This window comes from Momordica charantia (assembly GCF_013281855.1).
Source record: "Momordica charantia cultivar OHB3-1 chromosome 1 unlocalized genomic scaffold, Mcharantia_2.0 BLBB01000001.1, whole genome shotgun sequence".
In the NCBI taxonomy this organism is placed as follows: Eukaryota; Viridiplantae; Streptophyta; class Magnoliopsida; order Cucurbitales; family Cucurbitaceae; genus Momordica; species Momordica charantia.
Genome location: NW_028275157.1, coordinates 5,508,467 through 5,580,555, shown reverse-complemented (window position 1 = coordinate 5,580,555; position 72,089 = coordinate 5,508,467). Strand labels below are relative to the sequence as shown.

Genomic DNA, 72,089 nt, shown 5'->3' with positions numbered 1-72,089 from the left:
ACACGTGCCTTGTTATTTGAGCATATTGTACTATATAACTGCCCCTATGTGCAACCTTCAGCTCATTGGACGAGACGCAATTCCGGAACACGTGCAGATTGAAGACTCCACAAGTACGTCAAGACTGCCAGTTTGGGCAGGGTAGTTGCGTTAGTAAGTATTAGAGGCAGTAAAGTGAGTTGAAGCAAGATTTCTTGTGACTCGACGATGTCGTGAGTAGACATTTGATTGGGGGGAGTCCATCTTGCCAATAAAGTAAGAACCAAGATTTTGCCAAGGGCTTGGGAGTTCTGTTGAACAAGAGAAGAAACCAAAGATGAACCAGGTAGGGTGTCTTCGAAAGAGCCACTACCATCTGAAGGACAATGTCAGTGGTTGCAAGCAGACAAGCAAGGGGTCAATGCGACATGCGCTGGTTAAGTGCAAGAAATGCACCAAACAAGTTCACAGATGGTGGACAAAGTGGCTGAACAGAGAGCCAATTCGAGAAAGGGAAGTAACTCGAGATAATGGGTTGCTTGTCCTAAGTTGTGCTCAAGACATGAGCACGCATGTACGTTAAGTTGGGAGGACTGGGCGACAAGACATAGCTGGCGCGTGCGACATGGGTGTTGGACGTTGGGACGGGCACGTTGGGCGTGCTGCATAAGCGTTGGGCGTTAGGGCGCTGGGCGTTGGTTGCTGAGGGAGACGCGTCGGGCAATGGGTGGTAGAGTGCTGGCAGGTGCGCTGGGTGATGTGCGGCAAAACGCTGGCAAGTACGTTGGGCGATGGGCGGCAGAGCCCTGGCAATGCGCGACAGGGATTTGTCAATGGGCTACAGGGATGCTGGTGAGCGTGCGGCGGGCGCGAGTATGGGTGCTGGTGGCGGCATAGGCGCTTGAGCGTGTAGAGGCGTTGGCTTGCAATTGTAGGCGGACAGTCATGGTGAGTGGGCGTAGGCAGCTGGCAATGTGCGCATGGCACCTGAGCTGTGAGAGTAGCGGCATGTTAGCGCACGCGCGCAGAGGCGTGCGCCTGGCGGTGCTTGCGTGTGTGCGCGGGGGCCTCTTGATAGGCTTGTCCTTGAAATGAGGCCACTCTCTAGTCCTCTCTTCTTCTCCACGCTTCCACTTGACCCTAGTTGTAACAACTAGTATTTTCTAATACGGTCATTCTGACAAAATGCGGAAACGTAACTTTCAAGAAACCTTAAGAACTAAAATTATTCAGCGGAAGCAATTTCTTTACAGAATTTTTCCAAACTAGCTTAACTAAAGAGGAAGATGACTTTCAAACTCATGCCAGTACGCTAAACTTCACCTTCTACCAGAACGATCATTCAATCCTTCATCTGAAAAACATTTAGGAAAACAAAGATGAGGACAAAAATACTCAATAAGCAATTTCCATATCGAATTTCAAAACTCATTTTTCTTTCAAAACATTCGTAAACAAAAATACAAACAGATCAAAACTTTTAAAGTCTTTAAAAATATTTAATACAATTTTCAAAACTTTCAGAACAACTAGATTTTCAGAAACAAAAGTCTTCAAATACGATAAAATTTCCGGTCAATCAAAACAAACTTTCATTCTATCAAAACAAACTTGCATTTATTCAAAACGAACTTTTAATTATTCAGAACAATCTTCCATTTATTCGAAACAAACTTTCTTTCGATCAAACTTCAAATCCTTCAAAACAAACTTTGTTTCAATCGAAACTTTCAAAATTCCTTCTAAAACATTTGATACAACTTTCAAACTTTCGAATAACTAAATCGTTCAAACATTCAAAACAATCTTGCATTCATTCATACTTTCAAAATCAGAGTGGAAGGTTGCATTATTTGGATAGCCTACAGAACATATGTGGTTACCCGTCTGTAACACCAATCAATCGGAATCTTCTATCAGAGTTGTCGAATTAATATCGACCAGAACAGAGTTATCGAAATAATATCGACCAGAACAGAGTTGTCGAAATAATATCGACCAGAACAAAGTTACTTAAGTGTGAGGCCATGTGAGTGAATAACACAGACATGAATCTTCATTCCCAAGGAATGCCAAATCACAGAACTGTTTTCCTACAAATAAGCCAGAACAAAAATCCATCAATTCCAAATTAGGCTACTACCCCAAATAAGGAAAACGTTCCTCAAAACAAAATCATGGCATATCCGGATAGCCCTATCAAATCAATCAAAATATCTTTCAAATAAAATGCAAAACAAATACTTACTTTCAATATTAAATTAATTCAAAACATTGAAATAATTGAAAACAAACTTTATCAATCCTCCAAAACATGATTTCAAATATTTCACAAATAAACAAAATATCAATTTCAAACATTTAAATAAATTTAAAAAAAATTTATCAAATCATTTAAGAATACTTCAAATACTTTGCAAATAAACATAATTTCAATTGCCAAATTAGTTTTCAAATCCATAATAAAACTTGAATTTCATATGCAAGATATCAATTTCAAATCGTCGAATCAAATCCAAAATACATTTTAGTTTTGGAAAAGATATGTCAAATCACTTACAATACTTTTCGAAGGGATACGGTAAATCACTTACAACACTTTTCGAAGGGATACGGTAAATAACTTGCAACATTTTTCGAAGGGATACGGTAAATCACTTACAATACTTTTTCGAAGAGATATGACAAATTACTACCTCTTTCAGAAGTCCTACAAATCTAATTTACTTCTTCCTTGGTAGTTCTCAACTTAGAAGCCTAGAAACAACCAATATCCAAAATCAATTCTTAAATCCTATCCAAGGATTTAAAATTCAACCAATTACTTACCCAAATCTTATCTACCCAATTTTCTCATTCAAAACACTTTTTTATACAAAATAATTAGGAAAGTATGGATTTGGGGCTACAAAACCAGATCTGAAAACTAGGTTAAAAAGCCTCTAAATTCAACAATAACAAACTTTACAATCACAAGAATCGATATAAATCAATACGAACTAAATTTACAAAAAGTTTCTCAATAAAACCAACTTAAAAACCTTCTAAACAATTGAAGATTTGGGGATTTTAAATCTGAAAAATTCTCTGTTTTATAAAATAAAACTTCCAAGAAATTTTCATAAAATAATTAACAATTTACTAATTTTTATGGAAAAAATCAGATCTGAAAATCGTATAGAAAACCTTTAAAACTTGGTAAAAACATATAATTTTTCATGTAAAAATCATAACAACAAACTATAATTTATAGGATACAAATAGGTAAACTTTTTATGCAAAAAGAGCCTCAAAATAGCCTAAAAACAATCTCATAAACAAAAAGATTCAAACCAAAAATTCTGGAAAATTTTTAGGGCAAAAGTCCTTAAAATCTTTTATTCTAAAAAACAAAGACCTCAAAACTTTTCCCAATAAACTGAATTAAAGAACTACAAATCAAGAAAAATAAAATTAAAACAATGAGAAGAAAATCTTACCGATCTTTGAGAGAAAATACCAACACTCTTCTTCTTTTCTTTTCTTTTTCTCTTTGAGAAAAAACTAGGTCTAACAGTTTAAGAAAATAAAACCTAAGGTTTAAGGGCTTTTATAATAAACCCTAATGAATCCTTATTTAAAAAGGATAATAAAAAGATAAAGATTTAATAAAACTCTTTCTTTCTATTTTTTTCAAATTCTAAAACAAATTATCTTTTAAAAATAATTTTTAAAACAAAAAGGTTTATCCTTGAGAAAATAAAAGAAAACAACTAAAAAATAATAATTTAAGTATATATATTTATATATTTTTTTCGGTTGTTACACTAGTGGGTTCTTCTATTGGATTTCAAAATAGTCCAAATTTGTTGATGTGTCCAATGAAGTCTCCTTCGTTTGGCGGTCTTTCCTCAAGTTCTTCTTCCTTGTTGGTGTAGGTGTCATCTTGGAGTATTTGGTCAAATATGATCACATCATCTGGTGTAATTGCCCAGGTTTGGAAAAGGAAGAAAAAGTATGAAAAGAGTGCTGAGCCTAGAGAAAAGTGGAGTAAACAAGTTTGGTTCCCAACTTTACCTATGACACACATCAAAAGTGACTCAAAAACTTGACAGCTCTATCACTAACGATAGTTCTAGGAATGCCATGCAAACGTACAACTTCCCTAAAGAACAAATCAGCAATCAATTTAGCATCATCAGTTTTATGACAGGGTATGAAATGTGTCATCTTCTAAACCTATCAACCACTACAAGTATAATATCCCTACCTTTTTCAAGTTCGTGGTAAACCAATGACAAAATCTATAGAAATATCAACACAAGGAGTAGTAGGAACTGGCAAAGGTGAATATAAACCAAGTGGTTGTAACCTAGACTTAGCTTGTTTACATGCAATACATTGCTTACACACTTTATACACGTCATGCTTCATCTTAGGCTAATAAAAATGTTCAGCAAGTATATCATAAGTTTTAGATACACCAAAATGAGCCATTAAACTACTCACATGAGCTTCCTTTACAAGCAATTCATGAATGGAACAAGATGGAATGCAAAGTTTTCCTTTTCGAAACAAAAATCCTTCAAACAAGATGTAATCATCCACAACAAGTCCTTTTTTGCACGATTCAACAAAAGGAGCAAAGAATGCAATCTCTAGATACAAGGACTTAAGATGTTCAAATCCTACAATCTTAGCATTCAAAGTGTTAAAGAGAGCATACCTAGGTGATAAAGCATCTGCAACAATGTTCTCCTTACCTTGTTTATACTTGATTACATATGGAGATGTCTTTATAAACTCCAATAGCATGTGTGCGATTCAGTTTGCTTTGCCCTCTCAAGAGCTTTAGGCTTTCATGATGCGTATGAATGATGAACTCCTTTGGCAAAAAATAATGCTGTCAAGTTTGCAAAGCTCGTACCAAAGCATAAAGTTCTTTGTCATAAGTTGGATACAACAAAAAAGCATCACTCAACTTTTCATTAAAGAAGATTAGTGGCTGATGATTTTGCATTAGTACAGCCTAAATTCCGATCCCACTTGCATCACATTCAATTTCAAAAGTCAAATCAAAATTTGGTAAAGCAAGTACATGAGCATTGCAAAACTTATCCTTCAAAACAGTAAAAGCATGCTCTTGGGATGTCCCTCAAACAAAAGGAACATTTTTCTTTACCAATTCATTTAGATGCGAAGCTAAGGTGCTAAAGTCCTTAATAAAACACCTATAAAAACTAGCTAGCCCGTGAAAACTTTGAACCTCTCCAACATTCTTAGGAGTTGGCCATTCGCTAATAAGCTTAACTTTCTCACTATCCACCTCAACTCCTCGACTAGACACTATGAAACCAAGAAAGTTAATCTTTCCATGCAAAAATTAAATTTTTTAGATTAGCATACAATTTCTCATTTCTAAGTGTAGTCAAAATAGTACGCACATACTCTACATGATCTTCTAAAGACTCAGAATACACAAGTATATCATCAAAATAATTGACCACAAGTTTTCCCAAATATTCATGCAATACATGGTTCATCAATCTCATTAAAGTACTAGGAGCATTAGTTAAACCAAAGGCATAACAAGCCACTCATACAATCTATATTTGGTCAGTTTTCCATTCATCTCCAACATTCATATGAATTTGATGATACCCAGATTTCAAATCAATCTTAGTAAAGAGACTACAACCATATTATTCACCTAACCTAGGAATAGGATGACAATATTTAAGAGTGATCTTATTAATGGTCCTACAATCTACACACATTCTCCAAGTTCCATCTTTTTTAGGCACTAAAATAACAGGCACACTACAAGGACTAAGGCTTTTGCGTACATACCCATGAGCTAACAATTCATCCACTTGCCTTTGAATTTCCTTGGCTTCAATAGGATTAGTCCTATATGTTGGTCGATTATTATGGTAGCACTCGGGATGAAGTCAATCTTATGCTCGACACCACGAAGTGGTGGCAATTCCTTAGGCATCTCCTTTGGAAACAAGTCCTCAAATTCCTATAAAAGATAAACAAAAGCACTAGGCAAGGAGGTGTTAAGCTTGTTAGTAAGAAATCAAGACCCTTTGTACAAAGTACAAGGACGGTCCGCTTCGCCATTAAAACATTTTTAACCTCACTTGAACTAGCATACAAGTTCACCGTTTTGGCTTTTCTCTCATTTTTCCCACTAGGCCGATTACTACTTTTTTGCTTTTCACTCAAACTCTTTTTTTCTCTCAACTTATTTTCTTTTGTTTCTTTTTCACTTGTTTCTTTTGTTTCTTTTTCACTTGTTTCTTTTGTTTCTTTTTCAACTTATTACCTCCCCACAATTATTCAACCATTGAAGCTTATATGGTCTAGGATGTGGTTTTGTATCTAAGTTAAGCCTCTTGACAAGAATAGAACTCACTACGTTGGTACAACTACCACTATCAATAATCACACTACAAGGCACAGTTTGGACAAGACACCTAGTATCAAATAAATTCTCTCGTTGGTCTAGGCCATCATCCTTAATTTGAGTACTTAAAGCTCTCCTCGTGACTAAGCACATATGTGTAGGGTCCTCTTCACTATACTCTTCACTCTCACATTCATCATTGTCGTCTTCTTCTACCTCATCTTCCTTCTCATGTTCTATGATAAACTCTCATTCTCTAAGGATGATAGTTCTTCTATTAGAGCAATCTCTACTGTAATGTCCTACTCTGTGACAATTCCAGCGTTTAATATCTCGATTTCTCACCATAGGTTCATCTACTTTTTATTTCCCCTTCATGGAGCTCTCTCGTTTCTCAAATTTTTCTTTTGATTTCTCATATGCCTCTCGATTTCTAGGTTTAAAATCAGCAACATTATTATCCTTTTCCCATGTAGAAGATGAATGGGAAAAGGGCTTCGTAGAATACCTTTAAGATCGCCTTTGGAGTTTCTTCTCAATTTTGATGACAAGATGCAACATCTCTTCAATGTTAAAGTAAGGTTGTAAATCAACCTTGTCTGCAATCTCCTTGTTTAAGCCATTAAGAAATGGTGCCATGAGATTCTCCATGTTCTCTTCAAGATCCAGCCGATTCATCAACGTCTCAACAGACTTACTACTTTGTCTCAACAGTTGGAGCTTTTGCACTGCGTCCATGTGGAAATGTCTAGGAACAAATCGCATCCTCAACAACTCCTTGAACTGGTACCATGAATTAATTGGCACCTCAAGGTTTCGTCTCCTACGTGACATTAATTTGTCCCACCATGTTATTGCATAATCTTTGAATTGAGCAGGACATAGTCGTACCTTATTTTTTTTCGCTGAAATTATGGCAATCAAACACGTACTCCACTTCTTTCTCTTATCGAATGTACGCTTCCGAATCAGTCTTACCATAGAACTTTGGAAGTTTTAATTTGATGTTTCCCAAGTTTCGATCAACTTGAGCATCCACTCGTGGGACTCTTCTTTGGAAATTATGATAGCCTCTTCCTCGGCCTCTCCCTCGATCTAAGCTACAACCAACCTGTCTATCACCCCCTCTTGGAGCCGCTAAAACTGTGGCTTGATCATCCTCCCAATGATCGGATCCATCACATTCATAGTCATCCTCATCAATAACACGTGGTGGTGGAGGTGGTGGAACTCTCTCATAAGCTTTGTTTTCAGTCTCCAAACTTCCTATCCATTCGGTAAATGCCTCCATGGTACAAATCATTCATTCAACAGTTCCTTCTAGTGCCTTTCTCCTCCATGCATCAGAAATATTGCCTTCATCTCCAAGATTAGTCATGCTGTAAAACAAACTAAAGTGACAAGAAATGGACCTCACAAGCACTCTCACACTATTCCACTTGTTAATGAAGTTCACTCTTGTTTAACACTCAACACTCAAAATAATGTATCACTCCCTTTTAATCTCTCCCTCACGACTTTGTACAGTCGAAAACACTTCAAATAAATTGGTAAGTGAGTCTAGCAAAGTCAAAGAGTTATGTGCATTTCAAGTGGTTTAGACATCACATAAGAACTTAAACAAGAGTGTGATTTTAGGAGTAACCTGAATAACAACAAATAAACAAGTTAATGGGAAAAAAAACAAAATAATAACGGACAGAACTAGAATGAAAGCTAGAAAGAAATGAAAGCAAAGTTGAGGAGTAAGATAACGATGAAGTAGCAAGATTTAAGAATCAGAAATCAATGCAAGACTAGTAAATGAATAGAAAGTGTAACCACCAAAGAGTAATGACAAATGAGACCCTCTTTTTCTTTTCTTCTTCTTCTTCTTCTTCTTTTTTTTTTTATCAAATATGGATTAGCAAAAGCACAATAACTTTAAGAATAAATGCTTTCATGTTGAGCAGTTTTTTTTTTTTTTTATCAATCAACAAATTGCATGAATTTCACCCTTAAGCAAGTCGAATTAGAAGACTTCAAAGAAGGCAAATTTGTAGATAAGAACCAGATCTATAAGAATGCAGAAGACAAAATTTCGAAAAGATGAACTGAAATGATATTTTTTTTGTACTTTTAGACAGAATGCTAATATGCTTCGAACGAATCAAACTTGAAAATTAACTAGGAATTCAAAGAGATAAATGCAAGGAAACATATATCAGATCAAAGACCTTAATTCTCTGATACCCAAATGTTAAGAAACCCTTGAGAGTTGGTCTAAGAACCTTGCTAACAAACAAGACCCAGAGAAACAGACAATAGAAACAATCCCAAAAACCCAAAAACAGTTATGGAATCAACCCAAATAATGGTTTAAGAACGGATTACCTTGATGAACAATATCGAGAGTAAAGAAAACTCATTTCTAAACTCATGATTCGAATCATTCCACAAGAGGTATGATCAACACCACTTGAATGATCCTGCATGCAAATTCTAAAGACACAATAAATTGCACAGGATATGGGAGATAATGCTCTCAACCAAGCTAATGAGAAAAACTCACTTTTCATTGAACTTCAGGTTGTCTACCACAAGAAATCTCAAGGCTATATTTAGCCAACATAGTAAGCCATATGAAAGGTCTTGAGAAAAGAGAAAGACTCATAACTTACAAGAAAGGAAAAGAAATGTAAATTAAAAGACTTCACTTACAAGAAATGAAAAGACATAACTTACGGGGAATGAAAGACATGTAAATGAAAAGACACAACCTACAAGAAATGAAAAGACATGTAAATGACAAAACATAACTTACAAGGAATGAAAAGACATGTAAATGACAAGACACAACTTACAATAAATGAAAAGACATAACTTACAAGAAAGCAAATAAAAAGGCTAAGAAAATGGAACGCCAACAAAATCAATTGCAATCACGTCCATAACGAGGGATGTGGGAGTTTGACTTGAATTTTGAATTGAATTAGTTGACTTTTGACTTGTATTGATGGAGCTGACTTTGACCATGATCAAGTTGACTATGACTTGTCTTGAAAACACTTAGAAATGCATAACTTACACCAAATTATAGTGAATTGTTCCAACTTCTTGCACATCTTCCTTTAATTCTTTTGTCGAGTTCACAAACGCTTGGACATGAAGTAGTAATCGGTCCATGAGGCATAATAAGTTTGTTGGAGTTTCCTAGCTCTCTATCTTGTAATCGGTCCATAAGGCATGACAAAGGGAGCTTCTTGGTTCATATTAGTTTCAATGTGTAAACTTATTAGGTATTTGGCCTTATAGCTTTTTCCAGTAAAAGCATGTTGATTATCTTGAATGAAAGTCAAGATTCATAGATAAGTAAAGTGTTGGTCGCTTATTTGTTTAGAGAATCACTTCTTACCAGTATTCAAATTCTATCCATGTTGGTGGGAATAAATTTCAAGAGCCAAAGATAAGTATATCTTAAGAGAAACTGTTTTTTTTTGTCTTTCTAATATGGACTTTACGGTCCGACATATCTCAATATTTGTGCAGTATTTTATATGTTAATAGTTTTAACATATACAAAATTTTCTTATTTTTAGCTGAACATATTTTAAAATAATTTAAAAAATACAAGTTCCATTGCTGTTGAAAACTCATGCTATATGAACATTCTAGCAAGGAAGTTATTGAAATCAAAATTCAATTAAAATTTTGCACTAAAAGAACCTTGTACAACATTAAATAAGAACCATTATTTAACGACACCTTAATGTCTCCTACTACATCAACTGATATAATCTTCCTAGTGCCAACTTGTAGAAATCCTTCTACATTGTCAAGCATTTTCCAAGAAGAATTATACCATGAAGAACAAATATGGATAGTGGATTCTAAATCAACAATCCAAGTGAGAATTTTATTCTCCACAAAGAATGTAGCCAAACAAATTTACCTTTATTTGTATATTTTTCTTCTCATAGAGTTACTTAGAAAGTTCCTCTCTTTAAGTCGCCTTAACTATTTTAGAAACAATATTATTTTATAGCTTTAGTCATTTGGTTTCTATTCTTGGATTATATAGTTCTTAATTTCGAGACCATTTAATTATCTCAATTTGGCTTCTGAGGACTTCAAAACATCCAATATGTCGTTCTCCTTTTCTTTTTCTTTTAGCTTGACATCTTAATATGTTGGCAAAAAGATATGCTCAAGTCATCTCATTATCTTTGATCTATGCCTCTTGAACATTTCAATTAACATTGGCAACAGGTTGAGTTTTTACACAACCATTATATTGTTAAACTTATTTTTCCAAGTGATAATTTGCTCAATTGGATATATCAGTAATTAAAATGAGAGAGCTAGACATAACGTTAAATATTTTTTGAAAATATATATTATTTAACATAATCAATCAATATTCATTTAATTTCAACATATAAAACAAACAATTTGATAAATGAACCCTATACATAATTTCTAATGCTATGGTACTTCAGTGAGTCAAAACAAGTGTCGTCGTAGGGTTGATCTAAGTGTTCTTTCACTGAACTGAGACAGTCTCAACCAAGTATTATACCAAAATAACTCTTATTTCTATAACATTTAGTTACCATTAATTTGGTCAAAGACATCATTAACAACTTAATGAATCATTTTGTAAATATAACCCATTATTTCAAGTCCTATAGATTCATCCCAACAAGTGTCATCGTAGGGTAAGTCAAGTATTGGAACAAAACTACAATAATATCTTTCTCAGGAGATTGACCTTGATATTGACCCATGTAAGCACCTTCTCTAGGGGAGGGTCCAAAACCTGCCGCGAGGCCTTGCATAGATCTCACATTGTGAACAAATGATATATGCAGACCGTAGAATAGTTGTCACATATCCTTCTCCCACTCACTATTTTGAAATTAAGGATTCTACTACTTAGACAAATAAGACTAATTTCATTTATCCAAGTCCTCAATCTACCCTTATATTGGTTTGATCGATTTTAATGTGAATTGTGAAAGTTTCAAAACTAATTTAAAACCTAATCACATTTCGAGCCTGCTTAATGAAGAAAAATAAAATTTGATTAATTTAACTCTGATAAAGGTGTTTCCTTTCGGTCAGCTTAAGTACCAAAGCTTAGTTAGAACCTTCCTTAGATAGAGTGCCCTCATAGTCAATTTTATTCGTGTTCATTAATCTTTAATTAACTATTAATAAATAGAATAATGAACTAAGTGAATTATTAGTGATATTTTTAATCCTATTAAAAACTAATTAACTTGAGGATAATCTCAATTTTCTAATAAAAATTTTAAACCCTTTTAAAAATATGATTATCCTACAATTTAATCATATTAAAGAGATAATTTGTTACTCGATTCAAATTTTAAATCATTTAAAGATTTGAAATAAATACAATATATATGAGGAATCATTCAAATATAATAAGATTATTTAAATATTTGAATTAAATAAAATATCTAAAAGGAATCATCCCAAATATATCATTCCAAATATAACAATTATCTAAAAAATAATAATGCATCATATATGCATATCCTCCTATGGTGAGACTTTAATCTAAATGACATATTTCATGTAACATTTAAAACAGTTTAAACATACATGAAATATGTCAAAGCGTTCATAGCTCAGTGGTAATCGACATATATCTCTAACCAAGAGGTTGTGAGTTTGATCATTGCACCATCAAGAATCTTCTATTTTATTTACCAAAATAACATTTCAAATTCAATTTTCTTTCAAATAATGTTCTTTTGAGCTAGTAAGAGAACCTTATACCTCAAATGATATAAAATTAATTAAATTATTTTCATTCATTAATCCAAGGTTACTCCACTATAAATCTGGAGTTCCACTCTTTTGCAATTTAGGATAAGTCTTGTCCATGGATATAATCATTACATACAAGTTGACCATTCACGAGTTGTTCGAAAATTACATCTTATACCTTAAGTACAATTGATCCTCTTAATGAACAATCCATTTATAATCCAACCATAAACTAAGTCCCTCTTGGGTCAGTGAGAAGATGGAGCCTCATTGTTCAAGTTCTAAAATCAGCAACTCATCTAGTTACCCTATAATATGAAGGAGTGAATTTCATCTTGTGACATTATTTTCCCGACTTCCTATTTGGTCATGTCTTTAAAATAGTAGGCTTATTGAATCGGCTGCAAAAGTCATTCTCACCCATGTGCATAAAAGGACATGCCCTCACAGGCAAGAGTTCATAAATCATCAGGATTAAAATCAAGTCACATATGATCATCCTATGAAATACTTATCTTATCTTTTTTTAATGGATTTACAATGAAAGATAAAACAGTTCATGATCCAATCTTATTCAAACTCATTGTATATATACCACACTAACATTTACAAAGTAGGTCGTATAGTGTGAACACGATAAGGCACCCAATCTTATCCATACACTGTATTTTTAGGTTATAACATTCTCTTGTATGTCAACTACATATTGTTCAAGATTACAAATATAACCTTAGATTTTTATAAAAATGGATATTAAATACTGCATACAATCAAAACAATTAACTAATAAATAATAAAATATTATTTAATTACGAGGTTTTATGACATAAATTCCAACATAATTTCTGGAGCTCTTGGCCAAATATGATCAAATTTGAAAAGGAAAACAGACGAGCCATTTTCTTCCAAGGAATGAGAAAAAACAATTGGAAGGGCTTGCTGGAGGACGAGGGGGATGGAAGAAAAGTGAAGAGGGAGATAAAACAGCTAGTCGGTGTATGTTAAGGAGGCACACTGGGATTTGTTTTAGTTTAATTTCCATTAAGCAATATTGATTTATATATGTATTGTAACAACCTTTGAACGACTTTCTGTTGAGCATTGTAACAAACTTTGAAGGGTTAGTTGGGGAGTTTGTTGATTTGTTATGTATTTTTTATCTTTTCACTACACCTTCTATAAAACGAGGTCTGTAGTTTTTTTGAGGAATATATGAGAAGATAGACCATCTTTGTGATCTTTTCATTTTCTCCATTAGAATTCTTTCTTCAAATTTTGTTATGGTATCAGAGCCAAAGCCTAACAGCAATGGAGTCTTCCAATTCTACTAAGATTAATGGAGTAGGTTCTCTTCTGGGGCAAGGTTCGGTGATCTCCAATCCTGGCAATCAAATTTCGATCATAAAACTTACTGATATCAATTATCTGTTATGGAAATTTCAAGTTCTAACAACTATTCAAGGTCACGATTTGGAGAAATTCATCAAAGAAGGTGCTAAGCCTCCAACGCAATTTCTTCAAGCCACCAATGACGAAGGAAATTCTATAAAAGATATCTTTCTTGGATAAAACAAGATAAATTGTTATCTTCTTGGCTTTTAGGAGCAATGACAGAAGATATATTAGCACAGATGGTAGGTTGCACTTCAACAAGGGAAATATGAGAATCTCTTGAACAAACCTACACAACATCAAATACTGCAAAGATCATGCAATTGAAGGGTGAGTTACAAAATCTGAAGAAATGAGGCATGAATATTAAAGAGTATGTTGCAAAAGTGAAAAATCTTGTTAATGCTCTTAATGCAGTAGGATGAAAAGTTACAACACAAGAACACATAATCTTTATCCTCTCAGGTTTAGGTACAGAATATGACTCAATTGTTTCTGTTATCTCTGTAAAATCTAAACCCAAACCATTACAAGAAATTTATGCTTTACTCATGAGCCATGAAAATAGATTAGAGAGGAATTCTTCCATTAATCTTGATGGAACTATACCTTCTGCGAATCTTACATTTCAGAATAATGATAAAAGGTCAGGTGATATGGATCAAAAGAAATACAATTATCAACAGTACAACAAGAGCTACAAACAAAATGGTGGACGGTTTGGTAAAGGAGGTAAGCCCTGGAATAATAATAATAGGCCTCAGTGTCAGATATGTGGAAAGTTTAGGCATACAACACTCAAATGCTACTTCCCCAACCACAATCTTCGGGTATGACAAATGGAAATCAACAGTCTCTTAACAAACAACAATTTCAGTATTCTGGCCAGAATCAAAGTTCTCATCCTCAAATGCAAACCATGATGGTTACACCGAATCCCAATATGGACAGTTGTTGGTATCCAGATTCAGGCTCAACTAATCATATCACCAATTCTTTTGAAAATATGACCGTGGAAGTGAGTATTCTGGTGGGAATCAAATCCATGTTGGCAATGGTACAGGTTTGAAAATTCTACACACTGGTTCAACATTTCTTTCTCCTACTAATTCATCTTGTGTACCTTCTTTCCTCAAATCTTTAAAGTCCAAAAACTTCTTCATGTTCCTAAGATGACAAAAAATCTTCTTAGTGTTAGTCAATTTGCAAAAGATAACCAACTCTTTTTGAATTTCATCCTAACACTTGTTTTGTGAAGGATCAAGTCACTGGAACAACACTACTCCAAGGACATCTTCATGAAGGTCTATACCAGTTTAGTATGATGAAAGTTCATCCTCATAGTGATGGTAGTTCTTCTGTTGCTACTCCTACAGCTCTTTTTTCGACATTTTCTGATTCATCAGCCACAACTGAAGACTTCAGTTCCATGTTTTAACTCTTGTACACCTTTACAAAATAATTATTCGTTGTGGCATAATCGATTAGAACATCCTTCTTCTGTTATTGTTAACAAAATTTTGGCTCATTGTAATATCACTATTCCTAGCAATAAAATGTCTCACTTCTGTCATTATTGTTCTATTGGCAAAAAAACCACAGATTACCTTTTTCTTCATCTACCACCACATACACTGCCCCCCTACAACTCATAGAATCTGATTTATGGGGGCCCGTTGGTATTCCTTCTCCCAATGGTTTTAAATATTACATAAGTTTTGTGGATGAATTTTCTAGATACACTTGGATTTATTTTCTTCGATCAAAATCCGAGGCCCAACAAACTTTTATGTTGTTCAAAACTCAAGTTGAGAAACTTCTAAATCATTCTATTCAAATTCTTCAAACAGATTGGGGTGGTGAATATCGTTCATTCACTCCCTTTCTCCAATCTCATGGTATCACTCATAGACTTACCTGCCCTCACACCTCGGAGCAAAATGGCATTGTCGAACGTAAACATCATCGTATTGTTGATACTGGCCTAACACTTCTATCTCATGCCTCTATACCTTTAACCTTTTCGGATGATGCTTTCTCTGCTTCTGTATATCTTATTAACAGGCTTCCAATTATGGTTCTTTGAGGAAGGTGTCCAATTGAGTTGTTGTTCCAGATCAAGCCCAATTATCAATTTCTCAAGGTATTTGGTTGTCTTTGTTTTCCATATCTTCGTCCTTATCATCACCATAAACTTCAATTGCGTTCTTCTCCTTGTTGGTTTCTTGGATATAGCAATTTGCATAAAGGGTATAAATGTCTTGATTCTACTAGTCGTATGTTTATTTCTCAACATGTTCTATTTGATGAACTTATTTTTCCATTTTCTTCCTTATTTCCTTCTTTTTTTTTCTTCTATCAAGAACACTCATGTTTTTCAATCTCTGCCTATTATGTCCTCTGTGTCTTCCCTTTATTCTCCAATGGAACCTTGCCATTCTTCTCCTTTGGCTTTTTCCCCTGTTGCTTCCCCATATCTAACTCTGTCTCACCTTCATCTTCATCTCCTAGTAATGGTCCTATTGTTTCTTTGCCTCTTCGTTCATCCCCTTCATCATCTAATCCACCTGCTCCATTGCCTAATCATAATACTTCCTTGAATACTCACCCTATGGTCATTCGATAAAAGAATGGTATTTTGAAACCAAAGTCCTTCTTGTCTGAGTTTATCGAGACTGAACCCACTCCTGTCAGAGATGCCTTGCGTTGTACACATTGGCGCCAAGCTATGGAAGCTGAATATGATGCTCTCTTAGCTAACCATTTTTGGGATTTGGTTCCCTTCCCACGTGATAAGAAGGTCATTGGCTGCAAGTGGATTTTTAAAATAAAAAGGAATTCAGATGGATCCATCTCACGATACAAAACTCGTTTAGTGGCTAAAGGATTTCATCAAGTTGCTGATATTGATTATTCAGAAACGTTTAGTATTAAACCAAATACATTAGTATACTGCCAATATTCTCCTCAGCAAATTATCAGCAAATATATCGGCATTTGTGAGTCACAATCTCAGCAAATATCAGCAAGTTTCTTTGCAAATTTGTCCTCATTTATGTCGCTAAGTCTGCTGTAATTAAAGGCTGCTTATGGAATGATTCCTAATCAATCCTTTTGCTTAAATGCTTTTAATTACTTACCTAAATAGGTGGACTAAATTGGGAAACAACATTCAAACCCTTTTACTGTTGGACCTTACCCCAAGCTGTCATATGACCTCAATATGCAGTAGCAGATTTATGGTCTTTCCTAGTTTATGTCTTCCCATTTTTTGTCCTTTGTGTCACAACTATATGTATTGAGTTTAGCTAAAGGTTATGGATGAAGGCAATAAAAAATCATTTTTTTTTTACTTTTGAGCACCTTGCTAAACTCTTTATGGTATCAGAGCCTTGACACAAAGGAAAGAAACTGACTCATTCCAAAATTTCAAAGTTGTGTATCATGGCCAAAACTTCAGATTCTTTGACAATCCAAATTTTCCACCAATGTTCCAGCCTCATCTCAATCAAGTTGAATTTCTCCAATTATCTCTTGTGGAAATCACAAGTTCTGCCTCTGATTAGGAATTTGAACCTTGAGGATCACTTGGAGCAAGGAAAGACAACTGATGAAGCAGTTGAAAATGGAACTGAGAAGAACAATCCTCAATCAAGCACATGGAAGAACAACGACGGCCTGCTGATGGCTGCTAGGAATTGTTTCAGAAGATGTGTTGGCAATGATAGAGGAAATCGAGACTGCTCAGCAGGTATGGTCTTCCCTTGAAGGATTGCTCTTAACAATGACTAAAGAAAATGAAATTCATCTCAATGAAGAACTAATAAGTTTGAAAAAGGGGAACATGTCATTAGATGAGTATATAAAGAAGTTCAAAGGTATTTGTGATAAGTTGGCAACCTTGAAGAAACCTCTAGATGATGTCACAAAAGTTTTTCATCTAGCTAGAGGGTTGGAGGTGAAATATAAAGAATATCGCACAGCGATGCTCACAAAGCCACCTTATCCTACCTATAACCAATTTGTTCTTGGCTTAAAAGCATATGAACAGCAGTTGTCTTCTCAGGAAGAAGAAGAAAAATCCAGCCAAATCAACCACAACCAAGCTTTCTACTCAAATCGTGGAGGAGGAAATAGAAGTGGAAATAGAGGTAAAGGAAGAAACTTTTCTTCCAAAGGCAGCGGTTTTCAACATGGCAGACCAAGCTCTTCTCCTCAACAAGCCAGACCAAGCTCCTCTCCTCAACAAGGTAATTCCAATTACACTCCACAGAATGATCCATCTAACAAGATCTCTAGAAATTTGTTCAATCAGGATCCAAACTTTAGTTGTCAGATCTGTGGAAAATCAAACCACACTGTCATCCAATGTTGGAAAAGGTTTGATCATTCTTACCAGCCTGAAGAAATTCCTGTTGCACTTGCTGCTATGAACTTAAACGAGGAGAATGATACAACCTTGTATGTTGATTCAGGAGCAACATCTCATATTGTTACTGATTCAGGTAATATTTCATCTCTTAAAACGTACAATGGATGTGAAAAACTTTTTGTAGGTAATGGACAAGGCTTGCATATATCACACACTGGAAACACAAAGTTAAATACAAAGAATGGTCAATTGAACCTTAGAAATGTGCTAGTAGTCCCAGATATGAAAAAGAACTTAATTTCTATAAGTAAACTTACTAAGGATAACAACTGCACAATTACTTTTTCTGCAAATGAGTTTACTGTGAAGAATCAACAGGGGAAACACTAGCTAAAGGGCATGAACAAGGAGGCTTATATGCTATTGGGAGTCAACAACAACTATTGCAAGCCTTATATGCTACAACTAGCTCTAACAAAGCAAATTTCTCAATTTGGCATAAACGATTGGGACACTTGAATGACAACTTTCTAAAGATTCGTAGTAATAAACTGCTTATTAATGTATCTGATTGGAAGAAAGAAAATGCTATTTGTGTTAATTGTCAACTTAGTAAGAGTTGCAAGCTTCCTTTCATCGATAAAGCATCTTTAAGTACTCATCCTTTAGATAAAATTCACTGTGATTTGTGGGGTCCTGCTCCTGTTTTATCTTGTCAGCAATTTAAATATTATATTGTGTTTGTGAATGATTACTCTAGGTATACTTGGTTATATCCATTGAAAAGAAAATCTGAGTTCTTTACTTGTTTTTTGAAATTTCAAAGGATGGTTGAGAACCAATTAGAAAGGAAAATAAAAATTCTCCAAAGCAATGGAGGAGGAGAATTCAAATCTCTTGCTCTACAAAAACACTTGGAAGAAAATGGAATTCACCATCACTTTAGCTGTCCTCACACTCCCCAACAAAATGGGGTGGCTGAGAGGAAGCATAGAGTCTTGTAGAAACAGGTTTGGCTATATTATTCTAATCGAATACTCCTCTAAAATATTGGGTAGATAGTTTTCTTACAGCAAGTTTTCTTATAAATCGACTGCCATCGAAATCTCTAAATATGAAATCTCCTTTTTTTAAAACTGTTTCTCAAAGAGCCTAACTATAAAAATCTTAGAGTATTTGGGTGCAGATGTTTTCCATATCTAAGAGACTATGCTAAAAATAAATTTTCTAAAAAAAACATATCCTTGCATTTTTATTGGATATAGTCCTTCACACAAAGGTTTTAGATGTCTTGATCCCAATACAAACCGCATTTACATGTCTGTCATATTTGATGAAGAATGTTTTCCCTTTAAAAATAAATGTGTTAACAAATCCGTGCAGCCTCTAGTTATGACTAATTTTTCAGGTTTGGAAGAATGGATGGTTCAAGGAAATGACTCCACCAAAGACATTACTTCAGACAACAACACCATTAGAAAAAAAATCAATGTTGAAGTGACTACACCAGCTAGATTTCAAGACATCATAGTGGACGAAATCAAGGAAAATAATAAAGTAGAATCTACTAAATCAACCACGGTACAAATGCAAAAAGAAGACATTTCATCAACTACACCATGTATGCAGGAAGGAGACCCTCAATTTGCTCCAATTTCTGCACCAAGTCAAACAGGAATACTGCCCTATCCAAGACAATGTGATGATAGTTCTTCATCAAAGGCTTTACAAGGAATGAACCAGGAAGTGGAAAACATCATTGGCAATTCTGAAATCGTGCCTTATACCAATGAGCTTCTTAATCCTTCACTTAGTCACTCATCTCATGAATTACCTAACATTAGCAATCAATTGGTTATTGACTTAACTCCTTTGTGTGCAGGACAAACAAAATCTCCATCTGTCAGTGACAACACTCAAAGAAGCCCATCTCACTCAATGATAACAAGAAGAAAATTAGCCTTAAATCCAAATCTTGATCCCACATTAACTAAAGAAGTTCAAGTTGTTAGAAAATACAAACAACAGCCTCTCTCCCTTATGGCTCAATGCTTCACTTCAGAACCGAAAACTATAAAATAGCCTTGACCGTTCCCCACTGGAAAACAGCTATGGAGGAAGAGATGACTGCCTTACAAGTTAACAAGACTTGGCAGCTTGTCCCAAGGCCGAATAACATCAATATTGTTGGCTCTAAGTGGATCTTCAAAACAAAACTAAAAGAGGATGGCACAATAGAACGACACAAAGCAAGATTAGTAGCTCAAGGCTACACCCAAATAGAGGGACTAGATTACGAAGAAACATACAGCCCCGTGGTTAAACCAACCACAATAAGGCTAGTTCTTACCTTAGCCGTAAATGCAGGGTGGATTCTAAAACAATTAGATGTGAAGAATGCTTTTTTACATGGAATTCTCAAAGAAGAAGTCTACATGGAGCAACCACCAGGTTTTTCTAGCCCTACTTTACCAAACCATGTGTGTAAACTTCAAAAATCACTCTATGGTCTTAAACAAGCACCTACAGCATGGTTTGATAGACTAGCATCCTTTTTACAACACATTGGTTTTTTTTGCTCAAAATCTAACCCATCCTTGTTTATTCTAAAACAAAACTCCACCCTTATAATTATGTTGATATATGTAGATGATATAATTATCACAGGGTCCAATCCAGAAAGCTTACAACAACTCATTGATAGATTGGCCTTAGAATTTTCTTTGAAAGGCTTAGGAATTCTTCACTTCTTTCTTGGTATTCAGGTTCATAAAACTGCAAATGGTATTGTCCTCTCTCAAGGTAAGTACACTCGTGAAGTACTTGCGAAGGCCCAAATGTTAGAAGCCTCACAGAACACTACTCCCATGCCTACTTTTGTTATAATCCAAGCAGATGATATGAATCTTGTGAATGCTAAAGAATACAGAAGTCTAGTTAGGTTATTACAATATCTTACTCTCACTCGACCAGACATAGTGCAGGCAGTGAATCGTGTGTGCCAGCATCTTCAACAACCAATACTCAAGAATCTTAAAGCAGTCAAGAGGATCCTATGATACCTGAAAGGCACCCTTAATTATGGTATCACTTTTTACAAAAATAGTACTCTAAATTTATATGCCTTTTGTGATGCAGATTGGGGAGGTTGTCCATTAACACGTCGAAGCACCACTGGATTTTGTGTCTTCATTGGATCAAATTGCATCTCATGGTCTTCCAAAAAGCAACCAACAGTCGCATGATAAAGCTCTGAAGCTGAGTATCAAGCAATGGCATCAACTACAGCTGAACTAACATGGATCACGTTTCTTCTTCGCGATATGAGCATACCACTTCACAAGGCACCTCAACTATTCTGTGACAACATAAGTGCACTCCATATGTCTATAAACCCTGTATTCCATGCTCGCACAAAACATATTGAGATGGATTATCACTTTGTGCGAGAGAAGGTAGCACTTGGATCTCTTATAACTACTTATGTGCCCTCACGCCAACAAATTGCAGATATCTTCACCAAGCCATTGGTAAAGAACACTTTCAAAGATCTCCGAAACAAACTAGGTGTTCGTTTATCACTGCCACCAGTTTGAGGAAGGATATTAAACCAAATACATTAGTATACTGCCAATATTCTCCTCAGAAAATTATCAGCAAATATATCGGCATTTGTGAGTCACAATCTCAGCAAATATCAGCAAGTTTCTTTGTAAATTTGTCCTCATTTATGTCGCTAAGTCTGCTGTAATTAAAGGCTGCTTATGGAATGATTCCTAATCAATCCTTTTGCTTAAATGCTTTTAATTACTTACCTAAATAGGTGACTAAATTGGGAAACAACATTCAAATCCTTTTACCGTTGGACCTTACCCCAAGCTGTCATATGACCTCAATATGCAGTAGCAGATTTATGGTCTTTCCTAGTTTATGTCTTCCCATTTTTTGTCCTTTGTGTCACAGCTATATGTATTGAGTTTAGCTAAAGGTTATGGATGAAGGCAATACAAAATCATTTTTTTTAACTTTTGAGCACCTTGATAAACTCTTTATTTAGTCCTGTCATTAAACCAGTTACCATACGTGTTCTTTTAACCCTAGCTTTAGCTAAGAATTTGATTGTTCGTCAACTTGATGTCAATAATGCATTCCTTCATGGTATCTTAATTGAGGAAGTTCTTATGGATCAACCGACTAGCTTTCATGTCTCATAATCTACTACTACTGTTCCTTTAGTTTGTAAATTGAAGTAGGCATTGTATGGTTTGAAACAAGCACCTCATGCTTGGTTTGATTGCTTGAAAGCCTTTCTTTTCTCTGCTGGTTTCATTAACTCTCGAGCTGACACCTCTCTTTTTATGCGTGTTACTCCTGCTTCCTGTTGTTATGTATTGATCTATGTAGATGACATCATTATTACGGGCTCCTCTTCTTCTGATATCAGCACATTGATTGATGACTTACATCTTACTTTAGCTCTTAAAGATTTGGGCACTTTGAGTTAATTTTTGGGTATTGAGGTCTCCTATCCTCAATTTGGTGGCATGTTTTATTCACAGAAGAAGTACATTTCTGACTTACTTCGTAAATCACAAATGTCTGATGCAAACTCTATATCTACACCTATGGCCAGTGGTAGTATTTTGTCTGCCCGTGGTGGTGAACGGTTTCATGATCCTCATCTCTATAGGAGTATTGTGGGCTCTTTACAATATGCTACTGTCACTCATCAAGAGATCTCTTATTCAGTTAATAAAGTGTGTCAATTTATGCACACTCTCACTCTCTAGCATTGACAGGCAGTTAAACGTATATTGCGGTATTTGCATGGTACTTTGGAGCATGGTTGATATAGAAATGATTGACTCATGATTGGGTTGACTTTGAGCATGAGCTTCATTTGAGCTGATTTTAGCTTCCTCCTCTTGTAGGCTTTCCCCGTGCACTCCGTGATCACTCATTTCTATATCAATGGTGTTCTTCTCTCCAAATCATCTCAACTTCGGGTCCATGGCTTTGCTGATGCTGACTGGGCTTCAGACCCAGATGATAGGAAGTCCACCTCTGGTTATTGCATTTATTTTGGAGGAAATTTGGTTGCTTAGGGTTCAAAGAAGCAACAAATCATTTCTCGTTCCAGCACTGAAGCTGAATTCCGCTGCTTGGCTAATGCTGCAATGGAACTACTTTTGGTTACAATCTCTTATCAGAGAACTTGCTGTTGATATTCCTCATCCTCCTATTTTGTGGTGTGACAATTTGGGCCCTGTTCACCTCAGTGCAAACCCCATATTACATTCTCGTACTAAACATGTTGAATTGGACATTTATTTTGTTCGTGATTTGGTTTTGCAAAAGAAATTGGTGGTTTTTCATCTTCCTTCTTCTTCTGCCAAGTCCTTTTGTGATTTACGTTCCAAGCTCAATGTTTATTCTTCCTCTGCCATTGGCTTGCGAAGAGGTATTAAGGAGGCACACTGAGATTTGTTTTAATTTAATTTCCATTAAGCAATATTGATTCATATATGTATTGAAACAACCTTTGAACGACTTTCTTTTGAGCATTGTAACAAACTTTGAAGGGTTAGTTGGGGAGTTTGTTGATTTGTTATGTATTTTTTATCTTTTCACTACACCTTCTATAAAACGAGGTTTGTAGTTTTTTTGAGGAATATATGAAAAGATAGCCCATCTTTGTGATCTTTTCATTTTCACCATTAGAATTTCTTTCTTAAAATTTTGTTAGTGTAGCAAGCGTCTAAAACGATGACGTGATCTATGGTGGATGTGGATGTGGTGGTTAGTGCAGCGAAGGAGGCGACAGTGTTTTGTTGGTGAAGAAGATGGAGAGGGAAAGAAAAAAATGAGAGTAATAAAAGAATGAAAAAAAACACGCATGGGATGAGACAATAAAAAAATATAATAAAAATTGATGCATCATTTAAAATTCTGACTTCGCCAATCCCACGTCATATTTCATTAGTCAAATAACTGCCAACCTTAATCAATAAAAACCATTTGGAGTGTCAATTTTAACTTTAGTTATTAAGGGTCTGTTTGATAACGTTATGGTTTCTTACCATTTGTAACTAACTCTAGGATCGTTTGTTTCTGAAGAAAAATGTATTGCATGGTTCTAACCTCTAAGAATTCAAGTATGATAAAACGTTGTTTTCAAATTTTCAATACAAGTGTGAGAATGTTCCCAAAAAATGAAAAACAAGAAACAAAGTTAGTTGAAAAATACATAGATTTCTTAACAAAATTGGAAACGAAAAATAAGAAACGAGAATGTTACCAAACGAGCCCTATGTTTCTTGTTTCTCATGTTTTTTAAAACATTATCAAAATTGTATAGAGATTTTGGAAATGTTTCTTATTATTTCTTATTCTCTTTTTCAATTTGTTACAAAAATGGTTTAATCATAAAATTCATTTTTTTAATAAAAAATAAACTAAACATAAATATTACCCAATAAGCTTTACAAGTGAAGGCACTCCTAAAACTTTCGGGAAATTGACACCAATAATCTTCAAAAGTTTTTGGAATGCTCGAATGACTCACCCTTTTTAATTGTGCCCCTTTATTCAATTGAATTGAATGACCCACTTTAATATTTAATTGAATTAAAATTGGAAGGAAATTACACCGTTACCCCTTTATTCAAAAATCAAATCGTTCATCCCTTTGTCTTCTCCTTCAAATTTCTTCTCCGTTTCCCTTCGAGATAAGTTCGATTCTGTTAATTTTTGTTATTTTCCATTAATTTGAATGGTAGGGTTTTGATTTTCATTACTGTTGAGTAGTTGAATATTAGGTTTTTTCATTGATTCCATTTTCCGGTGTCTTTTTGATGAACGAAAACATGAATTACATTGCATCGATTTAGGTTTCGTTTCTCGTGTATTTCATTTTTCAAAAAATAGGAAGACTGTTTACTCTTTGTTTCGTTCATTGTTTTTGGTTCTTTAGTGTATTTTCTATGAAATTGAGTTATGTGGTCTCTGTGTGTGAGGTTTGTTTGAGAAATATTTGTGGTGGAGGTTGAAGAAGAAGGGTCAACTCAGGCGAAGTAGGATGGATCTCGTGCGAGGTTGAAGAAATTCCAAACCTGGCTCGAGGTTTCTAAGCCTCTATCCAATTTCTCGGGAACGACCTCGAGCGAGGTTGACCCAAGTGTAACAACCCATATTTTCTAATACGGTCATTCTGACAAAATGCGGAAGCGTAAACAACTAAACACTAAATTAACGGAAAGACTTCAATAAGATACTATGACAAAAGATAAGGACAGGTCCAACTTTGAAACAAAAAAATAACCTACATTATGATAAAGCCAAAGAATAACTACCAGAACTAACTAAGTTCTCATAAGCTAATAACAATGGAAAATACTAAAGATTTCAACTCCTCATGCCAGAACGCTATTCCTCAATCACTATCTGAGTAGTCACTTGAACCTTCATCTAAAAACATTTAGAAAACAGAAAAAAAATGAGTACAAAAATACTCAATAAGCAATTTCCATATCGAATTTAGAAATTTATTTTCCTTTCAAAACATTCGTAAACAAAAATACGAACAAATCAAAACTTTTAAAGTCCAATTTTCAAAACTTTCAAAGTAAACTAGATTTTAAAAAACAAAAGTTTTCAAATAAGGTAAAATTTCCAGTCAATCAAAACAAACTTTCATTCTTTCAAAACAAACTTTCATTCATTCAAAACAAACTTTCATTCGATCAAACTTCAAATCCTTCAAAATAAACTTTCTTTCAATCAAAATTTTCAAAGTTCATTCTAAAACACTTGGTACAACTTTCAAACTTTTGAATAACTAAATCATTCAAACATTAAAAACAATCTTACATTCATTCATACTTTCAAAATCAGAGTGGAATGTTGCATTATTTGGGTAGCCTACAGAACATATGTGGTTACCCGTCGGTAACACCAAATCAATCAGAAGTTTCTATCAGAGTTGTCGAATTAATATAGACCAGAACAGAGTTGTCGAAATAATATCGACCAGAACAGAGTTACTTAAGTATGAGGCCATGTGAGTGTGAATCTTCATTCCCAAGGAATTCCAAACCACAAAAGTGTCTTCCCACAAATAAGCCAGAAAAGAAATTCATCAATTCCAAATTAGGCTACTACCCCAAATAACCAAAACGTTCCTCAAAACAAAATCATGGCATATCCGGATAGCCCTATCAAATCAATCAAAATATCTTTCAAATAAAATGCAAAACAAATACTTACTTTCAATATTAAATTAATTCAAAACATTGAAATAATTTAAAATAAACTTTATCAATCTTCCAAAGCATGATTTCAAATATTTCACAAATAAACAAAATATCAATTTCAAACCTTTAAATAAATTTAAACAAAACTTTATAAAATCATTTAAGAATACTTCAAATACTTTGCAAATAAACATAATTTCAATTGTCAAATTAGTTTTCAAATCCATAATAAAACTTCAATTTCATATGCAAGATATCAATTTCAAATCTTCCTATCAAATCCAAAATACATTTTAGTTTTTTGAAATATGACAAATCACTTACAACACTTTTCGAAAGGATACGGTAAATCACTTATAATACTTTTTCGAAGGGATATGACAAATTACTTACAACACTTTTTGAAGGGATACGGTAAATTACTTATAATACTTTTTCGAAGGGATATGACAAATTACTTACTTCTTTCAAAAATCCTACGAATCTTCAACTTAGAGCCCTAGAAACAACCAATATCCAAAATCAATTCTTAAATCCTTTCCAAGGATTTAAAATTCAACCAATTACCAACCCAAATCTTATCTACCCAATTTTCCCATTCAAAACACTTTTTTATGCAAAATAATTAGGAAAGTATGATTTAGGGCTACAAAACCAGATTTGAAAACTAGGTTAAAAAGCCTCTAAAATCAACCATAACAACCTTTAAAAATACAAGAATCGATATATATCAATACGAACTATATTTACAAAAATTTTCTCAATAAAAAAAGCATAAAAACCTTCTAAACAATTGAAAATTTGGGGATTTTAAATTTGAAAAATTTTCTGTTTTATAAAATAAAACTTCCAAGAAATTTTCCATAAAACAATTAACAATTTACTAATTTTTATAGGAAAAATCAGATCTGAAAACCATATAGAAAACCTTTAAAACTTGGTAAAACCATATAATTTTTCATGTAAAAATCATAACAACAAACTATAATTTATAGGATACAAATAGGTAAACTTTTTATGCAAAAAGAGTCTCAATATAGCCCAAAAACAATCTCATAAACAAAAAGATTCAAACAAAAAATTCGAGAAAATTTTTAGGGCACAAGTCCTTAAAATCTTTTATTCTAAAAAAACAAAGACCTCAAAACTTTTAAAACAATGAGGAAGAAAATCTTACCGATCTTTGAGAGAAAATACCAAAACTCTTGTTCTTTTGTTTTCTTTTTCTCTTTGACAGAAAACTAGGTCTAACCGTTTAAGAAAATAAAACCTAGGGTTTAAAGGCTTTTATAACAAACCCTAATGAATCCTTATTTAAAAAAGATAATAAAAATATAAAGATTTAATAAAACTCTTTCTTTTTATTTTTTTCAAATTATAAGAACAAATTATCTTTTAAAAATAATTTTTAAAACAAAAATTTATATATATATATATATATTTTTAGAAAAAATAAAGAAAACCATTAAATAAAAATAATAATTTAAATATATATATATATATATATATATTTCTTTTTTCGGTTGTTACACCAAGGGAATTCAAATACACACAACCTCGCACGACATTTGTGCTCTCTGTTATTTTTCTCACGTTCGACCTCGGGCGAGGTCGAGCCCGAGGTATTCGGAAGAGGCTGAACCTCGAGGTTGAGCCTCGAGGCTCGGCCTCTTCAAATACCTCGGGCTCAATCTTGTGGTTAACCTCGAGGTTGAGCCCGAGGTTGAACATATTTCGAATACCTCGGGCTTAAACTTCCTAAATCCTAAACCACGTTCGAGGTTACTCCCACTTCGCCCGAGTTCAGTCTTCTTCAACCTCCCATCACCTCAACCTCCGACATTTCAACAAACATTACACCACCACCACAACACAGAAGAACCACAAAGAGCAAAAAATCAAGAACAAATAAACAAAGTAGATTTCCTTTCCCAAAAATGAAATCCAAGTCGATGGAAAACTAAATTAATGGTTTATCATTCATGTATTTCTTCATCTAAGCATCGGAAAACATAATCGACGGAAAAAAAAGACCATTAACTCCTCAGACGCAATCAAAAACCAAGTCCTAATCTTCAAAATCGATCGCTCACTATATACGTTAACAGAAATCGAACTTTTCTCGAAATTTTAATCTTAAGATTAACTTTCTTGCAAGAGGAATTAGCAATGGGAGAACGAAGAAGAAATCTCGAACAGTTTCTTTTTTGAATTGAGGGATACTGCTGTAACTTCCTTTCAATTTAAATTCAATTAAATATTAAAAAAGCGGGTGATTTGGACACAATTAACGAGGGTGGGTCACTTTCCTTGCGTGCTTTCCGAATGACCTCTTTCCCTTCTAGTCGAAAGAGAGCCACAGATTAAATGGCATACAGCAGAATTCAGAGTCGCATCCCAAAATCTTGTCTACAATCAACCAATTTTTGGTGTTCAATTCCTCCTCGTCGGTCGCTGTGCTCCCTTCTCCCCCAAATCGAGCCCTCCAAAGATGCGGATTTGGTGTCTCAGATCCTTCTCCACCACCACAACCCTTTCCACGCCATGGAATCCTCCCTCCAACTCCACGCCATCGCCTTCTCCTCCCACCTCCTCGACCAGACCCTCCTCCGCCTCTCCCACGCCTCCAAAATCGCCCTCGCCCTCTTCAACTACGCCAATTCCCTCCCCTCCGCCCCCGCCGCCGCCTCCTCCTACAACATCCTCGTCGACGCCCTCGCCAAGGTCCGCCAATTCGACGCCGCCTGGCACCTCATCGTCCAAATGCACCAGACATCTCTCCCCCCTTCTTCCGCCGCTTTCCTTTTGCTGATTCGTCGCTTGATTTCCGCCGGCCTCACTCGCCAGGCCCTTCGCGCCTTCGACGACATCGAGGGGTTTACGGGAATCAAGGTACGGAACGATGAATTTTACTATTTGGTGGACACGCTGTGTAAATACGGGTATGTTAAAGTAGCGGCGGAGGTTTTCAACAAAAGGAAGCACGATTTTGGTGTTGATACGAAAATTTATACCATTTTGATATATGGGTGGTGTAAGATTGGTCAAATTGGGATGGCGGAGAGGTTTCTGAGGGACATGGTGGGGCGTGGGATTGAGCCCAATGTGGTTACTTACAATGTTCTGTTGAATGGGGTTTGTAGGCGGGCGAGTCTGCATCCGGAGGGGAGATTCGAGAGGACAATAAGGAATGCGGAGAAGGTGTTCGATGAAATGCGGCAGAGAGGGATTGAGCCTGATGTGACCAGTTTTTCCATTGTGCTTCATGTGTACAGCCGCGCACACAAGCCGCAGTTGTCGCTCGACAAGTTGAAGCAGATGAAAGAGCTTGGAATCTCTCCGACCGTGGCGACTTATACTTCGGTGATCAAATGCCTCTGCTCTTGTGGTAGGCTAGAAGATGCAGAGGACTTGCTTGGAGAAATGGTGAGCACTGGAATTTCTCCATCCCCAGCAACTTATAATTGTTTCTTCAAAGAGTACAGAGGTAGAAAGGATGGGGCTGGTGCTTCACGGTTGTACAAGAAGATGAAAGAGGACTGTTTATGCCCTCCTAGTTTGCACACCTACAACATATTACTAAGCTTGTTTTTCAATCTGGGCAAGAAGGAGGCTCTGAGAGAGGTGTGGAACGACATGAAAGAGAGCGGTAGAGGGCCGGATTTGGATTCGTATACGACGATGATCCACGGGTTGTGCGAGAAGCAGAAATGGAGGGAGGCTTGTCAATTTTTTGTAGAGATGATAGAGAGGGGGTTTCTTCCTCAGAAGGTGACATTTGAGATGCTTTACAAGGGGTTGATACAGTCTGATATGTTGAGAACTTGGAGGAGGTTGAAGAAGAGGCTGGAAGAAGAGTCTATAACATATGGTTCGGAGTTAAAAAATTATCAGCTTAAGCCTTATAAGAGATGATGGATAATTATAGGCCAAGTGAGTTTTATATATTGAAGTTTAGAAGGTTTTTTTCCTCTCATTTTATATTATTTTGCATTTTTTTTCCTTTTTTTTTTAGCACAACAGGTGGGGTGGGGAATTTGATTTAGGTATATGTCAATTTACTACTTAGCTATGCTCGCTTGGTTGGAGGTATATGCCAATTACGACTGAGCTATGTTCGTTTTGGCGCTGCTTTGCATATCTGTGGTGCTTCATCTTGTGAGATATACCAATTCTAACTGTGCATTATTGCAACCAATACAAGTAATCAGCATAAAAATAAAAGGTAAAAAAAAAACTTAGATGTGCCTATTGAAACGTGAGAGTGAATTCAAACAATTAGGCAAAAATAAGGGAAATAAGGGAGCGTTTGATTGGTGATCTAAAACGTAGATCTAGAAATAAAGGATTCAAATACAATAGTTGCATTTTGTATATTCACTGTTCTTGAGTATTTGATAGTAGATTAAAAATTTGAATATGGATGTAAAAATTTGTTGAAACTGTGTTGGGCAATGAATTCAAAATAAATTAGGTCTCATAATAAGAATTACATTAAATTTCAAGATTTGATTATAAATATATTAGCATATTTGAAATGGTAAATTTGAGATAAGTAGAATTTTACAAAATTATATAAATTATAATATTTCATATGTTTATTTAAACAAAAATGAGACGAATTTGCAATATGATAGTGTATATTTTCATTAATTTTTTTTATCTTAGTAACTGTAGTCGCAATTACCGATTCATGTCCTTTTTATCTTATTATTATGATAACAGATAAAAGTAAACCACAAAAAATGTAGCTGATTTATTGAGTATTACTCCTTCGATTATGAAAAAGATAAATTAATTGGTTAATGTATTTAGATTATATTAAAATTTAGTACACTTTAATTTATTAATGGCTAACTTTTATGATATAACTTATAACTTAATTATTTTATAAGTGTGGTAATTTTATTGGATAAATTTCTATTATATGATTCTTTATTTATACATGAAAATTATTTATAAATGCATTAAAAATAATTGGTTAAAAAACACATTTGGTACTTCTGTGAAAGTAACAATTTAGTTCTTAAATTTTCAATAGTAATGATTTAATCCATGTACTTTTAAAATGGTAACAATTTAACCCCTACTATTAAAAATTTAGTTAGATTTAATCCAAATCTGATGCGGCTTATATCTATGTGTACAAGTAATGTCCAACTCTGCAATCGATTCAATTGAATCGGTATCAGATTAAAAAACACAATAATTATAAAAGAAAAATGTCTCCCCAATCCCCAGCCCCCACATTTCATGACTTTTCACCTTATTCTCCACGCTATCTCATTCTCGTCCCCCTCTATAAACTCCAAGAAGCTCAAGCTGCAATTCGGCGATGAATCAGTGCACAAAATTTGCACGCCAATTTTTTTTTTTGGGAACTCTTAATCTTCCCCACGAATGTAATTATGACATTCGCGTATTGTACCGCAGATACGCAATGGCGCTAGTCGTGCTGCCTTACGACACTCCCAGGAACACAAAGACGAACTTCGTTTTTTTTCCCTGGTTGAAACCCAAAAAAACCATTAATAAGCGAAAGCAGAATCAAACACTCATTTCATTATTTTCAAAATGGAGAAAAAGGGAGAAGAAATCGTTATCGTTACTCGGCACCAAACGGAGAAAATTTTGGTGTCTCTTCCCCAACCTCCGATGAAAACACCGAAAGCAACAAAGAGACCCCACACCCAGAGGTAAGAACAGCGGCCGCCACGTACGACAGTGCTAGAAGACTCTCGAAGAGAGTATCAGAAGTGATTATCATTTTTAACTCCAAACTTCTGAATATAGGGATTGAGCGTAGACCGTCGGAGATTCTCATACAAAGGGTTGAGAGTCCCTCACGGTCAGATCATTATTATGGGGAGAGAATTTATGGTTGTTGGAGCAATATGAGGAAGAAGACGTTGTTGTGTTGTGGAACCCACTGCCTTGAAAGCAAAATTTGGCACGACCACGGTGCGTTAATTGCCAGTTGCTTCCCAAGGTTAACACAACACACGAATTCTGGCGTATACTCGCCGAAAAATGGATTGGAATCAACTCAAAACAAACTTGAAAACAGAAAGTGGAAAGGGAATTGAGAGAGAATTAGAAAGAGAGAAAAATGTTATCAGAATGATGTGTTGTAAATGAGAAGATGGTGGGTATATATAGGGTTGGATGGAAACCACTTTTCTTCATTTTATTATTTAAAACAATAAAAGGTAAACTACTCACCACTCAAAATGAAACCGTTCACCAATTGACTGGCCTGGGAGGAAAAATGTTTACAAACCCCAATGAAATCCCAACTATTTAACTAAGTCAAAATTAACTTTGATTTTAATGGGCCTAGTAGTGTGGGTGGATCAAAGTGGCCCAAATGCCATCAAATTATTATTTTTCCCTTTTGATATTCCTAACAATCCCCTACAAATGACAAAAGGAGAAAATATAATAATAGAATTCTGAGCAAATATAGGAATAAAACTTAAGTATTAATATCTTACGATATGAATTAATGCATTGTGAAGTGAGACAACCTAAGTAGTGACAATTCTTGAACTTTCAATAATTATGGTTGAGACCCCCACAACACATTTGAATCCTTCATTTTGATTCTGCGATATACAACAAGTGCTTTTTCATGGTCATGCACATAGAACCTTGGATCACGTGAAAGCTCTAGAAAGAGACCCTAAACTCTTTCATAGAAGGCAGCCTCACCCCCACAATCACGTTAGTGCTTCATAAAGTTTATCAAAGATAAACTACTCAAAACTTAGCTAGGAACTTTGTAACTAATCCATCAAGTCTATGAATAGACCACCCGAAGACTGAGCTATGAATTTATATTACTCATCAACAATTCATCAAGTCTACACATAAATCACCCAACAAGGGTTATGGACTCACAATTGATGTATCAGGGGTTTTAGCCCCATACATGCCGAGGACTCAAGGATTACTCTCCTTGTTAGGCCTTTTGTGAGAGGATCTGCCAAGTTCCTCTCGGGCCTTACATACTCCAAGGATATTACCCCACCTTTTAGCAACTATTTCACAGCTCCTTGTCTCAAGCGTATATGCCTCCTCTAGCCATTGTACACACTGTTTTTGGCAATCCCTATGGCAACTTGGGAGTCACAATGTAGGGACACTGGCACAAATGCCCTCCACAATGGCACATCTCCAAGAAGACTTCTGAGTCATTCAGCCTCTTGCCGTACTAGTTCAAGTGCTATGAACTCAGACTCTATGGTGGAACGTGCTATGCATGTCTGTTTTGCTGACTTCCACGATATAGCTCCTCCACCTACAATAAACACATATCCACTAGTGGAGCTTACCTCATCGTTATCTGTAACCCAGTTTGCATCACAATATCCTTCTAACACAGCAGGAAATTTATTAAAATGCAAACTATAATCCATTGTCCCTCTTAAATATCTTAATAAACGATGAAGAGCATTCCAATGTTCTTTACTAGGATTATGTGTATATCTACTCAATTTACTAACTACATATGCAATATCAGGTCCAGTGTAGTTCATTAAAAACATAACACTGCCTATGATCTTTGCGTATTCAGATTGAGATACACTGTCACCCTTATTTTTCTTAAGACTTATGCTCGCATCATAGGGTGTTCTAACAGGTGGTTTATCAAAGCAGTCAAATTTCTTTAGCATTTTCTCAATATAATGTGATTGACATAAAGATAAACCTTTATATATTTTTTTTATTTTCACACCAAGTATTACATCTACCTCTCCTAAGTCTTTGATTTCAAAATGTGAAGACAACAATAACTTAGTATTATTAATGACATCTAAGTTTGTACCAAAAATCGGCATGTCATCAACATATAAGCAAATAATCACACATTCAGCTCCAAAACTCTTTGAATAAACACATGTATCCCAGCAATTTACTTTATAGCCATTGTTTACTAAAGTACTATTAAACTTTTTATATTACTGTTTGGGAGTTTGTTTTAGACCATAGAGTGATTTTTTAAGCTTGCATACTTTATTTTCTTGACCAACCACTACAAGACCTTCAGGTTGAGTCATATAGATATCTTCTTCTAAATCTCTATTAAGAAAAGTTGTTTTTACATCCATATGATGTATTAACAGGCCATGAATAGCAGCAAGAGAAATTAGATATCTAATAGTGGCTATTTTGGTTATAGGAGAATATGTATCAAAATAATCAATACCAAATTTCTGTGTGTAACCTACAACCACTAATCTAGCCTTGTATTTGTCTATTGAACCAACTGGTCATTTTCCTTTTAAAGGTCCATTTGCTCCTAATAGGTTTATTTCCCAGGTAGATCTACCAAGTCCCAAGTTTGATTCAGAACTATGGAATCTAACTCACTTTTAATTGCATCCTTCCATACGCTAGAATCTATTGAATTGATTGCTTCTTGGTAGGTTTTAGGATCTTCTTCTATTAAATACACGCAAGCAAAATGATCATCTATCTTATCACAATTTTCAATAAAAAATGTAGTTAAAAAATAAGGTCCAAAACTTTTGCTAGTTCTCTGCCTTTTACTTTTCCTAGGTTCAGGATTCTTAGTCATAGGTTCTATCATAGAATCACATGTATAAGGAACAGACATAAGCACTAGTTCTAAGTCTCCACTAGATTCACTAACATATTTTATCATGGGAAATATATTTTCAATGAACACAACATCTCTAGATCCTACCGTGGGTTTTTTGAACTCTGGATATGCTACTTTTGCCAGACACCCCCACACTCTTAAGTAGCTTAGGTTTGGTGGATATCATTTCCAAAGCTCGTATGGTGTCTTATCCAACCTTTTGTGAGGAATTCTGTTAAGAATGAAACAAGCAGAGATGACAGCTTCCCCCACATATTATCAGATAAACCAGAGCTCAAAAGCATAGCATTCATCATTTCTTTTAGAGTTCTATTCTTACGTTCAACTATTCCATTCTGTTGAGGTGAATAAGGAGCAGTAACTTCATGTACAATACCATGCAATTCACAAAAATCTGTAAGAGAGTTGTCACTATATTCACCACCTCCATCAGATCTTAACCTTTTTATCTTTCTATCCATTTGGTTTTCTACCTTAGTTTTGAATTTAAAAAACATGCTGCTTGCTTCATCTTTAGATTTTAGAAGATACATTTTAGTTTATCTGGAGAAATCATCAACAGATGAAATGTAGTATTTTTTACCGCCTCTACTAGTGATGCTCTTGAAGTCAGCTAGATCTGAATGGATTAATTCTAATAGTTCAGTGCTCCTAGTAGTGACAGGTTTAAAGGGTTTTTTTAGCAAATTGCCTCTATACATATATGACATTTTCCAGTTTCATGCAGTTCAGAAGCATTTATTAAATTTAAACTTTTAAGTCTTTTAATAGGTGCAACATTCACATGACCTAGTCTACCATGCCATAGATGAATGGATTCAAATATATAAGCAGAACTAGAATTACTTTCATTCATTGTACCAGAAGCAATCATATTGTTAAGGACAAATAAATCATCAGCTAGATACCCCTTACCAACAAAATCACCATGCTTTGTGATGATAACCTTGTCGGCCTAAAAAACAATCCTAAGTCCCCCTCTGTTTAGTAAACTTCTAGATAGCAAGTTCCTACGTAGAGAAGGAACATACAAAACATCACTTAAAAATAAAGTTTTGCCAGATGTGAGTTTTAGAAGAATCTTCCATTTTCCAAGGACTCTAGCCGTAGCTGAGTTACCCATGAAAACAAATTCGCCGTCAGTAGAATCATGAAACTCATGAAAAAGGTTTCGGTTTGAGTAGAAGTGTCGAGAAGCTCCTGTGTCTAGAACCCAATCGGACTTGTTTTCAACTAAGTTTGCTTCCACAACCACAGCAGCAATGATGTCGTCCGTCTCAGTAATGTTGGCTTGTGGAGCATGCTTTTGTTACGACTTTCCTTTCCTCTGGTTGCACTGGTAGAACTTGTGTCCAGATTCCCCGCACATGAAACACACTATCTTTGATTTTTCAATTCTTCCACGGGGACTCTTGAATTGAAACCCTATTTTCTTTTGGACTCGTTCCTCGGCAACCTGTTTTCCTTTACTTTTGAACATGTCTTTATTTACACCAGAAGATTCAATTAGGTTAGCTTTAACTGAATTGACAAGTTGAGAAGAGAGCTTATCCTTTTGCCTATTGGCTTCTTCTGTGCTCATATGACTAATCAATTCTTGTAAGGTCAGATCTTTCTTCTTGTGTTTCAGATGATTGCGATAATCACTCTAGGAAGGCGGAAATTTTTCAAGCAACACATTTGCCTCGAGGATTTCACACATTTTCATGCCCTCGGATAAAATGTTAGCTACCAAATTCTGGTACTCGTGAACTTGATCCATAATTTATTTGCCATCCGCCATTTGAAACTGCAGCATCATCTCCACCATATATTGACTCTAAATTGTCCCAAATAATCTTTGTAGATTTTTGAGCAATGAAAAGATCAAATAACGAGTCATTCATATGGTTGAGGAGATGCCCGCGGACAGTCTTGTTATCCTTCTCAAATTTATCGGCAGCGGTAACGGCGGCGGTAGCAGCGGTGGTGGAAGTGGCTCTGGTGACAGCTCTGGCTACATTTTCGGTGACTCTGGCGACATTTCCGACAACAGCTTCGGCAGCATTTCTGGCGATAGCTTCGGCAAAATTTCCGACGGCGGTGGCAGAGGTGGTCAGGACGTAGTCTACCTCCAATTGCTCGAAGAAGATGAGCAGCTTTTGAGACCAGCGGTGTTAATTTGATCCATCCAATGATTCGAGTTTGGACAGGGAAGTACCTTGACGGATCTTACCGAAGTCATAGAAATTTTGCTTTCAAATTGTTGGAGCAATATGAGGAAGAAGACGTTGTTGTGTTGTGGAACCCACTTCCTTGAAAGCAAAATTCGGCACGACCACAGTGCTAAATCGTTAATTGTCAGTTGCTTCCCAAGGTTAACACAACACCTGAATTTTGGCATGCACTCGCCGAAAAATGGATTGGAATCAACTCAGAACAAACTTGAAAATAGAAAGTGGAAAGGGAATTGAGAGAGAATTAGAAAGAGAAAAGAATGTTATCTAGAATTGTGTGTTGTAAATGAGAAGATGGAAGGTATATATAGGGTTGGATGGAAATCAATTTTCCTCATTTTATAATTTAAAACAATAAAAGGTAAAATACTCATGACGTTAAAGTGACTGGCTCATGACGTTTTTGCAAATGGGATGTAAATGAAATGCTAGCGTGGTTATACCGATAATTTAATTCATATTGCTCTGGTTGTGAGCTGTTGGATGTATTTTGTTTATTACGTGGAACAGCATGCTTGTAAACGGTGTAGTGATTTAGAATGTGGGAGTTTTACTTGTAGGTGGCCATGGAAGGGTTAGTGAATTGGTGAAAGGTGAAGGGTAAAGGGACGGGTTGATAGTCCGTTAACCACAGGTGTTCTGACCTGAAAAATGCATATAAATCGCTTGGAGGTTCAAAGCCCTGAGTAGTGGCCTTGGGAATAAATGACAAGGCCGAACGTCAAATCTCTGTAAACGTGTATTGGGGTCTTGGGGATAAATGTCAAGGACCAATACGCTGGGAAGTCATCGGTACCTTGGGAATAAACGGCAGGGACCGGTGCACAGTTCAGGCATTGGGAATAAATGACAAGGCCGAACGTCAAGTTTCTGTAGAGGAGTATTGAGGCCTTGGGGATAAATATCAAGGGTCAATGCGACTCGTGGAGTTAGGCTTGAGGGATAAAAGTAGAGTGGTGTTTGCGAAGTAGTGGTGCTTGGCCTTGGGAATAAATGGCAAGGTCGGTACGGTGACTTGGGAATAAATGTCAAGAGCCGTCATACCTCGAGAAGTTAAGCGGGGAGTAACACAGGGGGGTGTAGAGGAAGGTTTAGTACCATGAGACAAGGGCTAGTGAATCATGGGTTGTGGTCTTGGTAGTTCCGACGCATGGTTGTTGTATGTAAATGTCTAGTTATTGTTTGCTATCTCTCATTGCTTATTTGATTGCCTTGCTATCGTTTTATTCTTTATGCCGTGACTGTGAGCATGATTTTTGTGTTAGTTAGGAAGTGCTACTTACGGAGTACCTTATGTACTCACCCCCCCTTTTTACCCTTATATGTTTTCAGGTGTGAACAGGGCCGACCGCGGTGATGACGTGGAGAGGGCTTGACCGAGGAAGGATCACTAGCTTAGTTAGTGAGGATAGAGGGAAGGGTCGTTGGGTACGAGTAGCATTGAGATTTATGTTATTGCTAGGTGTGAACCGCGGAGGAAATTTTGTATTCTTTAGAACCACTTTATTTGTTATGGATGTTGCTGGTAAACGCGTCACTGTCGTCGTTGGAGTTTAGGTGTACGGTTGTTTTATTTATTTATGAATTTTTGCCACTAAGGCGGATATGAGATGTTTCTGTTTTTTTTAATTGCCTACGGAGGGCGAAGTCCTGACAGTATGTGACATTTGTAATTCTGACAGAATGTATGGGAGTCAAAGTTTTATTTCGTTTAAATTATTTTCCCAGGGAGTTGCTTATCGCGTGTTTAGAGTTAAAGCTAGCCAAGTGAATTATTTAGCGTTGACTAGGATGATATATAAAATCCTGGGGCGTTACAGAAAGAGATGTGGTGATCGCAAGGCCATCATGAAAAACTTCTCGCACCCATTCCCTCCATTACCTAAATTCCCTGAAAAGCAGATTGTTGAAGAAGAAGATGAAATTGCAGCATCTTAACCTACGGGCACCTCTAGTGGTGAAGAAGAAGGCTAAAAAGGGGAGTTGGTTTCCCCTACTTCAAGAATTTTAAATTTATGTATTTTAGATTTCTTTCCTTTATTTCAATTCAATTTACATTATGCATGCTTTAGTTAGTCTTAGGTTTCAACCATACTGTTGAGTTTTCAATTTATAGGTCAGCTACAATGCCTTTTCCTGCTTTAGCAAAGTTGAATCAATTGAAAATGAAAAAAGGTTTGTTGAAAATGAATGGCCAAGTGTAGAATGGTCTGATTGTGCATGCTGATCTCGTTTAGCTTTTGAATCCGATGACTAGTCTGTGGAAATCTATTGGATATCTGCTTTTGCTTTAGTTTGAAAGGAAATATACAATTCTTGCTCTTTTTCTAAGGTGTCTTAAAGTAGCATAGGATAGCTTCATTTTGCAAATATCCCTTGGCTGACCTAAAAATTTAGCCTTATCAGAATTTCAAAGGTTGAATATCCCTTTTCACATACTGCGAGTAAGCTAATGACCTTTGAAAAATCTACACTAACTTCACTCCTTTATAACCAACTGAGATAGGAAGTATCCCATAGATCATTTCCACCTATCCTATCTTCATTATAAGTTTGGGGGAGCCTTGTCCTTATTTTCCTTATAACCTTTAATTAAGCATTGAAGACAATGCTTCAAGTTTGGGGGTGAGAGATTTGCATTTTAATTTCATCATTTATTACTGTAATCCCCGTTGTCATTGTAGCTCTTTTGCACTCGTTTGTAAAGCTATGAAAAATTTTTGGCCCTGTAATTCAACTAAAAAAAACATTTCAAAGAGTTGCAGGGTCCGGAATGGCTAGTAGCCCATAGCTATCTAGAAGGGCAGTAGTGAGCTAGCAGTTAAAGGAAAGGAAGTTTGGGGAATTTTTCAAAGGCTGCCAAGGGTGACGGTGGAATGAAGTAGTCGGATATGAATAATTCACCTTAATCTTAGTCCAAGAGTTGTTTGATTCCTTTTTTATTTGATGATTGAGTAAGTTGAGAAACTTTAAACCACAATAATGGATCTTAGGCAATTGGTGAAGTTGTTAGCATGCGTGATTTGTCTATTCTAGATTGTAGGGGTAGAATTAGCATTGCTTGGGGACACGCAATAGTTCAAGTTTGGGGGTGCGATAACTCTTCAAAAGAGAGTTATTTGTGAGTAAATTTCATATAAATTAGCTAGGGATAGCATCACTAACACCCAATCTACACTGATTTTGTGCAAAGAAAGTTATGAATTCAATATCCTTCTTATTTTTGCCGACAATGTTGAAAGGTAGAAAAAACGGCCTAATTTTGGGTGTTTTGTTGTACCATTATTGATGCTACAACATCGAAATCAAAAAGAAGCATAAAATGACAAAGCTGACAGTGATAGGACTAAACCCTGGGAGTTACCATATTAACTTGGAGATTCACCTGAAAGTGAGAGCTGATGGCCCACTTTATCGGTTTTGTTGCCGTAAAAACCATGGGGTATAAATACTTTCATTTAAGGTTGCTTCCACACATTCCCAACTCATCACTTCACTCTCACTTCAAGAAAGTTCTCAAGGTTTTCGAAGAAGACAAAGGAAGAGGGGGATTCGCTGAAGCTTCTGAAGGTAGAGGACTCACTCGAAGCTGACCTTATTCAGCTCCTCCTTCTTCTCTTTTCCAACTTATTCAGTATTGAACCTCTTTCCATTGTTTTTCTGAGTTTTCTTTATGACCGTGTGTAGTTAAGCATTTATTGTAAGGGGGAGATGTTGTGAACTTCTTTATTGGGCTATAAACTGTGTTTCTGTGATTGATGATGAAATATATTGAGTTGAAGTTGCTTTTATTGCTCATTTTCAATATGCTTGATCAACATATCGAGATATCTCTTTATTAACTCTTGGAAAATTGTAATAGAGAGTGTATGACTTCAACTCATGCTAGATCTACTTGAGTTTAGAGTTTGGGTACTTAGTAATAAGGCTCAACTAGTAAGGCAATAAACTGTACTGATGTACTATCAAGTTTGTCTTTAAACATGAATAGCAGAAAATCTCAGAAGTCTGAGAGGATTCCATGTCTGTTTGGTTAGTATATTATCATTATCAATGTTGTAGCAGCGTGCATGCAAGCCCATAAAAAGTCACATGAACTCTTCCTCCTTAGCCTTTCAAACATCGGTAGTTAATCTCTTATTTGCACACTTTCCTTTAAGTGATTTGGTTTTGATTGGTTATGACTTGTTTTTGCTCAGCAAATCAGTTACGTACTATTCGTTAGATTCCATAGTCTTTCTTATCCAACCAAATAATTTTTTATTTTGTTTTGTTTTCTTAAATAATCATTGAAGTGTTTAGTGTCAGTCCTTGTGGGTTCAACCTTTCATTACTTGCTACAACAATTTTGTATACTTGTACAAGGGAACATAAACCTTACAACATGGCATGTGGCAGTGCATGATATTGACAAGTATTTAATGACTATTTTTTAATATATGAATAGTCGGTTGGTTTCAGTCGGGTATCCTCTTTCTCATTCTCCGCCGACCAACTAGTAGGTTTTGCAAAGTGCAAAACCGACACCGACCATACCATGGCTAAAGTCGATCGATCAACGTCGATTTGATCGGTTATGGTCGGTCGGGGCAATTTTTCAATGATGAATGTACACCCTTAATTGTAGGTCCTACATTAAAATAATCATTGTTAGCATAATTGTCTCCGAAGGTTCTTACCAATTAGTCTGGGGAGTATTCAGATGCTTCTCTTGGGCCTATAAGCCTCATTCGTTGTCGCACTCTTTGTGGTCTATCCAATCCTTGAACACGAATGTTCAACATTTGTAACGATTCAATAATGTCTTCAAGCCTTTGAGCACGAACAGAGAAAAGCGTAAAAAGCACGTGTATAACCAACCATTGCATGTCGTAGAAGGGTTATGCAAACCTTGCTGAGGAATTGGTACGTTATATTATTTATTATAACATTTTAAGCAATACTTATTAACTAAATTTAACTATGTGTGTAGAAAATTGATGCATCAGATAAGAGACCATCAGATCGTTGCATCTTATGGAAGAAGGCTCGAACGAATCGCGAGGGGAACATTGTACATGGACCGACACAGAAAGTCGTAGAGCGCATAGTAAGTGTTATATTAATGTTTAAGCACGATTAATAATTGTTTGAACTTATATTTGTTGTTACAAGGATGATCTCATGATAACGCAGGACTTGGAAGAAGAGAATGTGGACAAAGATGGGGATTTGTTATCCATCGCACTGGGCAGTCGGGATCGGCCCGGACTTGTTAGAGCAGTAGGTCGAGGTATAACAAAAACCCAGTACTTCCATAATCCAACCAAATACTCAGCGGCCCCAGTAGGAGAGAAAAAGGTGGACATCGAAGAGTATGATTGAATGGCAGCTCTTGTGAAAGAACTTCAAGCGAAACTAAAGAAGCATGAAAAAAGTTCCTCAAAATCAAAACATGGCACGCCAGTTAAGAAGACTCCTAAAAAATCTCCTAAACCAAAGCTTACCACACCATCTAAAAACGCTCCAAAGAAATCTCCTTGGTCGAAGCATACCACACCATCTAAAATCACTCCAAAGAAATCTCCTCAGTCAAAGCGTACCACACCATCTAAAAACGCTTCAAAAAAATCTCCTCAATCAAAGCGTGGTACTTTATCGAAGCATGAGCGAGATGAAAAGGTTTTAAAAAAAGAGAATATAGATGAGGTAAATGTTTATGTTTACCAAGTTTTCTTATAAGAAATGTAATGAACGTAGTTACCAATACTTAACTGATGTTACTTTATGTGTTCACTTGAAGATATTGGACAAGGAAGAAACTTTGGAGTTCAAGGTAAGTGTTCACCAACTTTTCAATTTAAGAAAACAAGAAATATAACGTCGTTAACTGCTTATAAATATTGTTTTCGATACATGAGGGAACTCATTGTCATTTGGCACTTGGGTCCATCGATAATGTTGTCGCTGCGGGCACTATATTCGAATCTGGGAGGAATGATGGAAACGTGAAAGTGTCCATAGACGTGATGGTTGATGACGACTCTCGACTTCCAATTCCGATACATGGAGGAAATGATATTCTCTCGCAAGAAATATGTTCACATATATTATGGCCACAATGTCTAGTCATATCTGATAAAGAGAAGGTAACATCTCGTAGTTGATTGTAAAAATTCATTAGTTCATCGTTAACAACCATATTATCTTGAATTGAAGGAAATAAAACATTCGAGGGAGCTGTTTAGTTTGGCAACTGGAAAATCTCCAACACAACCTGCGCCTGTTAGTCTAACATGTTTAACTCATGAGATAAACTACCTTGGCAGGGCAATTCAAATGATTATATCGAATGATGTGTTCGATCATGAACATAAGTTGTTTATCATGGTGGAGGATGTACAGAAGTTGTTTCATATGGAATCGACAACTACTCCGTGCATTGATGCCTACACAACGTAAGCTAATTGCTTTCAAGTTGATTTTCTATTGGTTGTAGAGTACGTTATGATGATCAATATATTGATTTATTAAATACTGAACTTTCAACGCCTTTGTGTAGGTTCTTACGTAGATCGTTGGGCAATGAAAATGAATCAAGTCCATACAAGTTTCTAGATGCTGGGGCCACTTCCATAACTAATCTGTCTAAAGAAGACCGCGTGCAAGTATTGACTAAAAGACTCTCAGAATTGGAGTTGAACCAACTGCTGATGTTTTCATATCATTTAGGGTAAGTTTTCGTATTGGCCATAGATAAATATTTCGTACGTGCCAATAAGTAATTATTAACTTGAATTTGTAGAGATCATTGGACGTTGATAGTGATGTCTCCCACAAAGAATATGACATTTTTTCTTAACTCGATGAAAAATCGCCTGACAGACGATATTCTTAGTGTCATCATCATGTAAATGTACTGCATGCCTCCTCATGTAGTATTGAATATTTCTTATTATATATAATGATGAAATATCATATATGAGTCACTTGGTGTAAGGCTGTAATAAATATACAGAAAAAACCATTTGCTCTGAAGCGTGTACCGGTAAAGCGTTTTTCGAGTTCAACTATTTGTCTGGATTTATATGTAACTTTTTCATTATGTTGTATTATTTATATGTTATATTCACAGTGCCCAAAACAACTGAATGTAGTATAATGTGGATACTATGTCATGCGGTTCATGCGTGACATAGTCTTCGCTCGTAACACAACAATCCCAGAATGCGTACGTATATAGCATAGTGTGAATGTTTGAAATAATATATATTCTCACATTGCATTGCTTTGACTTTGATATAAATATGTGTAGATGAAAGGGGCACTGCAGTGTTACACACAGGAGCACTTGGATGTGATTAGGAGGGAGTTGGCAAAGTTCATACTCTCGCACATATACTTTTCGTAGTATATGTACTATCTTGTTTTGTGGCTTCCCCGTTCAAGTAACTCATTGTCGTTTTGTTGGCCGCCGCATGTTGGAGATTGAAAATTTTTGTTGAGTGAAAGATTTGATCGAATACTTTTGAGTAATACCCTTGGCATGAACCACATATACTATAACGGTATATTGAAGTATGGTTCTTGGTCACTGTTAACGCCTCATGTTACTGATTATATTCTTGAGCTGAAACATATCATATGATCTTGAGAAGCATGTTGGTCATAGTAGAATTATTTGTTGTGTCATTTACCATCCCATAAAATTAGTTAGGCATTATGTTTTCATGTCTTCTCAAGGAATGGAGAATGTATATATATAGTTTCGTTTCATTTTGGTGTGAAGAAAGAAAATAAAATACATGGGTACTACATTGGAGGATATCAAAATTATTGCTAAAGCAATAAATTGCATTAAATTGAATGAGGGAAAAGGATGTACATATATATAGTGTAAATGACAGAGGGTGATCATTCCCTTAATTTTATTATTGGGAGGGGAGGAAGCACTTAGTTTTCATTTATTCTATCCCTTCCTCAGTTTTAGTTTCTATTTTCTATCGTTCTTTGCAAGTTAGCACTTTGGCAATAGTGGAGTGTGTTCAAACTTTTTTGTCTTTCATATTCTTTCCTTTCATTACTTTTACTAATTGTGAAAGCTTGTTCTTGCAGTGAGAAATGTGTTAGATAATGTTTTCGTTTCGATTATGTTTGTTAAAGCTATGTTATTTAGATTGGTGTGTTCATATCTTGTTTCTGGTTGTCTTTCTCTCCCGTTCTGACTACTTCTGTGGTCTCTTTTGTGAATATCATGCATTGATTTTAGGCTTCACATGCTTATGTAAGATTGTGCAAGTAGCCAATTAAGACTTAGTGTTTATATGTGTCATGCATATAGTATAATGTGTCGTTGGAGAATTGTGTGGTTTAAAGTTTAGTTGGATAATTGTGTGGCTATCCTGCAGCAAAGATAGCCAATTAAGACTTATTGTTTATATTTGTGTCATGCATATAGTTAAAAGTCTAGTTGGATAATTTTTTGTCTATCCTGCAGAAAGATAGCCAATTAAGGTTTAGATAAGTAAATTGTTTTTGTTTGTTAGTGTTCAACATCAGTGTTGTTCCTAAATCAGTTTTATTTGGGTAAAGTCTTTAGTATTTTGATAATTTCAAAAACTATTTGATATTGTCTTTTTACGTATTTGTTTTTTTGAAAGAAGGGTTTTGTGTGAGTGATTTTAAGGAAAGAAAAAGATCTTAGTTGCGTATTGTGATTGTTAGCTCTCTGGCACTACATAAAGGCTATGAAAGTATGTTGATTCCAAAGGTCTGAAATATAATTTTCTTTTCTACTATGTTAACCTTTACAATGAGTAGAAAGAAGAAGTAAACTCAGTGTGTGTATTACATTTGCCGAAGTTAGATTCATGTTTTCTTAATTGTTTGTTTTGAATATGTTGTTCAGCATGTGGGAGCGAGAGTTGAAGGAAGCAGGGTCGAGCGTTTTTGTAATATATTAGCTACATTTTGTAGTTTGACCTTTCACGTTTACACGGTATAAACTCTAACAACATATAATAGTAATATGTTAGCTACATTTGTTGTATTTTGACCTTTTGCATATACTATTGTGAAATATTTGAGGTTTTTGTCCATTGCTTAGGTCTTCCGAGAAGAGCCTGGAGAACCATGGTGGGTACCTACTTCGAATATTTAAAAGATGACTATTGGGCCATTTTTCCAACGTATAGTTTGTTTATGTACAGGGTTGATGGACATGAAAAACCTTCGTTGATGTATATATAACTTCCTATATGTATACACTTTATATTTGTAGGTGGGTTGGTGTACTAATGGATATATATGTTTTTGTATGTAAAATACGTCACAATAGACAGGTACAAGTACAACTATGGAAAGCGATTTTTAAAAACATTTCAAAACAAGTTTATATGAAAAGTTACATTTATAAATATCAACAAAATAAGTTTCGTGACAAAAAAAACATTTAAAACCGTTTCTTGACAATTAAATGTTGACATTATTAAGTATATCATGATAGTTTTAAATTGTCGTTGTAAACCTTTACGTGACATATATCGAATGTCATGATTCAATGTTGCATGACATTTTTAGGTTGTCATTATACAATTTTTTGTGATAGTTAAAATTGGCAATATTGACTATTAAAACTATCACTACAAAAGTTTTCATGACAGTTATAAATAATTGTTAAAAAAAATTTATGTCAATATTTAACTATCGTTAAATACTAGTTCATGACAATTTATAAACTGTCGTCTTTAGGTATTTATTGACAGGATGACAAAAATATTGATTGTTTTAGTGACACTTATAAGTTGTAATTAAATGACTTTCCGTGACATTTATTAATTATGATGGAAAATCTATTCATGACAAATTATAATTGTAGTTGAAAATGCATTGATGACAATTTTTCAAATTTGTCATCTTCTCCTCTTTCTTGATGCCTTAATAGATGACAATTAGATAATTGTCATGAATTATGTTAATGACAGAATTTAACTGTCATTGAAGGTCAACTTTCTACTAGTGTATTCTTTCTACTGTTTGCTTCTCTAAACAATTTTTGTAATTATGAACTAAAAAACGTCTAAACATAACATGATAACATCGAGTTTTGCATGTAAATAATATTTACATTGAAATAAAGGGTTGCAAAGTGTTTGTATACAAGACGAGAGTCCTGGAGTAGAAAGAGAAGTACAAAACTATTAATTCTAAATACAACTTATGGGAGAAAATATATGTGTATGTATTGACTTTTAACTTAAAATTAGATAAAAGAAAAAAAAATAATTAGTCCCTGATCAAAGCATAAAAATATTTCAAAATTATTAATATTAAAACAATAAACCATCTAATTTATAAAAGATAAAAATAGATTTTAAATACAATTCATGGGAGGAGGAACACTGTCATTGGTGTCATGGAACCAGCATTAAGTGGTACAAGACTTTATTAATTGTGAGTCTATTCTTCTTCTTCTTTTTTGGGTTTTATTTTTATACTTTTTTTATTATGTCTTTTCCTCTCCCCAACCCTTCATTTTCTCCTCCAACGTTTCTTTTTCTCTGCTCTCTTGCTTCCAAATCCTTTTCCTTTTGTAAAATATAATGATTTTGTTTTAATCTTTGTTTATATCTAACAGAATTCTTACTAGTTCTCGAGTATAGAGAAACAATATGAATACTTCAATTCAAACATTAACAAATCAATTAATAAGCCACAACATCCTGAAAAGAAAAATTTTGCTTCAATTTTTTGTGCATGAATTGAAGTAGAATTTTTTGTTAAATGCAACATTAATTTGATAATATCATTGTTAGAGACTAGAGTAACAAATAATATATAATACTTAATAATTTTCAACACATTTCAATATTTTTAACATTCTCAGGGTAATAAAGACGTAGTCTTATATGCACGGTTGGAAAATTAAAGAAATCCTAATTTATGATTGTTCTAAAAATAAAAGCCATAAAATTTCATAACAATCAAGACCAACAGTACTAGAATTTTGGGTTTTTGTGACGCTCATGGACAGTAAAATACTGTTGAAGATTATTAGAAAACATCACGAAAGGTAAAAAACGCATTTTTGGAGGTAAAAAATGGATTTTTTGATTTTTTACCTTTCATGACGTTTTTTAACCATCACGAAATGGTCGGCAAAAAGTTGGTTTTTCGTGACGTTTAAAAAATGTCATGAGAAGTTGAGGTGCGTTTTTTGTGGGAAATGACGGCGTATTCCGAATTTTTTACTTTTCGTGACGTTTCTCTAACCGTCACGAAATGGTCGGCAAAAAGTTGGTTTTTCGTGATGTTTAAAAACGTCACGAAAGGTTGAGGTGCGTTTTTAGCGGGAAATGACGGAGTTTCCCGAATTTTTGACTTTTCGTGATGTTTCTCTAACCGTCACGAAATGTCGAAAGTAAATATGTTTTCCTTACATTTAATAAACGTCACGAAATGTGTTGACCATTTTTGGTGCAAAAGGACTTCGGATTGCCATAGTTACATATGCGGGATTTTTGGTACTTTATAATGATTTTTTAATGTCATGAAAAGTCATAAAATTTTCATGAATCTTAAAAATGTCATGTAAGGTTTCACACACTTGTTTCCCATTTTTGAAATACTCAATTTATTTATTTAGATATTTATGTTTATGGATTTTGTGAGTTTTTCATGTATTATTTGGTTATTTTGAGTTATTTTGGTTTGTTTAGCTTCAAATTAGTCTGTCCTTATGTCTGTCCCACCTTTAATGTCATATGTTTTCAAAATCAGTCTCTTGTTTACTTATCTGGAACTAGAATGATAATGAATCAGAATGAAAATCAATCGCAATGAAATCATATGACTATGTGAATGTTATTTTCTGATGTTAACATTGTTATTTGAAATTGAAATTGAAATCGAAATCAGAAACCAAATTGTTTACTTTTATCTGAAATCGAAATCAGACATAAGATATTACTAGATAAGCTAATTTTTTTTTAATACAGAATAAGCTAATATATTGATAATTAATTTACAACTATATTATATTATTTAAAATAGTTTTTTTAGTACTTGCTTAAAATAGTTTTAGTTCTACTTTATATCATTTTATTTAATATCAATCAATTTTATTTTTATATTGAAGTTTTAAAAAATCTTTACACTTTATTTGATATTATTATTCATTATTTATTTACAGTAAATTTTCTTTTACTAATTTAATTTAAAATTAAATATTTTTTTGAAATGCAAAATTAAATAATTAAAAACATAAAAATGGATTGTAATGTTTTATAAATTAAATTTGTTAGATTTAGATATACCATGACAAAAGAAAATATTGATGGGTCTTCTCGTTAGCAAAGTTTATTTTTAATAAAAAAATCATTTTGTTTCTTTTAATTACCACAATCCACCCCTCCACCTAGAAACCCCTATTTTCTTCCTTTTTGCCCCGTCTCTCATACCATCCAGCCGTCTCCCCCTTTCTCTCTATCTCAATCTTCTTCTCCTCTTCTTCATACTATTCTCTCTAACAAATCACCAACACTACTATCACACTCTCTCTCACTTTCTCTTACATCCCTTACCCTCCTAAAATCTCGCTCCACTCCGGCAGGCGAACATCTAACCGTGGCCAGAAGATCGCGTGGCGGCACAACCCAACGAACTTGGCACAAAACTCGTCTCCTGTAGATCTAATTGTCCAGACGAACGGCGACGATAGACCCGATAGAGCGCAAAACCCACGACGGAAAGACCCAGCCACAGCGTTCCTCCCTACGATTGTTTGACGCAATAGTGGCGAACAGTGGTGGCACGAGCTCTTCCGATGATTGTTCAGCGTGCAGGTGCGAGTAGATCTGACACATTCAAATCCACGACGAGAAGAATCGACAGTAAGTGAGTCAGGTATGTGAGATAGTTTTTGAGATTATGTCTCAAAATTACTTGGTATTTCGTGCTGTTTATTAATTTTAAATTTTTGGGTATTTTGACTTTTTGTGAGTTTGTATGTTCTGAATTTATAAGTTATTTTGGATTGTTTATATTCTGAACTTGTATGAGTATTTTTTATTTTGAAAGTATTTATGGAATATTTGAATTGAATATGTTCTATTTTGATATATGGATTATTTGTGGTCCTAAGAGTTTAACTATTTGTTTGTGGTTATGGAAGATCTATGGTTATTTGGGTGTTCAATAAAACTTTGATAATTTTGAATTTTTTTAAGACTTTGATTCATGAAGCATGATGGTTAATTTATTTTGTGATTTTTTTTGGTATTTGTGGACATTTAGATGATTTAGAATTTGTTTTAACTGTCATAGTCGAGTATATTTTTCATATTTAAGAGATCAATTCTAGCTTGTCAAGTCATATTCCAAGATTTTCCATGATTGCTAATGTGTAACAGGTACCGGTACAAATAAGGTTAAGTATGTTTCACTGCATAATTGAGACTTACTATCGTATTTGATTTAAAATACCCCGAACTGCAAATAACGAGTGACTCCCCTCCCCCCCCCCCCCCCCCCCCCCCCAACAATTATAAGTTGTAGTTAAAGGACGAAGTTGTTATATAGGAGGTAACATTGAACAATATACTTCTATTTGTTGTTTATGTGTTTATGTCTGATTTTATGTTTTGATGTAGTCTTAACGTGAGATGAGTTAACTCCCGCGTGACAAACTTGAATACCCATGCTTCACAAAAGTTCTATAAATTTTTTAGCTATTTTATTTATTTAGTCAACTGTTACTTCAACCAGTACTGGTTGAAGAATATAGTTTGTAGTATTTTGGATACAATTCTAAACTCTCGTTGTTTCTTTATTGATAACTTAGCGACCTCACCCTTTTTCAATGTCCTATTTTAGGTAGCACAATATTTGCATGGATTGTACACTACAAGCGTTAGAGCCTTTGCAGATGAGCAATTAAAGGTATGCAGTAAGTATAGTTTTCATTACTTTATTTAATTAGCTTTTAATATGTAAAATTATGAATCATTTATACATTTCAATATGTGTTGACCATATTAGTGAGCTAGCTCTAGTTGACATTTTGCTTTTTTATTTTTATTTTATTGATTTAGTTAAGCAAATTATTGTTACTTGATGAAAGAGATTAATTTATGAAATTTCTAAGTAATGTTGTGAATATTGCTAATCAAATTATGTTAGAAGATGATTGATGTGCGTAGTTATTCATTTATCTAACTTAGGTATTGTTTTCTTCTTTAGGTCTTTCACGAACTCAAAGAAGTCAACAATTAGGAATGCAACTAATTGATGGATGATCATCTTTGTTGGGTTGGTGTGTGAGACATGTTTCATTTTGTATTTTGTACTTGTAGTAATTTGTACACGGTATGTGTAAAGAATATTATACTAGCAAATTGTAGAATACTTTGAACTTGTAGCAATTTGAACATGTTATGTGATTAATATATTGTACTAGCAAATTGTAGAATACTTTGTTCCTATATGATTTCAACCTAGAAGAAGGTGACTCGCGCAGACACTTTGTTATATAAATTCACGTCTTCGTCTTCACGATGTTGATCGACAATTTAATTATATGAAATTTGTCTTCCGTGACGTCTGCCAGCAAAATCACATCCATTTTCTGTGACGTTTTCTGATCGTCACAAAATCAGATTCTATTTTTTATGACGTTTTTAAAAGGTCACAAAATTGTTTTTATGACGTCTTTTTAGACGTCAATAAATCATTTTTTGTGACGTTTAAAAAATGTCACGAAAACCTGTCATGTGACCTTTTCTCACTATGAATTTTGTTTTCGTGACGTTGTTTAACCGTCACAAATTCTAATTATGTCTCGGTAACTCATTTACTGTGACGTTTAAAAGTAGCATTCATGACGGTCTAAAAGCATCACAAAAGACGATATTTTGTATGATGTTTTTTAAACCGTCACAAATGCTACTTTTGGCGTCACGAGAACCCAAATTTCTACTAGTGCAAGGATCTAAGTATGGAAGAAAACCAAAATCTTGAACAATATTAGAATTACCTAGAACCATTAGATAGATTGATCTGACTTGCAAGAAGTTGTGGTTTATGTTCTTCCTCAACTATGCAACCCGAATCAAATATGGGATACTCTCTGTTTGATGAGGAACAAGAGGCACAAGAATCATAATGTATTGGGGACCATAACCATATATTTATAGGTTAATCCTAGGGTTTCTCATAATCCCCTAAGATTGATGGGCTGGTTTCTACTCAGCAAGCCACACCACTAAATGGGAAGTTATAGGTCCATAATCAAAATCACTAATATTCCCATTAAATAGCTCAAATACAATTACTCTTTAATTTGTTACCCACATATGAATTAATTATTAAATTAATTCCTACAATCTCCCACTTGGACAACAATTTTCTTTACTAGCAATTATATTTATGTACAACTCAATGCTGTTAAAATAAACTTCCGTTTAATCACAATCCAGTCCATCTCGCATATCGATGAGGAACCAAAACAGCTTTTGTCACATGTATAGTCGCAACTTAGCCTTCAATGATCATCACACCAAATATACTCGATGACATGGATCAAATGTGGAAGAGCAGCATGGAAATTACATGTAATGTGATTTAAACATGTCCATTCCCAGTTGGTCCAACTTTATTCTTTTAAGAGATCAAAATGTATGCTTTCTAGCTTTATTTCAAATTACAATTAGAAAGAAAATCATTGAGAGTAACAAAATAATTCATCTTCTTTATTCTGTAGAAAAGAAAACCACGTGTCTAATTTAAGAAAACACAAACTCCCACTCAACTGACATACCATAATTTTCACATCTATATGAACATTACACTCGAAGACATTTTGTTAAAGTCCTTAATGAGCGGATCCGCAATGATGGAGTTGCATTTATTTAGACACAAAAATACTATGAATTTTCTTTATCAACTAAAGCTTAAATATCCATACAAAAGCTTTTGTTGTTGTAATATGGAAAAAAATAAATCTTTGTCAAAACAACCTAATGACAAAATTTTACAACCATATTCTTAAGTTTGTTGCCACATACAAAATGTTATGAACACAAACTTTAGTGGTGAAAGGGACTAAAGTAACTCTCTTGCACAAGATAATAGTATCAATATTTAACCTATTAATGAATATAGCCTCAAAGGTGGATTTAGATGGCAACTCAAATTATCAAAATCAAATAGCTTTATGATCTCTAATTAATATGATTTTGATGAGTGAGCATGTATAAACTTTTTTGTTAAGCACCTTATAACTCTTTAGATCCAATTAAGAGTTATTAAAAATTGTCTTTCATTCTTGATATGAATACTGCAACGGAAGCATATAGAATTTAAGCATGCATGAATTTTTTATTTTACTTTATTATTCAAGGGACCTCTATTTAAACTGAGCTTGTCTCTTTGTGATTTCAATATCTCCTATCACATAAATCTTTATACTAGAGAACTTGCAATACCTTTCAACATAGCTCTTTTGTGAATTCTCAATATTACTTGAGATTAATCTTACAATATCATTTCACAACATAAAAGAGATATGTTCATGCAAGTTTTCATCCTCTAACAAGGCCTTTATTATACCGCAGACATATTATACTAGGTAAATAAATTTATTCCCACTAAACCTGTAATTGATAATTATTGCTCTTATTACCTTCCAATATTACATATGGTAATATCAATATGTAATGAAAATTATGAAATTATAGATAGAAATTCCTCATTAAGATCATAGATGATGAATATAAACATTTTGAAACTTTGTATTACTAGATCAAAAGTCTCCAAAGTATACAAAACTATTGATTTCATAAATTATACAATTGAGAAATCAATCTTTATATTCATCTGACACAACTCAAAAAGTTATAGGTATTGTCATTTACTTAAAAGAACTTCTCTAAAAATTAATGTCAGTCTTAAGAATTAAAACTCAAAACAACTAGATGAGTCTTATATTTGTTAACATGACCTTTTAAAAGCTTAAAATATCTTCGTTGTTTGTTGTTTCAACATATTCTTTATGACATTAATTTTTCCTTTTAAGCGATAAGACTTTGTTTGACGGTAGAGAATATATTCTTTTTTTATCAAATTTAAATGTTTATAATCATATTTCTCCTATCTCTTATATTTACTTTAATGACATTTTTAATGATGTTGAGTTTGTTTTATTAGAATGATGAGAATCTTTATTCTTTACTAATGTTGTTATAAAGAGAAAATAACTAAATTTCTCTTAAATACAACATTATTTGACTTTATCTTCCCCCCAAACTCAACATCCTTAAGAAACTTTAAATCTCATCCACATCAACTTTAAGTAGGAACTAACTTTAGAATAGAGTGACAACCCATAATTTAAAGTCTTGCAAAACCTTTATTTGGTACACCACTTAAACTTTTTTATACAATCTTGAGTGCTTTCTCCAAATAGACAGAGGGTTAGGAAAAATGATTTGTCATACTTCTTACCACATCTTTTTGAGATTTGAATCATTTTATAAGTCATATATATCTTAGGTTTGCCTGAAAATATACATTACTTATTAGCTCTGTAAATCCTTAAAGGAGTTAGCAAATATCCTAGACTTTATCTTCCTAATACATCATATTTAATAATGTTTTCATTCACTACAAATTGATATGATGACTTATAAGATGTCTAGGAATAAAGACCTCTCCTATATCAAATATTGATGCCCTTAATGAGAGTAAACTTCTTAGAACTTTATGCAATGTTGTTAAACATTTCCAGAAGCCATATTGAATAGGCTATAAATGACTATTCTAAAATATTAAAGCTCTCAATAACACCTAATTCGACAATTCCAGTTCCTTGATCATTCCTAATACATACTGGAATGTTTGTTTAATCTTTATAACCAACAAGCAATGAATAGAAACATCAAATTAGTCTATTCAATACATATGATAAGTTTTCATATGCAAGTCTACCTTGTTAAATACCAAAGTGAGAAGCCATATTTTCTTTATACTTTATGTGGTGTTCTATTTGGAACATATTTTTTCTACTTGTTCAAATTTCCAAAAAATATCAAGAGAAGTCCTAAGCTTGATTTTTTTGTGATTTAGGCGAACATATGTTTCAAATAAACCTTAGTACCAACTTTAATTTCTTTAATAATTAATTAAAGTGTACATTTTGTATTTTCTTACTTAACTCATTTTCCTTAAAACATATGGTCAGAAATTAGGTTATTAAGAGTCCAATATCTACCCTTATAAGTATCATAACCCACTACATACTGGCTATATAATGTCTCGAATAAGTATCAAATACACAAGTAAACCCTTGAATATTTTAAATTTAGTGCATCTGATCATTTAGTGTACTCCATAGTGTTCCTTTATTCTTTATTAAGACATGGTAAACCGGAAAAATTAAATGTCTATTTCTTGTATAACAGTCCTTATACCTTAAAGAATTTTTCTAATTATTTCCTCATTAAACATAATCTCCAGGTGACTCCCACTTTTCAAAATCCCAATAAACGTTAGAGGGATATTGATTTGCAAAAGTTGAAGCAAGTTAAAAATTCATGCAAACTTGAATAAAAATTATTCTTATATACACAATAAGGCAATTAAATAATATTTTAACAATAACTCATTCAATAATAAAACATGCTCGAAATTAACCTTAAGTATTTATAAAAGTACTTCATATTTAAACTCAATGAGAACAACGGGATACCTAGCACAACATTGATAGCCTTCCTTTGGGCCGATAATATCAACTTGCAAGTGGTACTCTCAATGTGGTGATCAAACATTGATAATCAATCCTGTCAAGTGAAAGTCTTCCTTTGGTCCGACAATCACTCACATGGCATAACTTTATATTATCCATGTTTATCACCATCTAACTATATGTGAACTTGTTATTTGGTCAAATTGAAGTCTTCCTTGGGGCTGACTACAGAGCGCATAAATACACATGCCCACAAACATCTGATAATTTTGAAAGATATGAATATCAGAAATCAGAGGCTACTTTGGCAACATAGTTCATCAAATTAACATCAACAAAAAGGATCAGAAAATTATGCAACATATGTAACTTTAATCATTATTAATTTTATCTTTATGAAAATAAAACTACCAAAATTATTTTCAAAACTAATAATAATATCCTTATATGCATAATTTAACAATTGGAAAGGTCCTCTAAACAAATTGTTAAATCCAGAAAAGAAAAATAAAAATTGGATTTTCCTAAATGGAATATTATTGATATTTTAACTCATTAACAATTCGACATAGGTTGTGGAGCACTCATTATAGCGCACAACAAAAAAATATCAATAATTCATTCCATAATTGCAAGTGTATATGTTATTTGGTCAAATTGTGACATTCCTTTAGGCCAATCACAATTCGCATACACAACAATACTCAAATCCCACAAAATCATTACTTAATTATTATTAATTGTTTCCATATGAAAATAAAATATCTAAGTTATTTTCAGCAATTAACAATAATATTTTCATACATCAAAATATTCATAGAAATTAAAAATTATGCCAAGTATTGATAAATTGTTAATTCATCACCATAATAAGCAACCTTTAATTAGCACAATTTAAAAGGAAAAATTAAATGCCATCAACACTTTATTATACCCATAAATATTTATAACATATTATAAATATATAAACAATTATCTAAAAATTAAATAAATGACAAAGGAAAAAAAAACACCATTCTCAGCTCTTTCATACGACATTGTTGGTATCCTCCATACAGCACTCTGAGTGCCACAACATTCAGGCGCCTCTTCTTTTCTTTTTCTCTCTTTAATCAAAGATTATGATTTTTATATCGATGAATTTGTAAACTAAAAACATGATAAACTTATCAAATCATTCATGGATGGAGATTTGAACAATTTTAAACAATTAAAGATTCTAAGTCATGCAAAATTGTTCAATGTATTATCAATATCCAAATGATTCTAGAGTAAACAACATGCTTTTAAGTAATTCTAAAGATCCAGCAATCATCCATGCAAAACCATGCTCTGATACCACTTGTTGGAATCTAAAAATAAAAGCCACAAAATTCCAGAACAATCAAGACAAAGGATCTAAGGATGGAAGAAAACCAAAATCTTGAACAATATTAGAATTACCTGGAACCATTAAATAGATTGGTCTGACCTGCAAGAAGTTGTGGTTTATGTTCTTCCTCAATTATGCAACCCGGACCAAATATGAGCAATACTCTCTGTTTGATGGGGAACAGGAGGTACAAGAAACATAGTGTATTGGAGACTATAACCATATATTTATTGGTTAATCCTGGGGTTTCCCATAATCCCCTAAGATTAATGGGCTGGTTTCTAGCCACACTACTAAATGGGAAGTCATGGGTCCATAATCAAGATCATGTATATGCCCATTAAATAGCTCAAATACAACTTCTCTTTAATTTCTTACCCACATATGAATTAATTATTAAATTAATTCCAACATGCATTGTGTTTGGGGGTAAAAATACCCTGGACACGTGGAGGACGCTCATTGGTGTTCAGGGATTAACGGAAGTATCCCAGGTCCATCTCGAACTTGCCGAGGAGACTGGGTCTGCCCATAAACAAGGCTAAGTGTAAAAGCCCTGGTTTGACCTGGATGGGTTCGATATGCTCGTACCCGACAGGTTCGACATAAAAAAGACAAAGGTAATCGTCGGTCGTAAGCACTGTTGGACCCATCACCTATAAATAGAGGGCTCCATTTCATGCTCAGGTATCGAATCTCATCTCGAACTTAATATTGAGTCCGACCAACACTGACTTGAGCGTCGGAGAGTTTGCCCTCTTATGCAGGTTCACTCGTGGGTTCAGGTCGAGTCGGGGACCGGGTTCGAGCTAAGTTCGTAAAATCCGCGTTGTGCAATTCCTTGCATAAACATTTGGTGCCGTCTATGGGGAAAGACAATCTAAGTCATCCCGATCTAAAAAGCGTGAACAAGGATGGTTCAACCAGCAAACTCAACCAACACAGCCGACCGAAGAGCTCTGGCTGCCAACGATGGTCACCAGAGAGAGGTCGGGGCGGAAGTGGCAGAGGGCCAGATTCATGAAGGCCATGGGACTGAGCCGCTCCGTAGGTCGGCATGCATCACCACACCCGTTCTGCCACCGGCACATCCAAAACCGTCTAAGGCCAATCACGGCCGAGGTGGTGCCTCGAGGAGAACCACTCGAGGAGTAGCCCCAGCTCCTACTAGGGAGAATTTTGATGCACTCCAGAAAGAAATGGAGGCAATACACACCTGGATGCACACTATGGAGGAGATGTACAACGAAATGGTGCAAGCTGCAGGTGCCGGGTCTCGATTTGAAGACCGGGCGGCGCGCGATGAGGTGCGCGAACAAGAAGGTCTTCACCTCGACCCAGTCGATGAAAAGCACCATGGAGGAGATGAAGATGAGGAGTACACTCGTCAGAGAGGCGATCTCCGCGATCATTTCAACAGAAAGAAAAGCTCGTCCCTCTAGAAAGGACGATCTCCATCTTGCTCGCACAAGAACTCCAACCAGTAGGCCGAATCTTCTTACAACCCGGTAGTTCCTGAGGGAATGATTACAAGGGAAGAGTTCGACCAGCTTAAGAGCAAATTCGATGCTCAGGTTAAAGCCTTAAGGGCAAGGTGCGAGGTCAAGGGGAGCGCATTTGATGATGGCAACCTGAGGGAATCGCCATTCACCTCGGACATCTTAGAGGCTCAAATCCCTCCAAAGTTCAAGACTCCCACCATGAAACCTTATGATGGGTCTAAGGACCCAAAAGACTATGTTGAGGTCTTCGAAGGCCTCATTGATTTTCAGACGGTAACAGATGCAATCAAGTGTCGCGCCTTCCAGATCGCGTTCACTGGCAGCGCGCGCCTGTGGTATCGAAAACTGCCAGCCAGGTCGATCTCGACCTACTCTCAGCTGAGGAAAGAGTTTATCAGTCAATTCTCTTCTCGGCACTATGATAGAAAAACAGCTACTCACCTCGCCACCATCAGGCAGAAGAAAGGTGAGACGTTGAGAGAATATGTCACAAGGTTCCAGGAGGAGCAGCTGAAGGTCGCGCACTGCTCCGATGACTCGGCCATGTGCTATTTCCTTACCGGCCTGGCCGATGAGACCTTAACTGTGAAGCTTGGAAAAGAAGCTCCAGCCACTTTTGCCGAAGTCCTGCAAAAAGTGAAAAAAGTCATTGACGGGCAGGAACTTCTCCAAACCAAAATTGGCCGACCTGAGAAGCAGATTGACCAAAAAAAGCCCAGCCAAGAGAAGAGAAAGGCTGAGTCCAAGTCTAAGGACAGGGGGTCATCTTCCTCCAGTGGCCGAGCTGGGTATCGAAGGTAGGATTGTGGCCCCAGCCGGAGTCGACCTTATGAGCGTTATACTCCGACCACCATCCTAATCTCTGAAATATTTACAAATATTGAGGAGACTGTGATGGAAAAGCTCCTCAAGCGACCTGAGAAGCTCCGAGGAGACCCAAAAAAGCGCAACAAAGATAAATATTGTCGTTTTCATCGCGATCACGGCCATAATACGTCAAATTGCTGGGAGCTTAAGCGCCAGATTGAAGACCTCATTCAAGATGGCTACTTCAAAAAGTTCGTTGGCAAACCGAGGTCGAACTCGGCGGAAAAGAAAGAAGAGAGGAAGCGTTCGAGGACGCCGCCTCGTCGAGATGACCGACCTGCGATCATCAACACCATTTTTAGAGGCCCAAGTGGGGGCCAGTCTAGAAATAAAAGAAAAGAGCTAGTTCGCGAAGCTAGGCGCGAGGTATGCATCATTAGAGAGCAGAGAACGACCTCCTCCATTACCGTCGACGATGCCGGCTTGGAAGGGATCCATTTGCCCCATAATGACGCACTTGTGATCGCCCCTGTCATCGATCAGGTCTTGGTCCGAAGAGTACTGGTAGATGGAGGTGCATCTGCCAACATCTTGTCCCTTCCAACATATCTTGCCTTGGGATGGACCAGGTCACAGCTGAAAAAGAGTCCAACACCCTTGGTGGGATTCTCTGGAGAATCGGTCTCCCAAGAAAGGTGTATTGACTTGCCAGTCACGATTGGGCAAGATGATACACAAGTAACTCAGATGGCCTAGTTTGTTGTGGTCGACGGCAGGTCGGCCTACAATACCATCTTCGGAAGACCCATCATCCACTCATTCCGGGTCGTTCCCTCAACGCTTCATCAAGTTTTGAAATATTCAACTCCCAATGGAGTGGGCACGGTTCGAGGAGAGCAGAAGACTTCAAGGGAGTGTTATGCCTCTGCACTCAAAGGGTCGTCAGTGTGCACCCTGGAAGGACAAACTGACCGGGACGAGCTGCGAAAATCCGAGGCTGACCTACCTAGAGAAGGCAAAAGGAAGTTCTCTGCACCAACAAAGGAGCTCGAGCTTATTCCTTTACTTAGCCCTGAAAAATAAGCATAGGAACCAAGCTGGGGGCCATTGATAGGGAGGAGCTGGTCAACTTCCTCAGGTCCAACTCGGACGTCTTCACGTGGTCCCACGAGGACATGCCAGGCATCGACCTGAAGATCATGGTGCATCGCCTCAACATAGACCCATCATTCCGAACAGTAAAGCAAAAAAGAAGACCTGTAAACAAGGAGAGAAGTGATGTAATTGTTGAGGAGATTAACAAACTATTAAAAGCTGAATATATAAGAGAAATTATGTATCCCGAGTGGCTCTCTAATGTCGTACTAGTTAAAAAATCCAACGGGAAGTGGAGAATGTGCGTAGACTTTACAAATTTAAACAAGGCATGCCCAAAAGATTGCTTCCCCTGCCAAGGATCGACCAGCTCGTGGACGTAACGGCCAGGCACGAGCTGCTCACCTTCATGGATGCCTACTCTGGATACAACCAAATCAAAATGCATGTCCTAGCTCAAGATCATACCGCATTCATAACAGACCAAGGTTTGTATTGCTATAAGGTTATGCCCTTCGGCCTAAAGAATGCGGGAGCGACCTACCAAAGAATGGTGAACAAGATGTTCGCTAAGCAGATCGGCTGGAATATGGAAGTGTATGTGGACGACATGCTTGTCAAGAGCAAGCAGTCAAAGTCGCATCTTTCGGATTTGGCCGAAGCATTTGAAGTTCAGCGGAAGTATCAAATGAAGCTCAATCCAGCCAAGTGTGCCGTTGGAGTCTCCTCGGGTAAGTTCTTTGGTTTTATGGTAAATAACTGGGGGATCAAAGCCAACCCAGAGAAGATAAAGGTCGTGCTCGAGATGGAGGCACCCAAGACTCTGAAGCAGCTTCAGTGCATCAATGGCAGGATTGCAGCCCTAAATAGATTTGTCTCAAGGTCAACCGATAAGTGCCTTCATTTCTTCAAAGTCTTGAGAAAGAAAGGGCCTTTTGAATGGACGACAGAGTGCGAGCAAGCGTTAGAACAGTTAAAGAACTACTTCTGCTCGGCACCTCTACTCGCCAAGCCATTACCGGGAGGCACGCTCCACTTATACCTGGCGGTGTCCGACAGCGCCGTCAGCTTGGCCCTAATCAAGCAGGAAGGAGTACGCCAAAGTCTCATTTATTACACAAGTAAAGCCATGACCGAGGTCGAGACTAGACACCCCCAAATGGAGAAGCTAGCCCTCGCCTTAGTCACCTCGGCCCGAAGACTTAGGCCGTACTTCCAAGCGCATACCGTCGTAGTACTTACCAACTTACCGCTGAAGAACATCTTCCACAGGCCAGAAACATCAGGGCGCCTGATGAAGTGGGCAATGGAGTTGAGCGAATACGACATCCAGTTCGAACCCAGAACTGCGTTGAAGGGGCAAGAAGTGGCAGATTTCATCGTGGAGCTCACCCCACCGCCTCGATCGGTCGAGTCTAACGTCCCGTGGACGATCTACGTTGACGGATCTTCCAATGAGAGAGGGTGCGGAGCAAGAATCCTCTTGCTCGCGCCAGGTGGCATGCGGTTCGAGTATGCCCTACGATTCAATTTTCAGACTTCAAATAATGAGGCTGAGTACGAAGCGCTTCTGGCAGGCCTACGTGTTTCCAAAGGACTGGGGGCCATCCACATCAAGGTCTTTAGTGATTCCCAGCTGGTCGTAAATCAGATTAAGGAGGAGTATCAAACAAAAGACTCCCAGATGGAAAAATATCTAAGCAAAGTCAGATCGCACCTCGCCCAATTCAAGACTTACGACGTGGATCAAGTTCCAAGATCAGAGAATTCCAACGTAGATGCCTTAGCCAAATTGGCATCAGCATATGAGACCGACCTGGCCAAGTCGGTCCCGGTCGAGATCCTGGACAATCCTTCAATCTTGGAGCCAGATTTGATGGAGGTTGATACTCCAGCACCCTCGTGGATGGATCCAATCGTGGAGTTCATCAAAGGGAATCCACCGCAAGATTCAAAGGAGCACAAGAAAATGGCGCGAAAAGCAGCTCGGTTCATACTCCGAGATGGAGCATTGTACCGACGTGGCTTCTCCCTACATCTACTTAAGTGTGTAACTCCCGAAGAAGGCATTTACATTCTTAAGTAAATCCATGAAGAAGTGTGTGGAAACCACTCTGGCGCCAGGTCGTTATCGGCCAAGGTGGTTCGACAAGGGTACTATTGGCCCACTATCGAGCAGGATGCAAAGCAGTTTGTGAAAACCTGCGACAACTCGGCCCCATGGCCATTCGCACAATGGAGAGTTGACGTCATAGGTCCATTGCCTCTGGGCAAAGGACAAACCAAGTTCGTCGTTGTCGCTGTGGACTACTTCACCAAGTGGGCTGAGGCCGAGGCGCTCTCCCACATCACGGAGTCCAGAGTCACATCTTCATATGGACAAACATTGTATGTCATTTCGGTATACCAAATGCTATTGTGACGGACAACGGAAATCAATTCGACAATGCAAAGTTCAAGGACTTTTGCAGGAAGCTGGGCATAAGCCATCTCAGTTCGTCCCCTGTGCATCCAAAAGCAAATGGGCAGGTTGAAACGATAAATAAAATTATAAAACGAGGACTCAAGCTGAGATTGGACTCCAGAAAGGGAAGATGGGCCGAGGAGCTACCTGAAGTGTTATGGTCATATCGGACCACCCCGAGAAGTCAACTGGCGAAACCCTGTTCTCACTGCCTTTGGCTCTGAAGCTGTCGTTCCAGTTGAGATCGGCATGCCGACCGACAGGGTAGAGCAGTACGAATCGATCAGAAACGAGGCCGAACTGCTCCTTAACCTCGACCTATTAGAAGAAAAAAGGGAAATGGCTCAGCTACAATTAGCAGAGTATCAAAACAGAATGGCCAGACATTACAATGCCCGAGTTCGACCTCGAAGCTTTCAAGTTGGACATTTGGTCCTCAGGAAGATTCAAAGTCATGTGGGCACCCTTGACCCAAGTTGGGAGGGACTATTCGAGGTCAAAGGCATAGTCCGACCTGGAACGTACATGCTGGCCGACCTGGAAGGAAACGTGCTTGTGCATCCGTGGAACGCAGAGCACCTAAAGCGCTATTACCCTTGAAATGTCAAAATGGTCCTAAAATAGACTTGTAAAAATTTTCAAGGGGCGAAACTTTTAATAAACGGAGTTATTTAATTTCGTGACTCTGAGTTTGATCAGAAATTAAATGGGGGCCACGGACTCCCATAAGACTTAAAACCGGCAAGGTAAATGTAAAAATTGATTAAATTCAATCCTAAAAACCCCACGGGTTCGAGGTGCGATGTCAAAATCAATTATGAACCAAAATTCAACCCTTTGAACGTTCAAGTTAAAGGTGCGATGTAGGAAGTTCAAATTGTTTAATATTATCTTTTTGACTTCCGAGTTCGAGGAGAAATATCAAAAACCAGTGAAGGAAACTCTCAAATTTAAACCTTAAAACAAACGTAAGTAAAAGGGGAGATGTGGAAAGAGTTAGAGGTGCGAGATGAAATTATTCATACATGAGTTCAAATTTATAAAAGCAAGTTCAAAAGCTTAAGGAAAAAGAAATAAAAGAACAGACAAGGCTTGATGTACAGAAGTGGAGAAATGAAGATTCCATTGATTAAAAGACAGAGCCAAGGCTTGTATACCTTGCAGCTCTGCCCAAAGACTTACACACAAAAAAAAGAAGCAGAATAGATAAGAAGCCTCGGCTACTCCCGAGGTGAGAGGACAGCTCGCCTTGGGAGCCCAGAAGGTTCATCTCCTGGGATCCGCCCCGCTGTGAAGGGACGTCTTCTTGTGTGGTGCCAACATCAGCTGGCTCCTGACTTGGAGCGTCTTCATCTTCCATATCGGAGTAGTCAGAGTCCAGTTCCCTGACATACTTCTCCACCATTGACTGGGGGTCTGGGGTATTGTTAGGCCCAGAGGTCCATTTTTCAGCGAACTTCTTCTTCAGATCGCTGAGATCGATCTGAAGGTGAGGCATGTCGGCAGCAATGCCCTTCATCAAGAACTTGAAGCCCGCATCACTAAAGTCCTTGGCAAACCCATCGAAGTCTGGGTATTGCTTGAAAGCTGCCTCCAGAAGAGCTCCGTTGGTGAGGCGTTCCTTCACCTCCCTTAGCTTGGCGGTAAGGCGCCCTAACGTGGCGTCTTTCTCCTCAAGAACTTGGGCCAGGTCGTCCTTCTGCTTCAAGAGCTGGAACTTCTCCTTTTCCAGCCCTTTGGTGATGGCGTGGGCAGCTCGAAGGTGGCTCTTATGCCTTTCATCCTCATTCTTCAGCAGCTCAGCCTTGGCCTCCACTTCGGCCCCTCAAGATATCCACCTCGCTCTGGGCCTTCAGCAGCTCGCCCTTCAGCGTGGTGGCAGCCTCTAAGGCAGCAGAGGAGTTCTCTTTCGCTGCCAAAGCCTCCCTTCCATCAAGCTCGGCCTTTACCATAACAGCCAAGTGAATGGAAGCAATAAACGCCTGCAAAAGAAAAACATGTGAGGGTTAGACCGAGCTACAAGTTGTAAAAATGAAAAAGAATAAAAGGAAAGCAGGTCCTACCTCAACAGCGTAGTCGATGGTCCTCTGCAGCACAGACCCTGGGTCACTCACGAACTTTGACGCCCTACGGAAGCAGCAATCCAAGCTCGAGGTCGAGATGTGGGACACCAGATCCTTCACCCCGGAGCTTGACGGTTCAACTCGGAACCGCATGGGTACGTCAGACGTCCCCCCCATCCTCGCCTCGGGGTCATCCACCAGGTCGGCATCGCTAGTAGGCAGGGCACCATAGGACCCCATCTCTGAGAAGGAGGTGGTCTTCTTCTTCTTTTTTCTCCTCTTCAGAGGAGATTCTCCCCTCATCTCGTTTAGGGGAGACACGTCCAGCACTTCGGGCTCACTCCTTGAGCGTTTTCCCTTGGAGTGTTCCCCGGCAGAATTTAGCTCGATCACTGGAGTAGGAAGTTCAGAAGACGGCCCAGCGTCATCTTGGGGCGTAGGTCGAGCCGCAGCAGGAGCTGTTGGCTCCGTGCTTTGAACGGTCTTAAGGGCATGAGCACGACCCTTGGACTTATGCTTCACACTGCCTGTGAAACCGCACACCATTGCTGCAAGGTAAACAAGCAAAAGGTTAGAGACCAAGGTCGGAAGTTAAATTTGGAGCTGAGGTCGAGCACGACTTACCGAGCTCGGAGTTTGGCCTTGAGGCTTCAATTGGACGAACTAAAGGGTTGTAATCCAACAACCCAGAGTCAAGGAGCAGCTTGTCGGTCACTAGAGTTCCGATGTTCCTGCCCTTCGGAAAGCGATCCTTGTAATACTTAAGCGTATCAAAGGATGCTTTAGGGAGTTCGGGGATTGGCCTGATTGACACTGCACAAGACAAAGGAAGGTTCGAGTTAGATATGAGAAGCAAAGAGTTAAAAGGCTTAGAGCTACATGAAGAAAGCAAGAGTGACTCCATACCAAAGTTCCCAAACCTAGCGGGAACATCAAAGAAGGGACGACTTGACTCGTCCTTTGTCAGTCATTCCCCAAAGGCAAAGAACCACTTCTTCACCCATCCCTTTATGGAGGTCGGCCCTTTAACTATGCCACCTGCACCTTTCCTTGCACACATATAGTACCGACCCGACTTCTTAGCTATCCTCTTGGTCTCGAAGCAGCCAAGGAGCTGGTCAACATTCAGCAACTCGGCCTCGTCCTTGTCCCGAGCTCGCAACCAGAAAAGGATGGCCAAAGCAAAAAATGACACCCCATCCGTTGGGGGCCACCTGAGTAGGAGCCAGTCCAGTTCGGATTAGGAACTCCTGGGCAAAAGGATGAAGGGGAAGTCTGAGGTCGTACTCAAACATTTTCAAATAAAATAAAGAGTGACCCAACCCTCTGGAGGATTGTCAGCTCTTTCCCCTTCCTCCGGAATCCTAAGGAGGATGTCATTTCGAATTTTAAACCCCCTACGGAGGGGTCCGAGATAGTGCTCGGGCATTTTTTAAGGGTATTCCAAACCCTGGCTCGAGGCGGAAGCATCATTATCTTCCCCATCATCAGAAAATCTAAAATTCTCTATCTCTTCCAGCTCGGACTCTAACCTACGAGCCAAGTCCTCCCCTGAGTCATTAGACTTAGAAGGGGAACTGCTTATAGTCCGACCTGCGCTATCTAAACTACCACTACTGGAGGGGGAAGACATGAAGACCACCATATTCAAAATAAATATTAAAACAGGGAGAGTGACTGACCTACGAAGGGTTCGAGCTGGTTTTAGATCGAACTCCAAAAATTCAGGGAACGTAAGGTTAGACCTGAAGACTCGGAGCTATTTATAGCTAATCGAAAAAACCTCCACACCGTACACGTGTAATGAACGAGCGGCTAGGATCATCTCGAAATTCGCAACAACGAAATACTTGAGTGCTCCGAAACCCTGGCAGATCGAAACATCTTCCACAACAGTCACATTTTTCTATGAATTAGAAGTCGCCACGTTTCCAAAATTGAGTCGGGTAACTTCTCTGCCAGATCGAGATCGAACCTGACAGAGAGGGGGACAATGTTTGGGGGTAAAAATACCCTGGACACGTGGAGGACGCTCATTGGTGTTCAGGGATTAAGGGAAGCATCCAAGGTCCACCTCGAACTTGCCGAGGAGACTGGGTCTGCCCATAAACAAGGCTAAGTGTAAAAGCCCCGGTTCGACCTGGATGGGTTCGATCTGCTCGTATCCGACAGGTTCGACATAAAAAAGACAAAGGTAACCGCCGGTCGTATGCACTGTAGGACCCATCACCTATAAATAGAGGGCTCCATTTCATGCTCAGGTATCGAATCTCATCTCGAACTTAATATTGAGTCCGACCTACACTGACTTGAGCGTCGGAGAGTTTGCCCTCTTGTGCAAGTTCACTCGTGGGTTCAAGTCGAGTCGGGGATCGGGTTTGAGCTAAGTTCGTAAAATCCGCATTGTGAAATTCCTTGCATAAACACATTGGTTGGGAAGTTTTCAGATTAATTGGTGCGGATGACAATCATAATATAAAATCAACTTTTAAACTACCGTTTGAAAGAGAAAACAATGGAGATATGAAAAGGAAGCAAACATGAATTGTCCTAAGATTCTAAACTTTAGAATCTATCATTTTTTAAAACAATACTAAAAGAAAAATTCAATCTTCTCGAGTCGACAAAAAATTCCAACAACAAAAGCACCACTATACACAAACTATGCCACAAAAGCATGAGAAATAAATGTAACAACTAGAAACAATGTAAAGAAAATAGACAAAAACAAAAATAAATAGTCATTCCCTCTTAAAAATATTCACAAATTAACCCCACTGCAGTAAACCATTATTCCATCATGCCATGAAACTACCAACATGTGTAAGAAAAAAGAGAAAACAACTTGACATACTGTAATTTGAATAGTTCGAATACCTGCCTTTTGTATTAACATACATTCTTTATAACTCAAGATTCTAATTGATGAATTAGTTATTGAAAAAAAAAACTGACAACAGCAGACCGTGAGCATTCATAAAAAACATGAGTTTGAGCCATCAAAATTGCTTTTAACCGAATCTCCTAGAGGGGGTTTCCAACCGTTGGGTCGGGGTGCCTAACAGCCTGAAGCCTCGTACTTGACTTTCCCCTTAGAGACCCAAGAGTTACGATCATTACAAAGGGCCCAACAAGTGATACCAGCAATCTAAGTTCTGTCGTGCTTAAACGTTTCATCAATCCGCCCAGCAGTCCAAGAAAACAAACATAGCGGTTACGCGATGCAACCTTGGTGTTTATGCAAAGATATGCACAACAGTGTGTTCCAGATTGCAGCTCGAACTCGGCCTCCGGACCGACCTGAACGCTTGGGCGGACCTGCACAAAAAGGTGAGCACTCCGACGATCAAGTCAGTATAGGTCGGATTCCCAGTTTAGTTCGAGGCCAGAAATCATCGTACCTGATCGGGGAGTGAGGTCCTCTACTTATGGGTGGTAGTCCCGCTAATCTCGCGACGGTTACATTCGGTAATCTCGGGACCGTCGGTTACACCCGGTAATCTCGGGACCGACGGTTACGCCCGATAATCACGCCGCAGACAGTTGCTCACATCGGCCCTTACCGAGCTCCCCGGTAGGTCAGACCTGGGCCAGGTTCACCTCGGCCCTCATACTTAGCATTTGTCGACGTTAGTGGCGGCCATCTCGGCTATCCGAGCTGGGCATGACTCATGAGCCATCTTGGAGCACCAATAGGGGTCCTCCACGTGTCCAGGGTATTCCCTTCCCCAAACATTGGCCCCCTCTCTGTCTGGTCCGATCTCGACCTGGCAGAGAAGTTCATTCGACTTGCTTTGGACATGTGGCGACTTCCTATTCGTGGGAAAATACAACCGTCGCGGAAGATTTATCGTCGGAATATTCAAATATTCCGACGCTTCGGATCTCAGGGAGGATCCTAGCCGCTCGTTGATTACACGTGTACGGTGGGGAAATTCTTCCGACGGGCTATAAATGCCCCCAATCCTTCAGGTCATACCTTACGTTCCTTGAATTCTTGGAGTTCGATCTGAAGGCAGCTCGAACCCTTGGTAGGTCGGTCTCTTCCCTCTCTCTTTCGAACGTAGTTGCCATGTCGTCCTCTTTTAGCAGCAACTTAGGATCCGATTTAGCTCGTAGGTTAGAGTCCCAGCTCGAGGAGATAGAAAACTTTAGATTCTCCGATGACGGGGAGGATAGTGACGCCTCCACTTCAGGTCAGGGTTTGGAATACCCTTCTAGGATACCTAAGCACTACCTCAGATCCCTTCGTAGGGGGTTCGCTATCCCTGAGAACATCCTCCTCAGGCTTCCGGAGGAGGGGGAGAGAGCTGACAATCCTCCAGAGGGATGGGTCACTCTATACTTCAAAATGTTTGAGTATGGCCTCAGACTTCCCCTTCACCCTTTTGTCCAAGAATTTCTCTTCCGGACTGGGTTGGCTCCGGCTCAAGTGGCCCCCAATGGGTGGGGTGTCATTTTCGCTTTGGCCATCCTTTTTTGGCTACGAGCTCGGGATAGTGAGGAGGCCGAGCTGTTGGACGTAGACCAGCTCCTCGCGTGCTTCGAAGCGAAAAGGATAGCTAAGAAGTCTGGTCGGTTCTATATGTGCGCAAGGAAAGGCGTAGGCGGTATAGTTAAGGGGCCGACCTCCATCAAGGGATGGGTGAGGAAGTGGTTCTACGCTTCCGGGGAATGGCTCGCAAAGGACGAGTCAGGTCGTTCCTTCTTTGACGTCCCCACTAGGTTTGGGAACCTAGGTACGGAGTAGTTCTTGCTTTTCGTAATTTTCTTTTCTTTCATTCAGGTCTAACTCGGATTTTGTCTTCGTGCAGTTTCAATCCGACCAGTCCTCGAGCTTACGCAAGCCTCCTTCGTCACGCTGAAATACTACAAGGAGCACTTTCCGAGGGGTAGGAAGGTCGGAACCCTGGTGACCGACGAGCTGCTGCTTGAGTCCGGGCTGCTAGATTACAACCCTGCAGTTCGTCCCATTGAATCCTCAAGGCCGAACTCTGAACTTGGTATGCCGAGCTTGCCTCACCCCTTTTTCCTCTAACCTTGTGATGACCCCTATTTTTATTTTGCAGCCATGGTTTGCGGGTTTGCAAGCAGCGTGAAGCGCAAGTCCAAGGGCCGAGCCCATGCTCTTGAGGCCGCCCAGAGTTCGAAACCTACCACCCCTGCCGTGGCAGGGCCTGCCTCGGAAGATCCAGCCCCAGTGGTCGAGCTGGAGTCTTCTGGGGGTCCCTCGAGGGAGAAGCGCCCCAGGGATCAGACCGAGGCGGTGGACGCCCCGCCTTTGGGCGAGGAGGTGAGGGAAAAAGCCCTTCTGAAGCGAAGAAGGAAGAAAAAGAAGGCGATCTCCCCCTCGGAGGTCGGAGCTTGCAGGGTCTTACCTGCAAGTTTCGCAGATCGGGTGGACGACCCTACGGCCAGGATGGGCGGGACGTCCGACGTGACGGCACGGTTTAGAGTTGAGCCGTCAAGTTCCGGGGTGAGGGACCAGGTGTCCCGCATCTCAGCTGCAAGTTTGGACCGCTGCCTAAGGAGGGCGTCCAAATTTGTGAGCGACCCTGGGTCCGTTCTGCAGAGGACCATCGACTACGCCGCCGAGGTAAGACTAGTGTCCCCATTTTTGCTTAATTTCGCCCAACAGGTAATTTGGTCTAACTTTTTCCTTGTACCGTTTCTCAGGCGTTCGTTGCTTCCATTCAATTGGCTTTGGCTGTAAAGGCCGAGCTAGATGGGAGGGAAGTTCTGGCAGCGAGGGAGAAAGAGGAGTTCTCTGCTGCCTTGGAGGCTGCTTCCTCCACCATGAAGGATGAGCTGCTGAAGGCTCACTCTGAGGTGGAGATTTTGAAGGCCGAGGTGGAGTCCCAGGCTGAGCTGCTGAAGAAGAAAGAGGACAGGCGCAAGGCCCAACTCCGAGCTGCCCACGCTATCACCAGGGGCTTGGAGAAGGAGAAGTTCCAGCTCCTGAAGGAGAAGGACGACATGCTCCAGGCGCTTGAAGCGAAGGATAAGGAGCTGGAGCATGCGACTACCGAGCTGGAGACGGCGAAGGAGCGCCTCAGCAATGGAGTCCTATTGGAGGAATCGTTTAGGTAACATCCTGACTTCGATGGATTTGCCAAAGACTTTTCTGACGCGGGCTTCAAGTTCCTCATGAAGGGCATTGCTTCCGACATGCCCGACCTTCAGATCGATCTCAGCGGTCTGAAAAGGAGGTATGCCGAGAAGTGGGCGTCTGGGCCTGGCGGCACCCCTGGCCCCCAAGCATTGGTGGATCAGTATGTCAGAGATCTGGACTCTGACTACTCCGATCCCGAAGAGGACCAGGTCGGCTCCACTAAAGAGGGCGCTCCTCAAGCAGGCTCTTAGGCGACCACCCTTCACGAGGCTTTCCGCTGTTCTTCTTCCCTTTTCTTTTGTTTTCTGTTTGTCAGGGCAGAGCTGCAAGGTCTATAAGCCTTGGCTCTGCTCTCCATTAATGAAGAAGCTTTGTTCAATTTTACTTTGGTGTCGGCAACATCTTTCATTTCTTTGCCTTTTCCTTGAACTGCAGCCAATGTCACCTCGCACCTCTTACCTTTGAGGTCGCTCCTTCAGTTTAAATAGTTGTAAGTTTGAGTTTGAATCTCTTACTGTTCAATGCATTGCATCAACTCTGAATTTTTTAACATTTCACCCTTAACTTAAAAAAGGTTAAAAGGCTAAAATCCTAAGTCCGTAGCTATTCTTTATATCGTTCCTCGTACCCCCAAGTTCGGAGGCTTGATCATTTTGAACTTTTCACATCGCCCATTTGCCTTGAAGGTTTGAATTTTAACTTTGTCAGTGGTTTTTAAGTTCGTCAGTGGTTTTGGCATCGCACCTCGTACCCTTAGGCTTCGGAGGATTGAATTTGAACCAACTGCTGGAATGTGATCGCGTGGGAGTCCGTGGCCCCCATTTAATTTCAGGTCGAACTCGGAAGCATGAAATTAAATCATCACATTTATTCCGATCATAATTCTTTTGGAACAGTCTTTACAGATTCATTGAAAATCCTTCTGGCATTTCAAGGATAATAACGCTTCAGGT

The 72,089-nt window shown here is 37.4% G+C and overlaps 2 protein-coding genes and 1 pseudogene across 2 annotated transcripts; 2 read left to right on the top strand and 1 right to left on the bottom strand.

Moving 5' to 3' along the window:
- Positions 1-28,503: 28,503 nt before the first annotated feature.
- LOC111020103 (pentatricopeptide repeat-containing protein At2g13420, mitochondrial) lies at positions 28,504-30,355 on the top strand. The gene has a single exon (XM_022296667.2). It carries the CDS (start codon positions 28,529-28,531, stop codon positions 30,074-30,076), a length of 1,548 nt encoding a protein of 515 aa, XP_022152359.2. The 5' UTR covers positions 28,504-28,528; the 3' UTR covers positions 30,077-30,355.
- Positions 30,356-33,354: 2,999 nt separating this feature from the next.
- Positions 33,355-33,837, bottom strand: LOC148213163 (secreted RxLR effector protein 161 pseudogene; annotated as a pseudogene).
- Positions 33,838-69,841: 36,004 nt separating this feature from the next.
- Positions 69,842-70,880, top strand: LOC148213162 (uncharacterized). Its single transcript, XM_088125712.1, has 2 exons — positions 69,842-70,027; positions 70,094-70,880. The coding sequence occupies exon 2, from the start codon at positions 70,096-70,098 to the stop codon at positions 70,735-70,737; it is 642 nt and encodes a 213-aa protein (XP_087981838.1). The 5' UTR covers positions 69,842-70,027; positions 70,094-70,095; the 3' UTR covers positions 70,738-70,880.
- Positions 70,881-72,089: the final 1,209 nt, after the last annotated feature.

Bases quoted from the DNA above. Each gene is read 5' to 3' on its own strand.
- LOC148213162 (XM_088125712.1), top strand. From the start codon at position 70,096: ATGGTTTGCGGGTTTGCAAGCAGCGTGAAGCGCAAGTCCAAGGGCCGA.
- LOC111020103 (XM_022296667.2), top strand. From the start codon at position 28,529: ATGGCATACAGCAGAATTCAGAGTCGCATCCCAAAATCTTGTCTACAA.